This window comes from Eulemur rufifrons, chromosome 16 (genome assembly GCF_041146395.1).
Source record: "Eulemur rufifrons isolate Redbay chromosome 16, OSU_ERuf_1, whole genome shotgun sequence".
Lineage (NCBI taxonomy): Eukaryota > Metazoa > Chordata > Mammalia > Primates > Lemuridae > Eulemur > Eulemur rufifrons.
This window is the reverse complement of record NC_090998.1, coordinates 36,420,065-36,492,153: the sequence shown is the minus strand read 5'-3', so window position 1 is coordinate 36,492,153 and position 72,089 is coordinate 36,420,065.

Sequence of the window (72,089 nt, the reverse complement as noted above, 5' to 3'; positions counted from 1 at the left end):
TTGCTCTCATGAGAGTTTCCTTGGCTGTGCAGAAGCTTTTTAATTTTATCAGGTCCTGTTTATTTATTTTTGTTGTTGCTGAGATTGTCTTTGGGGTCTTCCTCATAAACTCTTTGCCTAGGTCAATGTCTATAAGAATTTTTCCAACATTTTCTTCTAGAATTTTTATAGTTTCACACCTTAGGTTTAAGTCTGTTATCCACCATTGAGTTGATTTTTGTGAGGTGAGAGGTGCAGATCCTATTTTAGTCTTCTACATGTGGCTATCCAATTTTCCCAGCACCATTTATTGAATAAGTATTCTTTTCCCCAGTGTATGTTTTTGTCTGCTTTGTCAAAGATTAGATGGCTATATGAGGATGGTTTTATATCTGGGTTCTCAGTTCTGTTCCCTTGGTCTGTGTCTCTGTTGTTGTGCCAGTACCATGCTGTTTTAGTTACTATAGCATTGTAGTATAGCTTGAAGTCTGATAAATTGATGCCTTCCTATTTGTTCTTTTTGCTTAAGATTGCTTTTGCTATATGAGGTCTTCTCTGGTTTCATACGAAGTGTAGAATTATTTTTTCTAGATCTGTGAAAAATGATATAGGTATTTTCATAGGAATAGCATTGAATCTGTAGATCACTTTGGGTAGAGTTCTCTTTTTGAAACAGACTTGCCTACTAAGCTCTAAACCTACATGCACACTAATGCATTTAGAGGAAAACAAATGCCAATTCCCAAACATCCAGGGGAATCCCACAATCCCAGGGAATACCAGCTGGCTGGCAGAAATAATTGTCTGGCATTCCTTTGCTTCCTACCACAGAAGGGGCAGAGCCCAGTGCCCAGGCCCCTGTACTGACTCAAGGAAGGTCAGCTCCCAAAGGAAATTCAAGGTCAACCTCTCTTTGTGCTGGCAAGGAAACAGACCCCAGGGCAGATGTGAGAGGTCCTAGTTCAGGTTTTTCTTCTGAATGGATCATTCTATTTGAGACAAAATCATGCATAAGACAAAACCAAATTGGGATCTTCATGGTAATGCTACAGTCCTGTGAATACTTTCCTGACTTTATGAGTGTACATTGCACTGACTGAATAATTGCACTTGAAAACATAGCCCTTGACTATACCACAAGGTTTGTAATACTTGCTCTTCCCAGATGCTGGGTTTTAAGTGCCCCTACTTAGTGCTCTTAACCCCCTCTGCTTTTCCCACGACAGTGCTTACCGAAGTGTGTTTTCCTTGCATGTATCTCAAATCCCATTAGACCATCCCTCCATGAGGGCAGGAACCATGTCTGTTTTATTCACCCTTATATCCCCTGGACCCAGCGCTGCACCAGTTTGATAAGTTCATGAATTCATTCAACAAATACTTATTGAAGACATACTATGTCCCAGGAAACTAATGTGTCAGAGAAATTCTTTCTCAAACCTAGACCTCCCTGGAACCACAATCCTTACCTGGCTGCTTTACCCACACCATCCTGCTTCATTCCTTCACTTTATTGGTTCTCCTGAAGAGCATTCTCTCAATATACACCTGAATTCTTCTCTCGGGTTCTGCTTCCAGAACCCCAATCTAAGACAGAAGGAAAGACAACAATAAGCCAGCAAGTGTGTAATTGTAGGTACTGTGTCTGATGGTGGTTATGGTTTGGAAGAATAAAGCAGGAGAAAGAGAAGGTGTGTGCTGAGGAGAAGCAGTTCCCATTTGAGATAAAGTGCTCAGAGAAAGCTTTCCCAGTAAGGTGGCATTGGCAGGACCTAAGGGAAGGGAAAGTGGAGCAGTGTGGAGCTTGGGGCGGGGTGGAGAGGGGTGGACGTCCCAGGCTGAGGGAACCTTACATGCCGAGGAGCCCGAAGGAGGACGGTGCGGCTGGATAGGGCAGCCGGGGGAGGTGGCAGGAGTGTGGGCATAAGTGGACAGTTGGATGTTGGTATCAGTAAGCAGTATAACAGGGCCTCCTTCCTGCTGCAAAGCCACTGAAGCACCAGAACATTGAAATAAGAGCAAGAACTCAATATGAGAAAAGACATCTCATAAAGACTGAGTCTCTCGTAGAGATGGTGTCAATGAAAAAGTGTATATGCGAACTTTGTGATTCTATGGCGAGGGTGCAGAACTACATACATCTCAGTAGAAACAGACAGATAAGGAGAACAGTAGTAAAGTTCCTTGTTCCCTCTCCACAGTTTTTCACAAGGGTTTTTCCCTGCATCTTTTAAGCATCCCCCTCTTTCCACGTGTATTCTGTCCATCCTAATCTGGATGTGACTTCCTTATATCAATTTTTAATTAGTATTCTATAAGTCCATATATAAATGTTATTATTTTGGTAATGTTAATGTAAAAGACTGCATAGCTACATTTATTGGAAGGAACTGAATTGTACTTCTTCCTTCCCTTCCCTCCCTTTCCCTTCTCTCCTCCCATCTTTCTTCTTATTTTCTTCTCTTTTATTCTTCTTTTGCACTTGGGAGGCAGCTGCTTTCATGAATCAATATAGATGAATACCGCACTCACCTGGTGACTGCCCATCCCTCTCTGGCTGGTGCCTGATGCCAGGCTGGAAAAAGGCCACCACCCAATTAATACAATGAAAAGCAAACTAGAACCTACAGAGTGATGCTCCAAAATGTATATTAGGTACCGTGCAGAGTTTATTTGCTTATCATCCCTCCATGACATGGACAGATTTCTTTTCTGCCTCTTTTTGACTAACAGTACTCACATGAAGAGTCAGGTGGCCCCCCTGTTATTCCACAGCATATATGTCATACTCCTAATAATAACAGTGGCCAAAAAAGATAATTTTTGTCTGTGCTTGGCACTATGCTGAACACTTTGTACATACCATCTCATTGAATCTTTACAACCACCCTGGGAAGTAGTTATTATTAATCCCATTCTACACATGAGAAAACTGAGGCATTGAGGCAAAGTTACTTCTTCAGGATCACTCATCTATTAAAAGGCACATTTGGGAATGCAGCCAAAGTTAGACACAAAATGTTTTTTTAGAGACAAGGTCTTTCTCTGTCTCCCAGGCTAGAGTGCAGTGGTGCAATCATAGCTCACCACAGCCTCCAACTCCTGGGCTCAAGTGATCCTTCTGCCTCAGCCTCCTGATCGCTGAGATTACAAAAGTGAGCCACCGCACAGGGCACACAGCCAAGGCTGAATGAGACCAGAACTGGAGCTCTTAAACTCCACTACACCCCATGCCCCAGTGACACTAATTTACAACTTTTTGCTTCTATTTCCAGCTACCCACCTCCCCAAATTGCTTCGTGAGCTTCCTGAGAGTAAGGACTATGTTTTTTTTTTTTTTTTTGTTGAGACAGAGTCTCACTTTGTTGCCCAGGCTAGAGTGAGTGCCGTGGCATCAGCTTAGCTCACAGCAACCTCAGACTCCTCGGCTTAAGCAATCCTACTGCCTCAGCCTCCCGAGTAGCTGGGACTACAGGCATGCGCCACTATGCCCGGCTAATTTTTTCTATATAGATTTTTAGTTGTCCATATAATTTCTTTCTATTTTTAGTAGAGACAGGGTCTCGCTCTTGCTCAGGCTGGTCTCGAACTCCTGACCTCGAGCGATCCACCCGCCTCGGCCTCCCAGAGAGCTAGGATTACAGGCGTGAGCCACCGCGCCCGGCCAGGACTATGTTTTAATCATCTTTGTTTATCTAGCTCACTGTTAGGAGTCCAATTAAGTATACCTCTGTTTTCCCCACCTGAGTTCTAAACCAAGTGAGGGACAAGATAAAAGAGTAAAGAAGATATTGATAAAATGAAGCTTTATTACTGAGGAAGATGGGGCAGAGGAGGCAGCTCGATGTGAAGGAACCATGGGCTTCCTGATGCTGAACCTCAGAATTAGCCGTGCCGACCTTCCCAGTCATGAACAGTGCCAGGAAAGCCACAGGCCTCCATTCTCCAGGGAGGGCTTGGAGGAGCAGGCCAGAAGGTGTGGAAAGAGGGCGGAAGGGACTGAGCCACACCTGGCTGACCCGCTGCTGACCAGCACCTTATCTCACTGTTATCAAGTGGGAGCACCTGGAGGGCAATGCTAATGGAGGTCTTTTCTCAGGGAAATAGGACGCCCAGGCCAAGGAGATTCTGGTTTCCTCCCCTAACCCCAGTACCTGGAACTCAGTGTTCTTGAATTAATTAGGCAGGAGGGTTGTAGTAAGAATAAAGCTTACCTTTATAATAAGTTGTGCAATGTAACATGTAACTAATCAGCACTCTGAAAGCTGAGAACCCAAATCCAGAACAGATTTGGTGAGAAAATTTAGGTTTCTTAATTCCTATATCACGTGTGTAATCTGCTGGGACACAGAAGGCCACCCTTCTTTTAAGTTCGGGCTTTTATTTCAGGATGAACTGGGCTGGTTGGGGGCAAGGACATCCTGGCCTGTTGTCTGGGTCCTGGGGGTGGTGTGCACATATAAGTCCTAGCTAGCTTTGAAGGGTGTCATTGAGAAGAGAAGCCTTTGTAAAAACCAGAAGGTCCTACTGGCTGGGACTTGGACACACATGTGACATTTCGTGGTCAGGTGGCCATGGCATTACCCTCAGCTCTCAGGAAAGGAGAGGAACAAGAGAGCAAGTTGGAGGTGAAGGGTCCCACTGGCTGCCTGAATGCTTCACTTTCCCATTAGAAGACATCAAATGATGCCCAAGTCCTCCCAAAGCAGCGAGATGTTTATAGAATCTCAGAATCTGCTCAATATCATCCCACCCATTCCTTTTCCCTCACCAGCTCATTGGATTCATTTGTGTCAATATTTTACTTTGAAGAGGTGGGAAAATACCAGAACCTATAAGCCAGCCAGCCAAAACACAACAGCATAGCCATGCACAGAATTTGAGTCTTCTCGGACAGACAGTCTATACTCAAAGAAAATAATTTTTGCTTAAATTGTCTGAATTGGCTCTTCTAACTCTGTTCAATTTTGACCTTCTAAATTTCTCTGGCTCTATTGACCCAGGGGGATTATTTTCTGCTGCCAAGTAAGTAGGAAATGAACACAACCTCAGGAACAAAAAGTTGGCTCCCTTTTATCAGGAGCCCCAGTGCTGTGGCCTCACCTAGCCCTATCACTTGATGTTCAGTGATCTGGTTGAAAGGGCCAACCAAGACTGTTTTATCCATCAGCTATTTACTTCCACAGACATTCCTTAAAGATTTTATCCTATCCAAATAATTCTGCAGCTAACCACGTAACCAGGATCAAACTAAATGCCAGCAAAAACCCCTGCCCTGTAAATTAACCATTCTAATACAGGCTAAGCCTGTGCTTTCCAGCATGGCAGTGGAGAGGTTGTCAATGGCTTCATCCCTGTCTGTTCTACTTTGCTGTAAACAGATAAAAATCAGTAGCCAAGAATCAGACATTTCACTAGTGACCCCAGCTCTCTTACAAATAACCCAGTGAGGATCAGGAAAGACCAGACCAAGGATGACTCAGTAAAATCCATTGTCTATGGGAGAGACATCAGAATAGAACCAAATGACAGTAACATTAGTTTAGAAGGAGCATGGGTCTATAAAATGTTATCTCTGGAGCAGAGCTGTTCAAACAAAAAGATAAAATCTTGAAATAATGGTTAAATTGATGTAATCTACTATGAAAGGTTCCAATCCCATCTGTCATATCATCCAAGGCCAAGTTAAATCAGGCACAATGGGAATGATGCTATCTCTGCCACTGGTTCTGACCAGACAAACACACCACCTACAAAAGAACCAGGGCCCAAGCCAGTTGTCAACCAGAGATAATCCCTACAATCACAGGGCAAACGTAAAGCTGTTTCTCTGCTCACCGTTCAGCAAAAACTAAATGTCAGAAAGTTGTGTATGTAGCCCATAGGATTAAATTTCACATCTATTAAATTTGGGTGAATAAAGGTAACTGATGCCATTCTGATTTGGCTAAAAAAAAAAAAAGATTAAATTACTTTCCAAGTAACCATCTATGAAATAGATACTACGATTTTGAGGGTATAAGAAAGAATTGATATTAAGGGCAAGTGTTAGTTAATGAAAGGGCAACAACAACTCTAGTGGTAGGAAATAGTTTAACGTTTCCACTTCACCAAACTCTCCATATTGGCTTTCTTCTGGTCACTGACCAAAGTCCTTTTTGGAGTTACACAATTATCAGAATCATTCAACTATCAAAATAGTTTTGCATCCATTATCCAGATTAACTAGTGATGCTGATAAATTTTTGTTTGTGATCCTTTGAACCAGTTAATCATGGGGTGGAATCAAAAATCACAACTGAGGAGAAGATTAAATGGCTGACCAGGAAAACCAGCTGCCAGATCATCTCAGAAAGAAGGTGAAAAAAAAAAACAAAAACAAAAACATAGATCAGGTGTAATTCTGAGGAAAAAGTGCCAGAACCTACAAGAGATTCCATAGGAAGAAGTTGCAGAGCAGAACAAGAAGGAGTAAGATATCAGTAGAGGTCAACCCCTGAGAGGCTTGGAGTCCAGCGAAAAGGGTAGGTGGAGCAGTTTTATTTCTCCCTCCCTCACACCTCTGGCGGTCATCAGACTCCTGAGCTACTAGAGAGCCTTTCTACCCTCACAAGCCCAAAAGCTGCTGCCACCAGTGAACTGAGAGCTTCTGAAAGACAAAGTACCAAGCTGCCAGCCCCCTTGGGGCACTTCCTGTCACTGCAGACCCGAACTGAGACAGCAGGTGCCATGTTGCTTCTCTACCCACCATGCACCTTTGTCCTCCCCAGGGGGCTTCAGCCCCTCAGTTTTCATCTCCCTCGTTCCCACACAAACATTTCCCAACTCTGGCCAGACAATGGCAGCCACAGGGGGCCAGTGGGTGTTGGGGGATCTGTGTGATCCCAGATCCTGGACATTCCGGGTGGGCTGCCTTCTAGAGAGAGGGGCAGAGATGACCAGATGCCAGCTTTCCTCCATTCAGACTCTTTTCCTCTCCTTTTCCTCCCCAACCCGTGGCTGCCAAGAGAGATGATTGAGCCGGGGTTCTCATGAGCAGCTACTTTGCCTCTGTTGGTGCATCCACCACACCAGGGGTTCCACAGAGAGAGGGGCTCAAACCTTTCCTCTTAAAGACCTGCAGTGAACTAAAGGGTGCTCAGACCATGTGCACAGTGGAATCCTCAGATACAGTGGAATAAAACTAGAAATCAACCCTGAAAGAAACACTGAATTCCACTCAAAGTCATGGAAATTAAGCAATCTGCTGCTGAACAATTATTGTGTCAATAATAAAATTAAGATGGAATTCAAAAGATTACTCAAACTTAATGAAAAGGAAGACAAAAGGTATCAAAATCTGTGGGATTCAGCAAAAGCAATCATAAGGGGAAAATTCACAGCCTTAAATGCCTACATCAAAAAAATAGAAAGATCACAAATTAGCGGCCTAATAACATATCTCAAAGAATTAGAAAAGGAAAATGAAACTAAACCCAATGCCAGCAGAAGAAAAGAAATAACTAAGGCCAGAGCAGCACTAAATGCAATCAAAAACAAGAAAATAATACAGAAGATCAATGAAACAAAAATTGGTTCTTTGAAAAGGTAAATAAAATCAATAGACCACTTGCTACAATAACCAAGAATAGAAGAGAAAGGACCCTAATAAGCTCAATCAGAAATGAAAAAGGAGATATTACAACTGATAACTCAAAAACACAAAATATCATCTCTGAATACTATGAAAATCTTTACACACATAAACTAGAACATGTAGAGAAAATTGACAAATTCCTGGAAGCACACAACTTCCAAAGACTCAGTCAGGAAGAAATAGAACTCCTGAACAGACCAGTCACAAGCAGCACAATTGAAGCAGTAATAAAAAACTTCCAATGAAAAAAAAGCCCTGGACAAGATGGATTCACAGCCGAATTCTACCAGACCTACAAAGCAAAGCTAGTATCCACGCTGCAGAAATTATTCTATAGCATTGAGAAAGAGGGAACTCTTCCCAACTCATTCTTTGAAGCTGGTATCACCTTAATACCAAATCCAGGAAGGGACACAACAAAAAAAAGAAAACTATGGATAAATATCCCGTATGAACATAGATGCAAAAATTGTCAATAAAATATTAGCAAACCAAATTCAATAGCACATCAAAAAAATAATCCGCCATGACCAAGTGGGCTTCATCTATGGATGCAAGGATGGTTCAACATAAGTAAATCAATAAATGTGATTCACTACATAAACAGAAGCAAAAACAAAGACCACATGATCATTTCAATAGATGCAGAAAAAGCATTCAATAAAATTAAGCACCCTTTCATGATAAAAATCCTCAACAAACTAGGCATAGAAAGAACATATCTCCAGATTATAAAATTATATATGACAAACCCACAGCCAACATCATACTGAATGGGGGAAAATTGAAAGCATTCCCACTAAGAACTAGAACAAGACAAGTGTGGTCACTGTCATCACTTCTATTCAACATAGTGCTGGAAGTCCTAGCCAGAGAAATCAAGCAAAAGAAAGAAATGAAGGGTATCCAGATTGGGAAAGAGGAGGTCAAACTACCACTTTTTGCTGATGATATGATCTTATACATAGAAAACCCCAAAGACTACACCAAGAGATTCCTGGAATTGATAAATAAATTCAGCAATGTCTCAGGTTACAAAATCAATGCACACAAATCAGTAGCATTCTTATACACCAATGAAAGTCAAACTAAGAGTCAAATCAAAGACTCAATACCATTCACAATAGCTACAAAGAAAATAAGATATCTAGGAATATACTTAACCAAAGAGGTGAAAGATCTCTACAAAGAGAACTAGAAAACACTGAGGAAAATCACAGATGACACAAAGAAATGGGAAAACGTATCATGCTCATGATCAGTAGAATCCACATTGTTAAAATGTCCATACTACCCCAGGTGATTTACAGATTCAATGCAATCCCCATCAAGTTACCAAAGTCATATTTCACATATCTAGAAAAAATAATTTTATGCTTTGTTTTGAACCAGAAAAGAGCCTGAATAGCTAAAGCAATCTTAAGCAAAAAGAACAAATCTGGAGGCATCACATTACCAGATTTCAAACTATACTTCAAAGCTATAGTAACTGAAACAGCATGGTATTGACACAAAAATAGAGGCACAGAACAAGGAACCCAGATATAAAACTATCCACTTACAGTGAACTTGATCTTTGACACAGCAGACAACAATATACACTGGGGGAAAAAAGCCCTATTCAATGAATGATGTTGGGAAAATTGGATAACCACATGTAAAATAATGAAACAGGATCCATATCTCTCACCACTAGCAAAAATTAATTCAAGATGGAAAAAAAGACAAAATAAGGAATGAAACCATAAGAACTCTAGAAGAAAATGTTGGAAAACCTTTTCTAGATATTGGCCTAGGCAAAGAGTTTATCAAGAAGACCCCAATGGCAATCACAGCAACAGCAACAATAAATATTAATAAGTGGAACTTTATTAAATTAAAAAGCTTCTGCACAGCTAAGGAGATAATCAACAGAGCACATGGACAACCTACAGAATGGGAGAAAATATTTGTAAGCTTTACATCCAATAAAAGGTTCTAGCCTTCCACATGGAGGACAGGAAATACCCAATTTCAGTTCCCTGTAGCCTTCTACTTGGGAGAAGGAAAATATGCAACTTGAGCTTCATCAAGCTATCTTGTCCTGCCTAAGTGGGGGAAGCAGAGACTAAGAAGCATTTGCGAAGTTCACAGTCCAGAGGAATAGGCTCACTAAAGACTGAAATCTAATCCTAGAACTATCAAACATGTCTCTCCTCCTACATTTTACCACCACACCAGTAAAGGCCTATTTACAGCAGTTCCTTTTACCTAGTACATTATGTCTGGCTATCCAAAAAAAAAAAAAAAAAAAATTACAAGGCATACTAAAAGGCAAAAAACAAAATGTGAATAGACAGAGCAAGCATCAGCAGCAGATTCAACCATAGCAAAAGTGTTAATCATCAGACTGGGAATTAAAAACAACTATGTTTAAAATGTTAAGGACTCTGATAAATAAAGTATAACACATGCAAGAACAGATGGGCAATGTAAACAAAGAAGTGGGAATTCTAGGAAAGAATCAAAAAGAAACGCTACAGATTAAAAACCCACTATAATAGAAATAGAGAATGTTTTTAATGGACTTATTAGTAGACTGGACATGGCTGAGGAAAGAATCTCTGAGCCTAAAAATATCTCAACAGAAATCTCCAAAACTGAAAATCAAAGAGAAAAAAAAAAGCTAAAAAAAATAGACCTGAATATCCAAGAACTGTGGGATTATTACAAAAGGTATAAGTTATGCATAATGGAAATACAGGAAGGAGGAAAAAAATGGGAAAATTAAAGAAGAAATGCTTAAAAAAATAATGACTAAGAATTTTCCACAAATTAATGTCAGACACCAAACCACAGATCCAGAAAGATCAAAGAACACTAAGCAGAATAAATGGGGAGAACCTCAATACCTAAGTATATCATATTCAACCTACAAAATTATAGAAGAGCATAGATAAGAATTACATCTGACTTCTCAGAAATCATGCAAATAAGAGAACTGAGTGAAATATTTAGTGTTAAGAGAAGAAAATAACACCAACCAAGAGTTTTTCACCGTGTGAAATTTTTACTTAAAAGTGAAGATGAAATAAAGACTTTCCAAGACAAAAAAAAAAAAAAAAAAAAAAGAGGGAATTTGTTGCCAGTAGACCTGTCCACAAGAAATGTTTTAAAAAGTTCCCCAGTGAGAAGGAAAATAATATCGATTGGGAACTCAAATCTACCTAAAGAAGGGAAAAGCATCAAAGAATGAATGAGTGAAGGTAAATTGAAAACTTTTACTTTTCTTATTCTTAAATGATCTACAGATAACCATTTGTTCAAAATCATAGAGCAATAATGAATTGATTATGCACACAGGTGTATACATATATGCTTATTTATAAGTGAAATGAATGAGAGCAATGACAAATGGAATAGGAGGAAATAATTAGGATTATTTTGTTATTATAGAACACTGAACTACCCATGAAGCTGTATGGTGTTATTTGAAAGTAAACTTCGACTAGTTGTAAATGTATATTTCAAATTCTAAAACAACTACTAAAAAGTAAAAAAAGAAGTATAGGCCGGGCGCGGTGGCTCACGCCTGTAATCCTAGCACTCTGGGAGGCCGAGGTGGGTGGATCGTTTGAGCTCAGGAGTTCGAGACCAGCCTGAGCAAGAGCAAGACCCCATCTCTACTAAAAATAGAAAGAAATTATATGGACAGCTAAAAATATATATAGAAAAAATTAGCCGGGTATGGTGGTGCATGCCTGTAGTCCCAGCTACTTGGGAGGCTGAGACAGGAGGATCGCTTGAGCCCAGGAGTTTGAGGTTGCTGTGAGCTAGGCTGATGCCACGGCACTCACTCTAGCCTGGGCAACAAAGCAAGACTCTGTCTCAAAAAAAAAAAAAAGAAGTATAAGTTTTATGCTAACAAGGGAGAGAAAATGGAATCATATAAAATGCTCAACTAAAACAACAATTGGTTTTTAAAGACAGTGGAAGACAAAAATAGGAACAAAGAACAGAGGAAACAAATAAAAACTATTAACAAATATGGTAGATAATTATTCAACTATATTAATAACTTTAAATACCAATGGTCTAAAAGTACCAATTAAAAGATAGAGATTGTCTAAGTAGATCAAAAAACAAAATTCTGTAGGTTGTCTATAAGAAACCCACAAAAAATAAAAACACATATAGATTAACAGTAAATGAATGAAGAAAGATATATCATGCTAATACTAATCAAAAGTAAGTCGGAGTAGTTATATTAATTTTAGACAGAGCAGGACTTCATAGCAAGGAAAGTTATCAGGGGTAGAAAGGGGTATTACAAAAATATAAAGGTGTCAATTCTCCAAGAAGACATACAGTTCTTAATATGTATCATGTAACAAAAGAACATAAAAATACATGAAACAAAAACTGATAGAACTGCAAAGAGAAATAAATCAGCCTACTTTAATACCCCTCTATCAGAAATGGGCAAATCGAGCAGGGAGAAAGTCAGTAGGACACGGTTGAAGTCAACAGCATTATCAATCATCTGGATAATAATTGACGTCTTTAGACTAATTCATTCAACATCAGCAAAATGCAGATTCTTCTCAAGCTCATATGGAACATTCACCAAAGTAGATCACACTGTGGGCCAGAAAACACACCTTAGCAAATTTAAAAGAATAAAAATTATACAATGTCTGCTCTCAGACCAAAATCAAATTAAGCTAGAAACAATAATAAAAAGATAGCTGAAATATGCAAAAATACTTGGAGATTAAACAGGACACTCCTAAATAATATGTGGGACAAAAAAGAAATTTTAAGAAAATTTTAAAAATGTTTTAAACTAAATGAAAATAAAAATGTAACTTATCAAAATGTGTGAGATACAGCAAAAGCAGTTCTTAGAAGAACGTTTATGGCAGTTAATGTATATATTAGAAAGAAGAAAGATCTAATGTTAATCATCTAAGCTTTTACCTTAAAAAACTAGAAAAAGAAGAGAAAGTTAAATCCAGAGTAAGCAGAAGAAAATAAATAATAAAAATTATTGCATAAATCAATGAAAATCAAACTAGGAAATTAATAAAGCCAAATTTGTTCTTTGAAAATATCAATAAAATTGATAAGCCTTATTCCAGGCTAACTAACAAGAGAGAGAGAAAACACAAATTACCAGTATTGGAAACAAAAGAGGGGCATCATTACAGATCCCATAGACATTAAAAGGATGTTAAAAAAACACTCTGAAGAACTCTAAGCCACAAATTTGATAACCTAGATTAAATAGATTAATTATTTGAAAGACCCAATCTGCCAAAACTCACACAAGAAGAAATAGACTATCTGAATAGGGCTGTATCTATTAAAGAAATTGAATCAAGAATTAATAGCTTTCTAAAATTGAAAGCACCAGGCCCAGATGGGTTTACTGGCAAATTCTACCAATATTTAAGGAAGAAATTGTCAACAATCTCTCAGAAGATAGAAGCAGATATGTCCTTCTTTTGTTTCTGATATTAGTACTCTGTATTTTCTCTCTTTTTTCTTTTTTTTTTTTTTTCAATTTAATTTTACAGAATCAAAGAGTCTAACAGTATATCTTGTTAGATACAGTATGTCCTCATAATGTATACATTATTTCTTGTACAATAATATGAAATAATATGGGAAATATTCATGATAAATTATTAAGTGAACAGTGCAAGTTAAAAACAATAGTTTCATATTTTTTTCCCCACCCCCCCTTTCCCGAGTCAGCACCTTCAAGTGTTACCACTCCCCAAACGGTGCGCAATGCACTCATTGTGTAGGCATACCCCCATCCCCTCCCCCACCCCCCACCTCAGTCTGATGTCCAATTGGTGTCATTTCTCTCTTTTTTCTTATGTCAAATAATCTAAGCCCACTTTATTATTAAATCCAACAAGGTATGCAATAAATTATACTCTATGACCAAGTGGGATTTATTCTAGGTATAAAAGGCTGGTTCAATATTCAAAAATCAATCACTATAATCCATCACATCAACAGGCTAAAGAAAAAAATCATATTAATAAATGCATAAAAAGTATTTTTCATAATCCCACATTCAAGGTAAAAACAAAAGCAAACAAAAAAAAATTCTCAGTAAACCAGGAATAATGGGAAACTTCCTCAACTTGATAAAGAACATCTACAAAAACCTACAGTTAACATCACATCTAATGCTGAGAAACCTGAAGCTTCCTTCTAAAATAAGAAACAAAGCAAGGCTATCCTTTCTCACCACTTCTTTTCAATGTCATACTACAAGGTCTAGCTAATGCAATAAGAAAAGAAAATGGAATAAAAGATATACAGATTGGGAAGAAATAAATAAAACTGTCTTTGTGCATAGGTGACATTATCAGATGACATGGTCACCTAGAAAATCTGAAAGAATTGACAAACAAAACTCCTGGAACTAATAAGTGATTATAACAATGTTACAGGACACAAGTTTAACATACAAAAGTCAATCACTTTCTTATATACCACCAATAAACAAGTGGGATATGAAATTAAAAAACAGTGAGCACTCAAAAAAATGAAGTACTTAGATATACATTTAACTAAATATATACAAAAACCTTATGAGGAAAACTACAAAGCTGATGAAAGAAATAAAAGAAGAACTAGATAAATGGACAGATACTCCATGATCATGGATAGAAAGATTCAATATTGTCAAGATGTCAGTTCTTCCCAACTTGATCTACACATTCAATGCAATCTTAATCACACATTCAGCAAGTGTTTTATGAATATCAACAAAACTAATTCTAAAGTTTATATGTAGAGGCAAAAATTCCAGAAGAGCCAATATATTATTGAAGAAGAAGAACAAATCAGAGGACTGACTCTGCCTGACTTCAACACTTATTATAAATGTTTAGTAATTATGACAATGTGGTATTGGCAAAAGAATAGGCAAACAGATCAACAGAACAGAATAGAGAGCCCATAAATAGACCCATATAAATAAAGTCAACAAATCTTTGACAACAAATGAGCAAACACAATACAGTGTAGCAAAGGTAGCTTTTCAACATGATGCTGAAACAACTGAACATGCAACATATAAAAAAATCAATCTAGACACAGACACTACCTCTTTCACAAAATGAACTCCAAATGGATCACAGACCAGAATGTAAAATGCAAAACTATAAAACATCTAGAAGATAACATAGGAGAAACTCTAGATTACCTTGGGTTTGACAATGACTTTTTAACTAAACACCACTTTGTATCTCAGTGCCAAGAGCACAATCCATGAAATAGAGAATTGTTAAATTGTATTTCATTAAAATTAAAAACTTCTTCTCTGTGAAAGATACTGTCAAGAGAATGAGAAGACAGCCACAGATGAAGAGAAAATATTTGAAAAGACATTTCGAATAAAGGACTGTTATTCAACATATACAAAGAACTCTTAAAACTCAACAGTAAGAAAACAGATACCCAGCTAAAAAATGGACCAAAGAACTTAACAGACACCTCACCAAAAAGATATACAGGTGGCAAATATGCATGTGAAAAGATGCTGCACATAATATGTCATCAGGGAAATGCATATTAAAATAACAATGGATACCACCATATACTTATTTAAATGGCCAAAATCCAGAACACTGATGACACCAAATGCTGGCAAGGATGTGAAGTAACGGGCACTCTCATCCATTGCTGGTGGGAATGCAAAATGGCATAGCCACTTTGAAAGACAGTGTGGCAGTTTCTTAGAAAACTAAACATACTCTTACCATACAATCTAGCAATCACTATTCCTGGTATTTGCCCAAAGGAGTTGAAAATTTATGTCCACAAAAACCTACACACAGATGTTTATAGAAGGTTTATTTGTAATTGTCAAAACTCAGCAGCAACCAAGATACCCTTCAGTAGGTGAATGGATAAATAAAATGTGGTACATCCAGACAATGGAACATTATCAAGCACTAAAACGAAATGAGCTCTCAAGCCATGAAAAGACATGGAGGAATCTTACATGCATGTAACTAAGTGAAAGAAGCCAATCTGAAAAGATTACATACTGTATGATTCCAACTATATGACATTGTATAAAAAGCAGAACTATGGAGACAGTAATAGGATCAGTGGTTGCCAGGTATCAGGGGGGAGGGAAGGATGAACAGGTGTTGCACAGAGAATTTTTAGGGCAGTGAAACTACTGTGATTCTATAATAGTGAATATGTCATTATACATTTGTCCAAACCCATAGAACGTACAACAAAAGTGAACCCTAATATAAACTACAGACTTTGAGTGATAACGGTGTGTGTTCATTGATTGTAACAAATGCACCGCTCTGTGGGGATGCAGAGGGGATGCTGAAAATGGGGGAAACGGTGCATGTGTGGGGACAGAGAGTATGTGATAAATCTCTGTGTCTTCCACTCAATTTCCCTAAAACTGCTCTTAAAAAGTCTATTTAAAAAAAATCCAGCATCTTAGAATGAAACAAAATAATTTCTAAAGTCACTATCCATATTAGTAAAAATAAACTAATAAAGATTTTTTAAAAAGCAGCACTGACACTCTATGTTTGCACGGGAAATTAAAGGAAGCTTCAAGGGTATATTTAAGTCTTAAGGGGAAGTGCAGGAAGAGTCCATGGGAAGGGACTGGTGGCTGGTAGCATCTTCTCTTTTTGTTTCTTAATCACTCTACCTCCATCGAGGACTCCTAATGACATATCCTAATAACCAAGACTACACAAATTATATTTTTACACTTTCTTGTTTTAAAGAAGTAACAAGGAGGTACATAGAAAAACCAGTTTATATATAAAGACTTTATCACATAAATATGAGAAATGTCCATGACCTTGAGGTGTTAAAACATGACCCATAATTTCTCTCCTTCCGAATGATCCCTGGAGTCTTCTCTGGAGAATGCACACTTATCCCTCCCCCCATCTCAACCTCAGAAGAGGGTTCACCACCTTTTTTGACACAGTGTCCAACATTCAGGTGCTTTCCAGCATGCACTAGGAATTGGCTTGCAGGCAGAAATGTGCTGTTCAGTGTCTTCCTGGTGATATGGATGAAAAGAGCAAGTTTTTCGAGGATTGACACTTATTCTGTGAACCATTTCTTGTGTAAACTGCCTCCCTCCTGTCTGGGAATGGCCAGAAACAATCTCAGTCCCCACTTTCATGGGACACAGAAATTCCTAAGTTACTGCTGAACCTCACACACATACTACAAAGGGAAATCTCCTAAATTTTAATTTGCATAGCAAAAATGTTTGTCATATAAAGCGTGCTTATCACAGACCAACCACACTTCCAAAGAGCAATCTCAACATTTCTGCTTCAGCCCTGAGGGACCCTGTACCCCACATCCTTTTACTGGTATTATCCTTGCACTGTGTGGCCAACGCCTTCCGCCCCCTAAATACAAAACTCCCAATCACATTCCCACTCACTACCTCACCTCCCCACTTCAACAGATGGCAGAAGCCCAACGCTTCCAGGTTTATCGTAACCCTAGCAGATGTGCAGTATTGCTGAGTTGGAAGAGCCAAAGCGCATTTCTCTCCCAAAATGCCAACTTTGAAACTTGGAATGCTTTAAGGAGGGCATAAGAGAAGGAAGGAAATGAAACCGTCTTGCAGCTTGGCCACCGCAGCGGCCTTTCATTCATTTCCCACAGAGTGAGCTCCGAGGCATAGCACTTCCTCTAAGACAGGACGTCTGTGGGCGTCAGTAGACAGCCTCTGGTGGGAAGGAGAAGAAGTGTTTCAAGAATCATAGTTGTCCTGCAGTGACTCTGCACTGAGCCTAAACATTGCCTTCCCTGACTCCGGAGCAGATGGCCCTTCCCCCAGCCACTCCTGTCAAAATCCCATCCTCCCCTCCTTCCCTCGGGATCCCTCCAAATCCCCATAGCCAGAGAAAAGCACTCCCTCTGCTCAGCCTTCGTAGCATTTTGTATGTCTCATGATATTTTAAATGTCTAGTGTGCATTATAAATGTGCAATATTTATCCCCTTATACATGGCAAAAAGGCAAGAACATATTTTTCATCTCCCACAGGGCCTAGCGCTATACCCTGACCTAGTAGGAACTCAGTAGGTAATTTCCACACTGAATTGAGATGATCCGCCACTATCACCGGTATGTAACTAAGATTAATGTTTATTTTTATTATTCTAATATATTTGAAAGCCTCAAAAAGAGATATTCTAATCAGTCTCAATGAAAACAAATATTTGTTAGGATTCAGTTTGAGCTTTCATGCTTTTTTTTTTGGAAAACAAGTTTATTTAGTTCAAAAACTTAGTACTTAAGGATTTCCTTAGGACAGTCATTGGATGTAACCAGAAATACGTACTATGACAAAGCAACACTTGAATTAACAATTAACCATTCCAGAACAGAGTGCTTTCCTTTTTCTGCCACTGAAATGTACATACTACCTTTTTGGAGGGTGGTTATGTAACATACCATTTAAATCCTACCTGTCCCATCACAAAAATGGTATGGAGCCTACTTGCCAACTCCCGGTCTTACCTTTCTCCTTCTATCGCACCCCAAAAATTGCCCAGTCATTTGCATCAGCCTTTCCTTCCGTGGACTCCTCCTATAGCCTAGCATTGCAGACAGGTGCAGCCAACAAGCGTGCCAAGTGGCAGGAGCCAGATCCTGGAAATTAGAGTTAGAGAATGACGCACAGACACATGACACCCGGGCTGACTGCGGTTATCAGCATCGTTGAGTTGTCAAAATGGTTCATTTTACAATCATCCAGATTAACTAGTGATGGTGACAACTTTGGTTTGTGATTCTTTAACCTAGTTTATTATGGGATGGAAAGTTGAAATCACAACTGAAAAAGAGAGAGTTGCCTGTTCTCTTCAAAAACACAGAACCATAGACACTTCACCAGCAAGTGATTCCAGTGGGGCAATAGGGAAATGAATGGCAAGATTACACAAGATCAGCTCCCGATGTTCTCATCTTTCCTGCCAGGATCTTAATTCTCAATTCTGATTCAGTAGGCCTGGGGACCTGGGATCTGGTTCAATCTCTTGGTTGTACAGATGAAGAAAAGAGATCCATGCATTACGTACACCCTGGGAGCCAGCACACCTGAAACAGTGAGGGAAGCCAGGGCTGCTCGGTAGAGGGTCTGGGGGACAGCAGCAAGCCAGGAATGCTGTGTCTCAGTCACTGTCTCTAATGCAAGGCAACAGCACATGCACCAGGGCAGGGGTTCTCCGAGTGTGGATCTGGACCAGACCAGCAACATGGGCATCACCTTGGAATGTGTTAGAAAAGCAAATTCCTCATCTCTGCTCCAGATTTATTGAATCACACATTCTGGAGGTGGAGCCCAGAAATCTGTGTTTTATTAACAAATCCTCCAGGTGTTTCTGATGCAAGCTCATGCCTGAGACCCCTGCAACAAGAGATAATCCTGTGATCATTTATATTGCATTTTGGAAAAACTCAATTTTGCTCCTGGATATGGGGGTACCTAGTATTCTGGAAACTTACTGAAAACCCTCACTGCCAATACACTGTGTCGAGGTCAGACTTAAGAGAATTTGAGAAATGACTCCGCTTTCCTATACAGAGTAAGTGATCGGTCCTAACAAATTCTGGAAATGGACAATCCAGCTGAGCTCTCTCCAGTGGGACCTGCTGTGGGGTACCGTTGCCTACATCATCATCACTGCCAAAGTTTCCATAATGCTTACTATATGCCAAGCACTCTTATTAGAACTTTATAAATATTTATCCACTTAATCTTCACACACACGCACATCATGAGATTAGCATTATACTTGTATTCTCCCCCATTTTACAGGTAAGGAAACAGAGGCAAAGAGAGATTAAGTGATCTTTCAATAGTCCCACCACTCCTAAGGGTCAAAGCAGGATTTTGAACCCAAGGAGAATGACCTCTAAACCCTCTAGTCATGACTCTGTGCAAGAGAGGCACCCTAGACAGTGGTTGAGACCTCCTGCTTTGCAGCCAGGCCATCTGGATTTGAATCCAACTGCACATCTATTACTAGTAGCAGTCAACCACTAACTAGTCTCCTGGCCTCTAGTTTCACCCTTTCCTGGAAATCCATCCTCCAAACGCTAAAAACAATTCTCTCTCATATACAAATGTTCTTATCATTATCCTCCTTAAAATTTTTCCATTATTCCCCTCCCTATAAGGTAAAATCTAAACATACTGTGCCATTCAAAAGAAGTATCTGCATACTCATCCTGCTTCCTTCCCAGTGTGCTGAGCCACAGCCATCCCAAACAGGTCACTCCTTGAGTAAGTCAGCCTGTACTTTCTTGCCTGAAATTCCCTACCATCCAAACTTCCTCTCATTTGAAAAATTCCCACTTACTTTCAGTTTTGGCTAAATTACTGCTTCTTCTGGAAAAAACCTTCCCTAGGTCTCCTGTATACAGGCTTAAGGCATCCTTTTCTTTCTGCTTCCATTGGTCACACATCCATCATAGTGGTTATTATATCGTGTTAGAATTGTCTGCCTGTCTTTCCTGTAGCCTATGTGTCTTTGAGAGCAGAAGCTGTCATTTCATCTTTGCTATGGCCCCAGTGATATCACAGATGCAAATAAAGATTGGTTAAATGAATGGATGAAGCGAACAGGGGACAGGCGAGTCTCTCATTTCAGGGAAAGTTCAAGGGTAACTAGCGAGGGAACTGACGTAGTAGTGAAGTGATAATGGTGGGTGTGAGATAATGCTCTAGGAATCCAATGTGTAAACAATGCAGGCATCCTAAGCACAGGGCTGAACTTGATGAGCATCATTTCCTGACATGACTTCACTGAAATATCTTCAACTGGGCATCCAATCCCAAGGATGACTTACTGGAAAATAAATGTCTTTACCTACCCCAAGACGTCTTCGTACTGTCTATGGCACAAATTTTTGAAAGTGTCAATAGGATTCTCCCCTTATGGCTGTGGAAAAGGGTTCTTCTGATGGAGGTTTAGCTCACAGCTGCAAGAAAGAGAGCTAAGATGACCATCCACAAAGACCACATGGAGGAGTCTGTCACAGCAATGGCTGCAGTAAAGAAAAGATCTGGAACTGCTCTGAAGACACAAAAAGCCCAGACTTAAGACTTTAACCTCAAACACCTGTGTCTTAAACTAAAAGACTTTTTTCTTAAACCTAAATTTTCCTTTTGTTAAGAATAAAATGAAACTATCAAAATATGTCTAATGTTTCATTTTACTAGCTTGCATGGTTTAATAATGCATCTACTAGTTTGCATGGTTTAATAGTGCTTGCCTGATGGTTACTTGAGTTCAATCTCTTTGCGGCTGATTTTCATATAATATTATTTATATTTAGTACTTATTTATTCCAAATAATTTTTAATGATATATATGAAGTCATAACATATATAACATATAACATATACATACATATAAACTGCAAAATATATACCTGTGTGTATATAGAGAGATATCAATATATTAAAGAAGAGTAAAATGGCATTTATGGTGTAAAAACAAATCCTCGTGGCACACTGCTTATGAAAACCGTCCATATTAAAGCCTTCACAATTTTCTTCAAAAGAGCACTCCAGAAAGTCACAGCCAGCTCAAAGTTGTTTCTGGAGTGAAATTCTCCAGATTTTAGTTTCTGATCATTGTTTAAGATTTGCCAGATGGTAAAGAGAAAAGCACTCCCAAGCGAGAATGATCTAGGGCCTTTGGACACATTCCTGGAGACTGTGAAAGAGACTAATCATTAAAATGTCACGCAACCACAATTCTCCATGTAAGGTGGAATGCCACATCCTTACAGATCAAAGGCAGCAACCATATCAAGAAACACGTTAAACCCCTGCTCTCTGTTGTCCCTTTCAGGACACACGGCCGCAGCCCTTCAGGGGCTACACTTGGGTTAGACAGACACGCACACGCACACAGAGACACGGCTGAACTGGGAAGGCAGCCTCCCCTGAGCGTTTCAGAGCTGGTACAAACCAAAGTAGTGCTTCACGCATCTGGAGTAGGACAGTATCAAATACTGAATGCGAAAGCTCTTACGGAAAAAATAGAGCAAGAGACAGAAGGAGAGAGACAGAGAAGAGGAGGAGGGGAGAGAGAGGGGGGAGTCTTAAAGGAAGTACAATGTGGAAGAGAGAGGTGGGACAGGAAAGGAGCATGTGGAACGCAAACGCACAGAGACAAAACTGCATGTTCTCACCTCAGGGACTTCGCTCATGCTGTTCCCTTTGCCTGAAATGCTTCCCCTGGATGTGTGTACCGCTCACCTTTCTTCACTTTCTTCAGGTCTTTACCCAAAACCACCCTCTTCCTGGGGCCTTCGCAGGCTACCTTATCTAAAATCTCAGCGCTTGCCAACCCTTAAAATCTCCTATTACCTTTTCCCACTATACAGTTTCTCTTCAATACTTATCACTATCTACTCTTTGTAGTTTAATTATTTATCTTCTTTACTTTTTTTTTTTCTTCCACTAGAATGTAAACTCCATAGAGCAGGAAATGTTGCCTGTTTTGTTTACTACTGGATTCCCCAAACCCAGAACAGTCCCTGGCACAGAGCAAGCGCTCAATAAATATTTGTTGAATAAATTAATAAGTTGTATGGAGGACAAAGGAGTTGAAGAACAGGCTATTATTAAAATGTCAAGTTGACAAAAATAGAAGTTTTACACGAGAGAGCCAGGGTCAGGAGTTTGGGCAGACAATGTGGGGACAATGTGGGGAGAGCCTGGAATGTCCTGCCAAGGACTCATAGATAAAAGGCAGCAGACTCTGAAGGGTCATCTAGTCTATTCTCTCATTTCTAGGCCTCTCTACGCCTACCCCATCCCAGACAAAACGAGTCATTCAGCTTTCTGTTTACACAAAGCTCACTGCATGTTTCTTAGAGGCTGAGGCAAACATCACAAAGCTCAAATTTCCAGACTGGCCGCTCCATTTTCAGCCTCAGAGGGGGAAAGTCACATCTTTGCAGAGCTGAGTCACTAAATTCTCTCTTGATGTTTCAGGAGATTAGACCAGGATATAACTTTCACTCACTCTGTTGGAAAAGCTGGAAATGGACAGATGAATAGCTCGGTTGAATATGCATTTTTTTATGTTCTAAACTCAGGGAGAAGCAGCTTGCTGAACCTACAGGAGGCCTCTAGCTCATGGGCATTCGCCACTACCATTGTGCTTACCAGCAGAAAAAATCCCAAGCAGTCAGGGTCTTGGGTGACAAGTATTCACTGCCTGTTTGTGTGCCCTAGGTAGGGTCCTAAACTCTACTCACACTCATTTCCAGCATCTCTTCCCTGTCTAGATGGGAAGGAGAGTAATAAGAAGGCCAGAGACATAATATACATCAAATATTCTATATGGAAAGGAGTTGGGCTTCCAGCCAGTTGTCACTCCACACTGAATGCCACTTGTGGATAGGCCATTCACAGGTGCAGGTGCCCCTTGGCAATACAAGTCCCAACCCCCACCAGCAGGGAGCATGTAATCTAAAAAAGAAAGGTGGAACAAAAGGAAACGACCTGAGAAAGGAGCAGTGGATGGGGCTGAAACAGGGAGACATCAGGTCAATCACAAACTGCACAAAGTAAGCATTCAATGTTTACTTCCAGAAAGTGAATTATTTGGTGAAAGCTTAATTTGTTTTTAAGGAACACTTACTTCTATTTAGTAGGTTTAAATGTATCTTCATATAACTGGCAGTCAGCTATTGCACCAACTAGCAAAAACAAATTCCTGGCTGCATGCTCTGATTGATGAGATGGAAACACATTCCCCTTTAGCATTTGAAATTCTTGGGTAAAATAGTGAACAAACTGTCATAAAAACAAAAAAATCCAAACACAAGCAAATTACCTCCTTTTCTTACTGCCTTTTTTAAATAAGACAGGAAGATAAGTTTCTATTTCTTTTTCTTGCATTTTCACTCTGTGTATGATACTTGCTTTTCCAATGCAAACATTACACAGCTCATATTTATTTTAAAGCAGGAAAGGAATAGATAATATTCACCAATTTGATTTAAAAAAATAAAACTGAAAGCATCAATGGAGGTAAAATGGATGGTGCAACAGTCACTGAGCTTCTATTTTGTTTTGAGTCCAGCAATGTGCATGTGCTTTAGGTTTCCTGTATAGTTTTGTGGATTAAGGCCCTAATAATTGACTATCTTACAGCTTCCATTTTTTAAATTATGCTTGTTAATAACATGATTATAGATATATTACAGTGCATTTTAAGAAGTCATTTGTCTCTCTTTGGAATTTGAAATACCGATTTAAAACAAAAGAAGGATTAACGCTTATTTTTACTTTCCTCCTTAGATGTATATTTTACTAATCAGTTTGCCACTTACACTTTGTCTATATAGTCAAAAGATACAGATTTTGCTGATATTTCAATGCTCCTGAAAATCGCTAATTTTCTTAGGACCGATAATTTCAAAGTTTATTGTGTTAAAACTTTCCTGAAGAAGAAAAGGGAAAAAATGAATATTTATTAAACACCTTCTCTGTACCTTCTTTGTGTGTTGAGTGTTTTATAGGCCTACTCGTTTCAATGCAGGTATATTATCCTTATTTTACCTTTGAGGAAACTGAGACTTAGTAACTTGCCCAGGGCAACACTGCTAGAAATAACAGAGCCAGAATTGAATTCCAAGGCTTGCCCTCCTGTCCACACAGGGACAGAAGACAGGATTATGTGACAACTGGAAGGAGCCTCAGAGATTGCCTAATCCTACACGACAAACTCTCCCTGCCTCTCCCATTTGATTACAGCTCTGCCAAATACACACATTTCGCAGACAAAACCACTAAAAATTAGGTAATTTAAATGCTTCACCAAGCCACAAATTACACAAATGGTGAACATACTCATTCAAAGTGACATTCCACAGTTTTAAAGATGGAAAATTATTGACTTTTAGTTTCTCCACTATGTTCCTTTTAAAAGTAAATTTTTTTGGATATATTATAATTTGTATTCCAAAAACTTGATCCATTTAAGGTAAACAAATCAATGAGTTTTGACAAATGTATACACTGTTTTTTTCTTTTACATTTTTTATGACATTAGCTTACAGATTTTGTTCTATGTATCTATCATTTCTTTTTTTCTTTTCTGAATATTATGGGGGTACAAACATATTGGTTACATATAATGCCTTTGCCTCGCCCAAGCCAGGGCTACAAGCTTGCCCTTCCCCATACGGTGCATTCCGCATCCATTAGTTGTGAGTAATAAATGGGCAAAGGACATGAACAGAAACTTTTCAAAAGAAGACAGAATAATGGCCAACAAACATATAAAAAAGTGCTCAATATCTATAATCATTAGGGAAATTCAAGTCAAAACCACCATGAGATATCACCTAACTCCAGTGAGAACGGCCTTTATCAAAAAGTCCCCAAACAACAAATGCTGGCGAGGATGTGGAGAGATTAGAACACTTATACACTGCTGGTGGAACTGTAAATTAGTACAACCCCTGTGGAAAGTAATTTGGAGATATCTCAAAGAGCTAAAACCAGAAATACTATTTGATCCAGCAATCCCATTACTAAGCATCTACCCAAAGGAACAAAAGACATTCTATAATAAAGACATCAACAGTCGAATGTTTATGGCAGCACAATTCAAAATTGCAAAGATGTGGAAACAACCCAAGTGCCCACCAATACATAAGTGGATTAATAAAATGTGGTATATGTATACCATGGAATACTACTCAACTACAAAAAACAAATGTGTACACTCTTGAAACCACCCCAACAATCAAGATGTGGAACATGTCCACCAGCCCCCAAAAATACCTCATGTCCCGTTGTACTCTATTCTTTCTTCTACCCACAGCCCGAGGCAAAATCTTATCTGTATTGGTCACTATTGATTAGCTTACATTTCTAGAATTTTATATAACTGGATTTATATAGTATGTACTCTTTTGTGTCTGATCTTTCCCTTAGCATGATGATTTTGAGATTCATCCATGCTGTTTTGTGTATTAGTAGCTTGTTCCTTTGAATTGCCGAGTAGTACTCCATTGTATGGATGCACCACATTTTATTTCTCAATTATCTGTTGAAAGATGTTTGCATTATTTCCAGTTCTCATACTAATACCTACTGTGAATAAAATTGCTATGAACATAAGTGTACAAACATTTATGCTATCATATGTTTTTTTATTTTTCTTGGGTAAATACCTCCGAGTGGGATGGCTAGGCTGTATGTTGAGTATATGTTTAACTTTTAAGAAACTGACGGACTTCCAAAGTGGTTATACTTTTTCACATTCCCACCAACAATGGTGTGTTACAATTCCTCCACATCCTTGTCAACATTTAGTCAAAATTTTCAGTCTTTTTAATTTTAGCCATTCTGATAGACATATAGTGGTTTTCATTCACATTTCCCTGATGGTGAGTGATACTGAACATCTCTTCATGTGCTTATTGGACATTAAAATATCTTCTTTTATAAAATGTCTATTCAATTCTTTTACTCGGTTTGAATTGTTAGAATTGTTTGCTTATTATAGAGTTTATGTGTTCTATGTCTATTCTGTATACAATTTCTTTATAAGATATATATTGTGGTGATTTTACAGGTATGTCCACAAATTCTTGGATACTCCAGTTATGGGTTGTCACTCCAAGAGAGTGGGTCATAAAAAAGACCACGCAGCTGCTGTCTTCAGTGCACGCCCTCACTCTCTCTCTTGAGCTACTCATTCAAGGAGAAGCCAGCTGCCGTGTCATGAGGACAGACAGACAGCCTATGGAAAGGATCTTCTGCCAACAGCCACATAAGTGTCTTTAGATGACTTCACCCCAACCAGCAGCTTAACTGCAACCTCCCAGATTTTGGCCCACAGAAATTGTGAGACAATAAATGTTGTTGTCTTAAGTTGCTAAGTTTGGAGGGGTAATTTGTTACACAGCACTAGATAACTAACACATAGCACTGCAGTAATTTTCTCCCACTCTACGGCTTGCTTTTTCATCTTCTAAAGGGTGTCTTTTGAAGGGCAAAAGCTTTTAATTTTAATAAAGTCCAATTTATCATGTTTTTCTTTAATGGTTCATGATTGTTGTACCTAGCTAAAAACTCTTTGCCTACCTCAAGACCAGTAAGATTTTCTTCTATGCTTTCTTCTAGAATTCTTATCATTTTGGCTTTTAAATTTACATTATGCTCCATTTTTTATATGATCTCAGGTAAGAATCCAGATTCTTTTTTTTTTCTTATAAACATCCAGTTGTTCCACCACCATTTGTTGAAAAGACTTTCCTTTCCCCATGGAATTGCTGTCTTTGTAAAAAATCAACTGATCATAAATACAAGGGACTATTTCTGGGGTTTTCTGTTCCATTCATCTATATGTCTACTCTTCCACCAGTATCACACTGTCTCGATTACTTAGCTTTATATTAAGTCTTGAAGTTGGGTAATAGAAAACCTCCAGCTTTTTTCTTCTTTTTAAAAATTGCTTTAGTCATTTGTATTTACGTATCCATTTTAGAATCAGCTTCTCAATTTCTAACAAAATAGCCTGCTGAAATTTTTATTGGGAATGCATTTAATCTATAGGTTAATTTAGGAAGAACTGAACTCTTAAAAATATTGCATTTTAACTGTGTATTTTTATAGTGTCATTGAGTTGGGGGTATGTTACTAGTACAGAAAATCAGACTTAGGGGAAATTTCCTGTTAAGCAATTATTTGCCTTTTTCTGAAGTCTCTTGAATTTTACAAATGTCTTAGTTTCCCAATCTATAAAGTAGTAAAATGTAAGACTGACTGCTGGAGGTCACAACTAGAATATTCAGTTAGACTGGGATAGAGTTGGGTAGTGGAATTAAAGAAACATAGTCCTATTTGATGCTAAGAACTTTGAGGGATAAATGTTTTTTTAGAATAATTCTGAAAAATAATTCTGTAAGAATGCATATGAACTGGTAAATTTATTTTGTTTTGATTTCATTTTCTGGCGACCTACAAAAACAAACACCTAATATTTTGCTCAAACCTGGTAAGGAGTTGGCTCTATTTCATTCATTCATTGAACAAATATTTACTATGTACCAGCCCTGAATTGGGTGGGCCCCAGGTACAAAATGGGTGTATGTGAGTGTTTATATTCTTACTGTGCATATATACACCTATAATTGTATATGTCTTTATCTGTATTTGTAAGTTAAATGAAAATTACTGTAATTGTTTCTCTTCTCCCTCCATCTTTTGAGCTAAGATTGAAATCGTGTATCACTAATTATTACAGCCTGTTCTCAGTTAAAGTTATTTCTTTCAGCTTATTTTGTCCCTGATATTGTTACAAAGACATGATTTCTCTGGCTCTCACTCTGAAGTTGAAGAAGGGGAAGATAGAGACTGGGGTTAATGGAGCCAAGGCCACACAGATAACTCACCTTCCAGGAGAAATACAACATCCTACAAGAATCCACTAGGTACCTTTTAGGTGCCCGGACTTGAATATATTGGAGGCTCTTTATGTCCATATCTTCACAACTTGAACTGCACTGTTTACCCATGACAATGGAAGAATTCTGAAAAGATGCAGACAGAGATGTGAGGAGGATTCTGCAATGGTCACCGTGAAAGGTGACATAAGTCAGGACCAGTTGTGGCAGCAGAAATAGAAAGAAGTGGCTGGATATGGGGAATGTCACAGCTGCTGATGGATTAGAGAATGGGTTTGAGAAAGAGAATGATGTCTGGGTTGCTGCAACTGCAGGATGCTGCTACGTTCACCAAGATACGGGAATAGTAAGTGATAGTGAGGATTGGTGGAGGGAATGTGCTGAATTCGTCTTATTCATGCTGAACTTAAGATGTTTTTGAGATGACCCAGTGAATATATGAGGACATACTTGACCTGGCATTCGAAGGAGAGAACTGGACTAGGAAATTTAATTTCCAAGTCTCATCCATATGGATGGGAATACAAGCCTAATCTTAGAGCTTGCCTAAGGATGAAGTATAGAGCAAGAAGAGGACAGGTCCCAGTAATGAGCAGTTGGGAATTAGAACATATAATGCCCATACAGAGAAGCATAGGTTGAAAGGTAATTAAGGAAGAACAGAAACAAATTTAGTTGGAAAACCAGAAGAGAGTTAAAGCCTGAAGAAAACAGTGTTTCAAGAAGGTGTGTGGGGAAGGGGGATACAGTGTTAAACCCTGCTGAAAATATAAATCAAATGAGACCTGGATTAATAAACTATTTCATAGCAGGATATAGTTTCTGGCTAAGGAGACTCTTATAAGTGAAAGAGTGAAAAAAGAATAAGAGGAAGAAAAAGAGAAGAAGGAAGGAAGGGAGGGAGGGAGGGAGGGAGGAAGGAAGGAAGGAAGAAAGGGAGGGAAGGAGGGAGGGATTTGAAATAAAAAAAAAAAAGCAGAGATATGATTCTTGGCACTCTTTACTATGGATTGGAGATTTCAAGTTTCAGATTCCTCTTCTCATCATCCCTTTTGGCTACCAAGAAAAAGTAACTTTCTTCATCTTTCAACAGATTAGAATATGTGGGATTACCTATCTTTATAAAACCAAACCAAAACAAAAAACTTTCACTACTACATCAACACTCTCCAAAAGGAATGTCAAGCTCATTGACTGTCTTGACTCCTGTGAGATGCAGTTCATGATTATCTCTGCAACCTGGAGTCCCCGAGACAGTCAGCAGTCAGAAACCCAATAGTTGCATTTTACAACAATCATTTAGACAATCTGGAATTGGCAGTGTGTGTAGAAATTCCTCTGTGTTCACAGGTAAAGCAGCTTTGAGATGGGAGCGAAGCAAACTAAAATAGAGGCTATTATGACAATATACAATGTTTCCAAAGTTGCTGTTTGACACATGGATTTTTTTTTTTTAATTTTCTTAGCAGATAGAATTTCAGACTAGAAGTCAAGAAACCTGGACTTAATTTTGTTAAATAAACCAACTTGTTTTATGATGCAAGCAAACCATTTAAGCCTCCTGAGCTTCAGTTTCCTCATCTTTACATTTTAAAAATGTCTCCCCCACCTATGTCTCATTGTTGTCACCATGGTCAAAGGCCATGCCCATAAATGTGCTTTAAAAACCACCAAATGATACAAAAATGCTATGGAGATATTTTCAATAACACTTTCAACTTATTGAGGATGTGGCTTAAATTTCCAAAGATGGTTAAGACAAACAATCAACAGAACAGCCCTCTCAGAGTTTACAGCACAGATTATAAAACTTTTTTTATTTAGCCATTATAATTCATATCCTATAATTTTCATGGTATTTTTAAAAGTTCTACCCTGATTTCCTCTCAAAAACAAATATGTAAACCCACAAGTAAATGTCTAAATTTGGCTTTACCTGAAACTTTAAAAAAAAAACACAAAAACTTTCACCTTATTTAGATGGTAAAAGTCACCTCACACATCAGCTTCCATTCTCACCTTCCCCTGAGACCATCCTTGGCTTTAGCCCACAGTGACTGCCCCAGCCTGTGGTTTTGCAGCCACAGGGCCAGCGTGTACAGTGCCCTTTTACTCTGCTCTCTGATTGTTCTGGGTTTGTGAATGTTCTGCCTCACCAGGTTCAACTATGAGCATGGGAACAACTACTGTAGTTGTTTTCCAATTCCTCACAGAACCTAACCCACACCATTCACATGTGTCTGTTACATTCGTAAATTGAAATAGCATGAGGCACTGCATGGGGTGAAGAACAAAAGGCTCAGAAGTGAGAAAACATGGCTCTAGCTCAATTTTATCATTCACTAACTGGTGGTGTTGAATAATTCATCCCAAATCCCTGAGCCTTCCCTATGTGTAAATGAGGGAGCTGGGCTAAGTCCAGTTAATTCTATGATAAGCAAGATTGCATTTATAGATTCCACCAAGCAATTACCTTCAAAATGTCTCCCTAGATAGCTCACACACCTTAGGGCTATTTTCAAAGTTTAATCTCTGGTTACTCTTACTACAACTACCATATCTATTATTAACATTGCATTCCTTAAGCACCTACTCTGTGTCTGTCATGCTCTGTGTCAAGCACTTTCCTTGTATTATCTTATTTAATATTCACTTCTCGGAGGTAGTATGCCAACCTCAACTTGTAGTGTGAGCTATAGAAACCAATTTAGGCTGATTTAAGAAGGATATCTGACAGCTCATAGGATTACAAGAAGGGCTGGAGAACCACTTTTGAGGCTATATCAGCAGGAGCACCACCTAAAATCACACAACTGAACCATTTGGCGAGGTGACCGTTGCTGCTCTGGGAATTGGCTAAGGCAGCCCATTGTGCTAACACTTCTAATACTGGACACCGAATGCCACCACTGGGACGGCTGTCCCTGACACTACTGCTGCCCCTGAAACTCAGTCCTTTGGCCACCATCTCCTGTAAGAAGTCCCTAGTGACCTGCATTTTGGGGCCAAGTGCCTGAACCCTAATTGTAAGGGAGGTTGGGCAAATAGTAGCTGGTGCTATAGACTGAGAGCACTCCTGAAACACCGGAGGGAAAGTCCATGTATTGGACAACCAAAAAGAATAACAAATGTTGACTATAGATGGTCTCACTCTTACATTCCCTATTTATCAGTCCAGAAAATTGAGGTTCAGCATAGTTAAATAACTTACCCAAGACCATAGAGATGGCTAGAGGCCAAGTCAGGCTGTCTGCCCCTACACCACAGCCTCTCCAATAATGCTGGCTTATGGTGAGTGGGTGACTCCAAGGACAGGTGAATTTGGGCTGTAGATTTAATTTATCTTCATCATGATGGTTGCTTTCATCACCATTATTATTATGTTTAAAGATAATCTGCAAAGTTGTGAGTCAATGACCAATCTGCTCACAAATCTCCATGTCACTTGGATATATCTATTGATACCCATAGAGATGAAGATGTATTTCTATTATTTTTTATAAAAGTAGTTCTCATAGGCAGAAATGAGAATAGAAAAACAACTCTGCTCAGGGACAAAATAGTAACTCATAACTCAGGAGCCAAAGTTCAGTACCAGACCATGTTGGAAACAGCATTCTCATCTCCTAAAACAGCTACCATTTTACAACTAAACAACAGCTCTCCAAACTGCAATGTGTTTTCCCTGTAGTTGTTTCCACTGCAATTTTGAAAGAGGAAAATGGCAGGTCCTCTGATAACAGCTCAGTAGAGAGAGCACTGCACACTTATGAGTCCTCATGAACAAAGACAGAGGGAACTGGTCCTCATCCCCCTCCCTGCCTATCTTCAAACACCTTCTTCCCAGAGCATAAGAGAGTTCCAGTTCCTGATTGTATATGTCAAGGGGGAAGAGAGACGAGGGGCAGCATAGATCACTCCCAAACCACATTTTATGGTTACGAGAATCATCTCCCTTACCACAAACCTTCTTCCAGAACTAAAAATGGGGAAACAAAATCTCTAACTGGAGGTTACTCTCCTGCCCTCCCCTAGCCCCGGCTGCCAGTTCTCTTTGGTAGAGGAGGTTAAGCAGGTAAAGAGCCCAAACTCCAGTACAAGGGAGATGGCGGGGGGAATTCAAAAACAGGAATAATACACAGAAACCAGAATGGCAGCTATTCATTTCTGGAAAGAATCAGAATTAGCTGCCTTCTTGCTCTCTAAGCAGCAACCTTCATATGATCTTGTTCAAATACCAAACTGTGATCAATTTCTAAAAAATTATTTTTATAATATTTCCCTAAACCTATGTGTATAATCTGCTCCATCTCCCTGGAGAAAGTGGGTGAAAAGTCTGTACTCACTTGCCCTTAGTCATCTGATTCTAATTTAAAACACACTCTTCCTGGCTTCCTACTCCAACCAAAACTATTCATTGCACTGATCATAACAATTTTCCTAAAACAAGCAATAAAAGGAGCAGAACTTCCTCCTGTGGCCAGCAGCTTTCCCAAAACTTAGGCCTTCTAGCAATTACATGCCTTTTCACTGCAGTGCCTCTAACCTTATTGCTAATAGATCCTCTTGGTCAGTTGAAGTTGCAGTTAGTAGAGACAGAAGGCAAAAGAAAGAAAGTGGGTGAGGGAAGACAGAGAAAGGGGAAGAAGGAAGGGAGGAAGGGAGAGAGAAAAGAGAAAGAGAGAAAAGAGAAAGAAAGAAAAGAAAAGAAAAGAAAAGGAGGGAAAGAGAAAGAGGAGAGGAGGGAAGAGGCAGTTGGTTTTTAAAAATATAAACAAAATCAATAAACCACTAGCTACACTAACCAAGGAAAAAAGAGAAAACCCAAATAAACAAAATCGGAAATGAAAAAGAGACATTACAACTGGCACCACAAAAATACAAACGGTTATCAAAGACCATTATGAACAACAATACACTAACAAACTGGAAAACCTAGAGGAAATGGATAAATTCCTGCCCACATGCAATCTACCAAGACTAAATTAGGAAGAAATAGAAAACCTGAACACAACAATAATGAGCAATGAGATTCAATCAGTAAAAAAGAATCTCCCAACAAAGAAAAGCCCAGGACTGAGTGTCTTTACTGATGAATTCTACCAAACTTTTAAAGAAGAGCTAACACCAATTATCCCCAAACTATTCCCGTTGAAGAGGAGGGAATTCTTCCGAACTCATTCTAGGAGGCCAGCATCACCCTGATATCAAAACCAGAAAGGACGCCACAATCAAAGAAAACTACAGGATAACCCTGATGAACACACACAAAAATCCTCAACAAAATACAGGTTCCTAACTTTCATGGAAGACAATTTTTCCACAGACCAGGTGGTGGGGCAGAGCTCTGCAGCCCAGTCTCTAACAGGCTGAAGACTGCTACTGGTCAGTGGCCCCAGGGGTTGGGAGCAACAACTATAAAGGTTTTGTTTTAAAGCTGAACATTATGCATGTTTATCTAGCAAACATTTAAAGAAAAATTAATACCAATCCTACTCAACACTTCCAAAAAACGTAAAAAACAATAGTTCCTAACACATTCTATGAGATCAGCATTACTCTGATACCAAAGCTACACAAAGACACCACAAGAAAAGAAAACTACAGATCAATATCCTTTGTGAATGTCAATGAAAAAATCCTCAATAAAATTTCTAGCAAACTGAATCCAATGGCAAATTAAGAGTGATCAAGTGAGATTTCACTGAGAAATGCAAGGGGTAGTTCAACATAAGAAAACAATCAGTTTAATATGCCACATTAATTAAACAAAAGTAAAAAAAAAACATGATCATCTCATTGTCTTTTAAAGAAAAAGCATTTGACACATTTCAACACCTTTTCATAACAAAATACACTCAGCAAATGAGATATAGAATGGAACTTCCTCAACATGATGAAAACCTCAACATTTATGTAAAACCAACAACTAACATCATACTTAATGGTGAAAGACTGAAAGCTTTTCCCCAAAGACCAGGAACAAGACAGGATCTTTGCTTTCACCACTACTATTCAACATTGTACTAGAAGCCCTTGCCAGAACAAGTAAGCAAGAAAAAGAAATAAAAGGCATCCAAACTGGAAAGGAAGAATAAAACTATTTCTATTTGCAGACGGTGTTTTCTATATAGAATATCCCAGAGATCCATTTAAAAAAAACTAGTAGAGCTTATCAATTCAGCAAAGTTGCAGTGTACAAGATCAGCATATAAAACCAGTCTGCTTCTAAAAACCAGCAATGAGTAATCCAAAAAAGAAACTAAGAAAACAATGTCATTTACAATAGTATTCAAAAGAATAAACTATCTAAAAAAAATTTAATCAAGAAAGTGAAAGACAGGTATACTGAAAACTATAAAACATTGCTGAAAAAAATTAAAGAAGCCCTAAATAAATGCAAAGATATCCTGTATTGATGGGTTGAAAGACCTGATATTGTTAGAATGGCAATACTTTTCAAAGCAATCTACAGATTCAATGCAATTTATATAAAAAAAAATTCCAATGGCCTTTTTTGTAGAAATGAAATTTCAATACTCAAAGTCATATTGAATTGCTAAGGGCCCTAAATAACCAAAACAATATTAAAAAGAAAAACAAAGTTAGAGGATGCACACTACCCAATTTCAAAACTTGCTATAAAATAATCAAGACAGTGTGATACTTGCATAAGGTTGGATATAAAATAATGGAAAATAATTGAGAATCAAGAAATAAACCCAAGCATCTGTGGCCAGTTGATCTTTGACAAGGATGTCAAGATCATTCAATGGGGAAAGAATAGTCTCTTCAACAGATGGTGCTTGGACAACTGAATAAACACATGCAACAGAATGAAGTTGGACCCCTACCTCACTCCATATACAAAAGCTAACTCAAAATGGATCAGTGACCTAAATATAAGCACTAAAACTGTAAAGCCACTAAAAATAAAACATTAAATCCTCATGACCTTGGATTTGGTAATGGATTCTCAGATTTGACATCAAAAGTAGGAGCAATGAAGAAAAAATAGATAAATTAGACTTCATAAAAATTAAATATTTGTACATCAAAGGATATTATCAAGAAAATGAAAAGATCTATAGAATGGGAGAAATATTTGCAAATAATATATTTGATAAGGGTATCCAGAATATATAAATAACTCTTACAACTCAACAACAAAAAAACCCCAAACAACTCAATTTAAAAAATAGGCAAAAGATTTTAACAAGCATTTCTCCAAAGAAGATATACAAATGACCAAATACATGAAAAGTTGTTCAACATATTAGTCATTAAGGAAACATAAATTATAACCACAATGAGACACCACGTCACACTTCCAAGGATGGCTACTAAAAAAAAAAAAAAACAAAAAAAAAACAGAAAACAAGTGTTGGTGAGGATATTTTTCGGCTATAAAAAGGAAGGAAGTACTAATAGATGCTATTATACAGTTTGGATGAACCTCAAAAATTATGTTAGATGAAAGAAACCAGATACAAAAGGTCACACATCATACGATTTCCTTTATGTGAAATACCCAAAATGGGCAAATCCATGGAGACCAAAAGCAGATTAGTGGTTGCTAGTGGATGGGGCACGGGGGAATGGGGAGTGAGTGTTTAATGCGTATGAGATGTTATTCGGGAATGATAAAAAATGTTTTGAACCTAAAGAGAGGTGGTGGTTGCACAACATTGTGAATGTATTAAAATGTCAGTGAATTGGGCACTTTAAAATGGTTAACTATATGTTATGTGCATTTTACCTAATAAGAAAAAAATCATGTAAATTTTACAAATTAGAGCTTCATCACTATTTTAAAAACAATACATTTGTCAGTAAAAGGAAAGAAAGAGCTGTTAGTCTTTAAACTAATTTGTAATTCATTATAATTTCAATCTGTAAACTTTTCAATCATGTTAAAATTTGTTTTACATTTTGTATTGCATACATGTTTGAACAAGGTTTCTCACTAATGGTGGTTCTCAAGACTTTGAAGAGATCATCATTGAAATGTTGATCAGGAATTGTGTGTAGTCATTTCAAGCATAAATATAGAAAACATTATGTTCATAAAAGCAATTTTAAGTTTCTTCATAAAATATTTGAGAAGATTTTTTGGAAATTTTTTCACAAACTCACTATTTAATATATGTTATAATACTTCGTGTTACATTTTTCTTGTCATTGTGGAATATAAAATGATTAATTTTTTTCTTTTCTTTCTTTCTTTTTTTTTTTTTTTTTTTTTTAGAGACAAAGTCTCACTGTGTTGCCCAGGCTGGAGTGCAGTGGTGTGATCATAGCTCACTGCAACAGTGAACTCCTGGGCTCAAGTGATCCTCCCACCTCAGCCTCCCAAGTAGCCATCACATACAGCTAATTTTTCTGCTTATTCTTGTAGACATGGGGTCTCACTATGTTTTCTAGGCTGGTCTCAAACTCCTGGCCCCAAGTCATTCTCCCACATCGGCCTCCCAAAGTGCTAGGATTATACGTGTGATCCATTGTAAGTGTGCCCTACTAAAATGTTTAATTTTTTTAACCAAATTCCATATAGGGATAAATCCTAATTACTTCCAAATTTATCTATATACTAACTAAATATTATTTTTATGTGTACCATGATGTGAAGAATGTTAGGAAGTTAAAAGGTATCTGCACCTCAAAATTAATTAAATATTATATTTTCCATGACTAAATCTTGTCTTCTTAAGCAAAACCAAAATTTGCTCAAGGGCCGTGATCATGCCTTTAATTGCTGTACTTCTTTCATATTCTCCATAGCAAACAGCATTGCGTAGCTCAATAAATCTTTGTTGAACTGAACTGCATCACCAGGAAAATGTTCCACTCCGGGAGGTTAGCACAAGCTTGGCCTTGAGCTGTTTGCTTTGCAACAGGCCCAACACCATATCCAGAAAGACACATGGTAAATATCTGGCAGTCTAGAGACTCTCAAGAGCTTTCTCACTTTTATGCATTTTCAACTGTCGGAGGTTCTCCCAAACCTCCAAAAGACTTAGGTGCTTGAGGGTGGAGCCAGATGTGTTTATGATTATTGACTGATGTCACCACGTGGAACATTAACCTTGACCTGGAGACACCATGTGACCATGGACTGCCCACATGACAAACCAGAAAACATGATTGCTTCCTCCTCGGAATTAAAAAGCTAATGGAGATGGAACAGTCTATTTTGTGGGTATTTGAAAAATACCTCTCATTTCAACACCTCGTGAAGAAAAATAAAAATCTAGATGTTTTGATTTGCTAGCTTGTTTCTAACCGAGAAATAAAGCAGAAGTTCCAACTTTACCAAAATGGGAAATGTAAACTGTATTTGCATGCTACCCTGCCAGAAAACATGCCAGGAGCTTTCTCCTCCTGCTGACATAACAGAAGGTGGGGAGGGGGATCTTTGCGGAGGCAGGGGGAGCAGCATAGGCTGGGCCAGATTTAAATGTGGATACAAATTCCTATAAAGTTTGTCTGGGTGGTAGTTTTAAAATAAAACTTCATCAGGCACTCTGTTTACAAGATATTTTTTTGAAAAAATTATGCAGTATAAACAATAGCTCATAGAATGAGAGAAAGGACAAATGAGGACTGGCTGAGACTATTGCCAGGTCTCAAGGCTATTTTTACACACAGAATGAGAGAGGAAGGAGTCAGGGTATATGGGTTCAGACTCTTTAAGTGTCCAGTATTTCCACCAAGGGGCTCCCTGCAAGCCTCAGAAGCACACACCTAGTTAAAGCCAGCCACGTGCACTTATTTCTGGAGAGAGTCCTAGGTCTCAAATTGATCATAGGCTTAGCATTTTTCTTCCACATTGCCTTTGGGCCTTGCACCAGGAATGCCTGCCGTACATCATGACTGCTTGGCCCAGGGAACGGGCCTCTCGACCAGCCACTGTCACCCATGCAGAGTGTGCCATCTAACACTGAGCCATTTCTGGGATTTTGACAATAAACTAGCGTATCACTGAAACCTTAATTAACGGGGAGGCTGAGAATGGAAGAGGGAAGTGTGATAAACTGATGGCACTGACTTTTAGCTGACCAGGGGAGGAAAATGAGAAATGATGTCCACAAAACTGAGGACTTTACTCTTGAATCATAGTTTCCTTACTGTGCCATGCACATTTTACCCGAAGGGAAAAAGGAGAAGGAAGGATAAGAGAATGTTAGGAGTGGTAAAGAATTTGTTCCGGAAATCCAATCTTTTTTGCAGCAAGCATATGTCAGCCTAAGATGTGCTCCCCTTCAAACAGGGACACGTGGGACAGAGAGCACTGAGCGGGGAGAGCAGTGTGAAAAACATAGCTGATTCCTCCTCTCTGCAGACGGGGACACTGGAGGTCAAGAATGCTGTCCATTGTTTCTAATGCACAAAACAAGTTGATGAAAGAACCCGGTTTCTTGGACCCCAGACTTGTTCTCTTTCCACCTCACCACATTCCGTAATTAATGCAACCCTCAGAGCATGTTGTACAGGGAACTTTCGTATTTCTGTTAAACAGAACTTCAGGAAAGGAGGGGAAATACTCTTGGACCAAACCACAAATGAGTTCTGTTGATATAAATCCATCCCCCCAAAACTCATTTTATTTACAGTCTGTGCTTGCCTAACTGCCCCCATGTGACTACATAACTCACACCATTGCTTATCAACATGTGTTATTATAGAAACTATCTGTATGTCATTAACCCTGAAGTGTCCATAATAATATTATAAATTTTTATCATATTTGGTAGAGATTAAGATAAGTTTGACGCAGTTTAGGTGGTATGATAACCAGGAATCAAAAACATATCCAAATCCTATTCTACCAGCCTCCCTCTTCCCTGCATGCACCTGAGGAATCGTCCACTCAATGAACCCCACGCCACTAAACGTCAATCAAGGGCCTTAGGTGCCAAGAAAGAACCTTCAGTCTTAAACTTTGGGATCTACCTTACCAGGCCTGAATAGGGTGTCCTACTTCCCATCACAAATGAAAATCTGAGAACCAGCATGTTCAGACAGCCCTCTGGGGAGAGAAGCTGAATCTATACAGAAGACTTGGCTTAACTCACTCACTCAGAGACATAAGGGCAGAGGAAGACTAGAAGAGTGTGTGCATGAATGTACGTCGCCTTTAAAGGCAGCAACCTTGCCCATTGGTGAACATGGGCAAGATGTGTATATAGTGCAATGACAATGCCAGACGTGGAAATCTGAAATCAATATACGAATGTAACTTGAAACTGCCTCAGAGCCTCCCTGGCAGGGGCCCAGATTGGAGAAGGCCACTGAGCACAGGCCTACTCGGCCAATTCCTACCTGTCTGACTCCATTGTCAAAGAGAAGATGTGTCTGAATCGAGCTCACTGAGAGCTTTGGCAGGATATTTACACGACTCTGGAACAATAGCCAAAATGAACTTTCCCTTTGAGCATCCCCAGGTCAAAGCTCATCTTCCAGGAGAGCACTCAAGTTAATCATGGGTGGCAGATTCTATTCTCCAAGCCAAAAGCAAACAGTCCCCCAGTCTTCACTGAATGTTTCTGGAAAACCACTACTCCAAGCTGGTTTCACAGCCCTTGCTGTGAGGAAAAGAAGATCAAAGCAAGTGGGAGATTGACTAAAATGATAGATCGAAACTGTATCATAGAATTTTTGAGCGGCAGTTTATCCTAGCATTACAAGACCACCACACTGTGGAGTCATACCTCCTGGGTTTAAATCCCACTTGCTCTTGAGTCTATTTCCTCATCTGTAAAATAGAGGTGATAAAAAATAGCACCAACTTTACAAATTGTTTTAAAGTTCATTTGTTTTAAAGTTCATTTTTTCCATTTGCCACATCAAGATGGCTGGTACATAGTAAGAATTTAATAAATTTAGCTATAATTATGTAATGGGTGGAATGAACAAAGACATATATGTATATATATATGCTTAAAAGGCATCCCTGCAATCAGTGAACAAGTCCAATCCTTGGCCCTGTCTTGATGAGAGAGAAAGAGAGAGAAAAATATCCAAAACAGCTTTCTTTCCCCCAATAGAACTTAAGGTGAGAATTATCTCCCATTCTCATATTAAGAAAAATAGGATTCTTTTTAATTAAAGCTAGTGCCCAGATCCTTTTTCCCAACTCTCTGCCTGGGACAGTGCTCATTGTTTGCCTCCTGTGGTGGAATGTTTTCTTTTTCTTTCCCTGTTCTTTGGTGTGAGGATTCTAAGGCCATGTCTACACTAATGCAAAAATAAACATGGGGGTCTCTTAAGTAATTTATATAATATTGATCTAAAAAAACCTGAATCTGCATGCTAAAAAGGAATGAATAATTCCCACAACTATACAATAGTGCCAGAATAAACTATTCTCTGCATTTTTAAGAAAGGTCTAGCTAGTATAAATTAACACTGTGGGTTCATTCATTCCTTCATTAAAAAAAATATTTACTGAACACTTATAATATGCCAGGTACTGTTATAGGTATCAAAGATATTAACAGAACAAAACCAACAAAAGCCCCTCTCTTTATGAAATTAATATTGGGAATTCAGTATCATTAGGTTGGCTATGTGTTTAGAATGATCTTTGCAGCAACACAGGGAATATGAACTCTCTAAATGCTACTGGGCGTTAATCTCCTGGTGATTTATAATCTGTTAGCCCTGGAGTGTAGTGAAAATAAGACTTAAACATATGAAGTGGTTCATTGCAACATAAAGCAAAGCAACGCAAAAGAATTTAAAGCAAAACAACTGGCTCAGGCAATCAGAGTTCCAAAATCCTGAGTGTGCTTTGTACTTGGTAGGCTCATTTGATAAATAAATTCTTCTTGGAGAAAGCAATGTTTTTGATAAATAAACAATTTTGTGAAACGTGAGAAGGACCGTGAAAATTGGTAGAATTTATATAATCAAAATAGTGTGGGTTACAGTATTTCTATTATTGCTTATCTATTTGCTTGCCCAAAGAAAAATACTCTATAATTTACTAAAAATGAGAGTGAAATAACACATTGTGGCCCCTGAAACTTTGGTGTAACCCTATTATTTAAACTCATATTGGCAGTTACAGATTAATATTGGCCAAAGCATTCAAATTACACAAAATTGTACTTTAGGTAGCCAAGTAAAGTGACTTCCAAATGCATTGGATTTATGGCCAAGTTGAGACCATAGCCAATTTGCAGACTGCCTGACACTAACCTTACTTGATTAAATTTTCCAGTCTCACTGTTTTCCAATAATCGTTTCTAAACTACTTTTTTCATGTAGCTAAAAAAAGCAATGAGGATAGTAATTTTTTTGTTGGTAGGACTTGGTATGAGTGAAGTTGTTTTGGGTTTTTTTTTTTTTTTGCTAAAGTTAGAACTTCATTTCCAAGATTTATTTAAAAAAAAAAAAAAGACATACGAAGTCAGGAGGTAAATTCAAGCATCTCTAATGATGGAGGCAAGTGGACAGGACTTGCTATTGTGCTTTCTATACTTGTTGAAATCCAGGACTTAATGATGGCAATATGCTTTATAATCAAGTCTAGGAAGTGGAATTTTTGAATCTGTAACAAGTCTGGTTTCCCTCCATCAATTTTCTGCTTTTGCAATACCATAAAAATCTTACTGCCTTCTGATATATTAAAATTTTTATTTTAAACATTTTTCAACATGTTAAATTCCTTAAATACATCTTTCCTTTCCTTACTAAACTTACAGTCTCTTGACAGAAATAGGTACACTCATTATTTAATTTCATAATCAAAAGAACAACTGGGTAGACGTGACCCAAGTTTGAAACTCTCCAACCTTTAAGTTTCAAATCAAATGATTGTACTCTAGGTAGGGTTTCTCTGGACACTTCTATCCACAAGGTAACAAAGCGTACATTAGAGAACAATGGTGAAATAGCTATGCTTAAAGCCCTGGAAATGAATATTAGTCTAAGAAACTTCCCTTGCAAGTTAACAAAAAGAGAACTAGCATGTATTTTAGAAGAAAGGTCTGGAAAGCCAAAGAATCTAGCCTTTGGGGGAGTAGAAAATTGTTCTTTTTGAAGTCAGGTTAAAGTGAACTGAGTTCAACCGCAGTTACCCATAGACTCGATTATGATAAACAAATAGGCAATGATCACAGCCCCATCAGAGTAGCTTCCAGACATACCTGGAGGTGAGCTGGAATGCAAGCTAGAAATTGACCCACTGTCCTTTGTGGGACAATTTGCAGTGCTTGGGCCCCTGCAAAAATGTATGCGAAGTCTACCGAGTTTGTGGCAGCAGACGGAGAGGCTTTCTTAAGTCATGTTTTATCGAAACAGTGGTATTCAAAAGACAATGCCACCACTGTAGCTAACTATATAAATTGCTAGCAAGTTACTCAAATGCTTGAAATCTGAGGAGGAAAAGAGAAGGTTGGAGATACATTTATGGGGCCAGCAAATCTTGCTGTGGCCCCTCAGCATATTCCCATATACAGGTGGCTGGTGACACTGAATATTCTCCAGAAAAGCAATCTCTCCACTTCAATCTAGGAAAGTGTTCTAATAAATGAGGCATTTTCCTCTAAGGGCCAACCTCCCAGTGAGCTTTTAGAATCCTATCCTTACCCTTATAAACCAGTTTTAAACAGTTATTCACTATACATAAAACATGTATAGTGTTTGACTGACAGCCTACTAATTCTCTGAATGATGTCATCAAATCCTCAGACAGAACCAAACCTCTAACAGAACCTCCTCATTTCAACAAACAGAATGAGAGCCCCTTGGAATGCCAACAGCTGTGACCAAAATGAAAATCATTTCTTCTAAAATTAGTGAGCATCTATTATAGCATCTTTGGGCTCTTGCAGGGCAGGGGTCCCGGCTGTTCCTCAACATTTCCCCAGACATTTAACATACTGACAGTTATACAGACTTAGTCCCTGCAATAAGTCTGGTGTGATTAATTGGCTCACAGCACTGTACAGAAAAACAATACTGTTGACAGGGATTGCTAAATGCCAAGATTTGAAAAGACTAATATGTGACCAACAGCCCCTTCTACCATGTGAATTAACTGCCTAGGAAAGTTGAGGGTGATGAAAATTGGGACTGGAAAAGGTTGAAAAGGTAAAGATCAATTATTTACTTTTCACTGTGCATAGAACACTATCTATTACACGTCCGAGTAAAAATAAAAATAGGTTGCATAAATTACATGTGATCTATTGGGTAAAATTAGCTGTAATCCCATGAAAAATACTTTGGGACATGTCAAAGTATCTCAAAGCACTATTTTACACTCTCAAAAATGTTTCTCAACCAGGGGGAGTTTTGGAGATGTCTGGAGATATTTTTGGTTCTCACAGCTAAGGGGATAGGATTTAGTTCCATTTGGTGAGTAGAGGCCAGAGAAGCTGGTAAACATCCTACACTGTACAGAACAACCCCACAACAAAGAATTATCTGGCTCAAAATGTCGATACTACTGAGATTGAGAAATCCTGCTCTAGAACAGTACTGTCCAATAGAAATTTAATGTGAGCCACCACGTATGTATAATAATTTTAAAATTTTTAACAGCCACATTAAAACAAAGAAAAAGCAAAAGGGAAATTAATTTAATAACATATATTTAACCTAATATATCCCAAATATTATAATTTCAACATGGAATCCCTATTTTAAAATTATTCAGATATATTACATTTTCTCTCTCTTTTTGTTTTGTTTTATTTTATTTCAAAGTATTATGGGGGTACAAATGTTTTTGGTTACAAGGATCTCTTTTGTAATGCTTGAGTCAGGGTTATAAGTGTGTCTGTCACCCAAATAGTGTTCATTGTACCCATCAGGTAGGTTTTTACCCATCTCCTCCTTCTACCTCCCCACTGATGGATTTCTATTGAGTTATACTTCCCTATGCACATGTGTGCTCATCAGTTAGTTCCAATTTAATAGTGAGTACATGTGGTGTTTGTTTTTCCATTGTTTAGATACTTTACTTAAGATAATGGTCTCCAGTTCCATCCATATTGTTGCAAAAGGCAGTAAGTCATCCTTCTTCATGGCTGAGTAGTATTCCATGGTATACATATACCACATTTTATTAATCCACTCATGAACTGGTGGGCATTTGGGTTGATTCAACATCTTTGCAACTGCAAATTGTGCTGCAATAAACATTTGAATGCAAGTGTCTTTTTGACAAAATGACTTCTTTTCCTTCGGGTAAATACCCAGTAGTAGGATTGCTGAATCAAATGGGAGGTCTACTTGTAGTTCTTTAAGAAATCTCCATACTGTTTTCCGTAGAGGTTGTACTAATTTGCAGTCCCACCAATAGTGTAGAAACATTCCTTTCTCTCTGCATCTATGCCAGCATCTATTGTTTTTGGAATTTTTAATAAAAGGCATTCTAACTGGGGTAAGGTGGTATCTCATTGTGGTTTTAATTTGCATTTCCCTGATAATTAGTGACATTGAGCATTTTTTCAAATTTTCATTGGCCATTTGTCTATTTTCTTTTGAAACACTTCTTTTCATGACTTTTGCCCACTTTTTAATGGGTTTGTTTGATTTTTTCTTGCTGATTTGCTTGAGTTCTTCGCAAATTCTGGTTATTAGTCTTTTATTGGATGTACAGCTTGTGAATACTTTCTCTCATCCTATAGGTTGTCTATTTGCTCTATTGATTATTTCCTTGGATGTGCAGAAGCTTTTAAATTTAATCAAGTCCTATTTATTTATTTTTGTTGTTGCTGTGATTGCCATTGGGATCTTCTTCATAAATTCTTTGCCTACATTAATATCTAGAAGAGTTTTTCTAGCACTTTCTTTTATAGTTCTTATGGTTTCATGCCTTATAGTTAAGTCTTTTATTCATCTTGAATTAATTTTTGTGAGTGGTGAGAGATATGGATCCTGCTTCATTCTTTGACATGTGACTATCCAATTTTCCCAGCACCAATTTATTGAATAGGGCTTCTTTTCCCCCAGGTATATTGTTGTCTGCTTTGCCAAAGATCAGTTGGCTGTGTGTGGATGGTTTTATGTCTGGGTTTTCTGTTCTGTTCCATTGGTCTATGTTTCTATTTTTGTGCCAATACCATGCTGTTTTGGTTACTATAGCCTTGTAGTATAGTTTGAAGTCTGGTAACGTGATGCCTCCAGATTTATTCCTTTTTCTTAAGAATCCTTTGGCTGTTTGATCTCTTTTCTGGTTCCAAATGAAGAGTAGAATTATTTTTTCTAGACCTGTGAAATATCATGTTGGAATTTTGACAGGGATTGCATTGAATCTGTAAATCACTTCGGGAGTATGAACATTTTAACAACATTGATTCTACCAACCCATGAGCATGATATGTTTTTCTGTTTGTTTGTATGATCACCAATTTCTTTCCTAAGTGTTTCATAGTTCTCTTTGTAGAGATATTTTACCTACTTGGTTAAGTATGTTCCTAGGTATTTTATTTTATTTGTAGCTATTGTGAATGGTATTGAGTCTTCAATTTGACTCTTGCCTTGACTTTTATTGGTGTATAGGAATGCTACTGTTTTGTGTGCATTTATTTGTGTAACCTGAGACTTTGCTGAATTTATTTATTAATTCCAGGAGTCTGTTGGTGGAGTCTTTGTGGTTTTCTAGATGTAAGATCGTATCATCAGCAAGAAGTGATGGTTTGACCTCCTCTTTCCCAATTTAGATACCCTTAATTTCTTTCCCTTGCCTGATTGCTCTGGCTAAGACTTCCTGGACTCTGTTGAATAGAAGTGGTGACAGTGGGCATCCTTGGTTTGTTTCAGTTCTTAGTGGGAATCCTTTCAACTTTTTCCCATTCAGTATGATGCTGGCTGTGGGTTTGTCACATATGGCTTAAAGCAGTCAGCAAAACTCAACACCCTTTCATGATAAAAACCCTCAACAAACTTGGCATAGAAAGAACATATCTCAAAAAGAAATCTTTTTATACTAACTCTTCAAAATCCACTTATGTCTTTTATATGTATAGCACACCTCATTTCAGGTTAGCCACATTTCAAATACTGAACAGTTACATGTGGCTAATGGCCATATTGTCAAGTATAGTTCTAGACGATTAATGATTTATATTTCACTTTTTGGGTATAGAAAGAACTGGTCCTCTTCAATTTTCAAGACATGAGAGAAATGATCTCTGAAGCTTATACTGAAGATTTTTCTAATTCTAAACAAGGGCCATGACAAGGACAAAATTGAAGATACCACTTGGAAAGCCTCAAAGCACATGAGGAGCAAATGTATTTAAAAAGTAGAGTCGTCTACCACAGGCTGGTGAATGCTGATTTCATTGATTAAATGCTAAATAAAATTGAATAGGACATGGCCAAAGAGCAATTTTGAATGCTTAGAACATGTAGCACATGAGTCCACTCACCCATTGCATTTGAATTCTTCAAAATATATTAAAACTGGATATCTAACAGAAATACTATAAATTCCAAAGCTTCTTTTTCTTCCACTCAAAATTTAAAACAACTTTTGAATAGCAAATAAAAAACTTTCATCAGTGCAAGATCAATAAGTCAGCAACATTTATTTAGTTAGCATGGACCATTATATTATGCAATAAAAGGGGATTAAAAACAGCTCCTTTGGGTTACTTACAGTCTGCTTGGGAATAAACAAATGATAACATATGAAAACAATTTTAAGACATTTACAATGCCACATTTTACTTCTATAAACACTACCTTATACGCTGGGGTATTTTAAAATGATATAATTCCCTTTGTTGATGTAGAAATGGCTGAATATCATAGAAATCTATTAAAATTTACTGCCCTCAAATCAGCCTGCTAAGCCAATTACAAACAATCGAGTGTAGGTTTATTTTGGAGCACACAAGTGTAGTTAGTTAAATAGTTTATTCTTTTAAAATAATTTCTCATGTGTTATCTTTTGAGAAAAGGGAAATTTGAGACAAGGGCTAGATTTCACAAAAATATCTATGCCACCACAAAAATATCACAAAATAGAAAATCAACATTTTTTCTCACTTCTGTTCTCAAATTATAAACAAATATATATGCACATACAGCAATGGCATCTTTATGAGTCAGTGGGTGGAGAAAACACCTTCAAGAAGGTTAGAGGACTCAAACCACAGGCTAAAGTTTGTGTCTCCTTTTGTCCTGAGTTTAATGCCAAATATATCCTGAAAATGGAAAACACACCGTCATTTGTATATATTTATCTGGTATTTTTGTAAGCAAGACAAGAGTCTGAGAGTAGCTCTTAGAACTTTAACCCAAGTGCAAAAATAGTTGTGAATGTGGACAAAATAGATACACACTGATTCATGATGTGGAAAAATTATCTCAAGCATCTAGCTAGGCAAAGATAGCTAGAGGTATTATATCTGAGCCAAGAGTACCTGAGATGAGTTCTACTAGATCAAATTTTAATTCACTGCTTTATATACTATTTTCTAAAGGAATAAAATTAGTAGTTACAAATAGGGAAATTAGAATTCTATAAATGATTGGAATTTGACTCTTTTCTTTAGGGTTTGAAATTTTTCTTTACAATGCAACAATGAAAAACAACCTGATTTTTAAAAGATGGAAAAAGGACTTGAATAGACATTTCTCCAAACAAAATATACAAATGGGAAATAAGCACATGAAAAGATGTTCAACATCACTAGTAAGTAAGGGAGATAAAACTTCTGGAGTGACACCATCAAGATGGCTGACTAGAGATACCTGGTGCCCCTCCCCCCACCAAAAGAAAGGACCAAGGCAATGAATAAACAGCTAATATTTGAATGGAGTGTTGAAGGGAGAGTGCTGGAGTGCAGCAGGGGAGTGTAGAGGCACCAGTGGTGATTAGAACCCCAGGAGGGCAGCATGGAGGCACCCAATCTCTGTGGCCCCATTTCCCCACCTGGATTGTATCTGCCAATAGTCAGAAGGGACTTCACCTTGCAGGGAAAAGGTAAGCAGAAAAACCCTACTGGTCCCCATTGCCATCGCAAACACCTACAGTCCTTACTATGGAAGAATCCTACAGTCCTCGCAAGCCCTGAGCCCTGCTTGGAGAACTACCAGGAATTCATAAAGCTATATTTCTCCAGGTTAGGAGAGCAAGGTACGCACTCCCATCCCCCATTGACCTTGGGAGAGCCAAGCTGCTACAGCAGTGCCTTCTTGAGACCAGAGCCATTTCTGGTACATCCTACTGTCCAGTAGCCATAGCACCTCTCAAGTATTAGGCTCCATCTTCATTCCACCAAGCCCACACAGATTGCTGAAAGCCACAATCTTGGCTGCACAGAGCCTGGGCCTTTGATCAGCTGTGATGGTTTCCCTACATATCAGGGAAATCAACCCCCACTGCCCATACTTCCAGCCAGAGGAATAGTTCAATAGTCCCAGCTTGAGCTAGCCAAACTGCTGCCCACCCTTCCCCAATCAGGAGAGGCACCCAAACCACTGAACAGCTGACATGCCCCCAGGCTGGCAGAACAGCTCTGTGCCCACACTTAGGGCCAGAAAAATAGCCCCATGGACCACAAACAGTGAACAAGCTCTCAGGCCTATCATGCAAGTGTCAGGCTAGCCAAAGAGCATATCTACTGTGTGCCCATGTCATGGCCCTCAGAAACAGCCCCAGGGGCTGCCCTTGTTACATATGTCCCAAGGCCAGCCAAACAACCACATTCCTGCACCCTGGTCCAGGTAACACCCCTGTGGCCTCAACTCTGGTGGGCCAGATCCCTAGTTGGTTGACCTACCATGTGTAGACATACACCTCAGACCCAAGAAACAGTCCAGCAAGCCCACTCTTGGCAAGGCCACACCATCACTGCCACAAACTCTCTCAGCCTAAGCCACTGAGATACTCGCAAACTTCACTAGAATGGATTACAGCTGAAAAATCTACATGGAGACTACACTATTGCACCCACCTAGAAGGAAAGCCAATGCATCCCACAAAACTGACACCCAAGTCTCAGCCATACAAATAAATCTTTCCCTATGAAGTCTATTCCATAAAATTGGAAGAGACAACTATTCTACCAGATGCATAGAAATTAATGGAGGGACCCATCAAACATGAAAAAGGAAGGAAACATGATGCCTCCAAAGAAATATAATAATTCTCTAGTATGCCTCAATCATAAGGAAATATACAAAATGCCAGGAAAAAAAAAACTCAAAATAATAGTATTAAAGGAATTCAGTGAGGTACAAGAGAACATAGATAGACATTTCAATGAAATCAGGAAAACAATTCATGCTTTGAATGAACAATTCAACAAAGAGATAGATATCATTAAAAATAACTAAACAGAAATCTCAGAGCTAAAGAATTCAATGAATGAAATAAAAATACAATCAAGAGCTTCAACAACAGACTATACCAAGCAGAGGAAGATTTCTGAAATTGAAAACAGGTCTTCTAAACAACAAAAAGTGTTTAAAGAATAAAAATACATGAAGAAAGCCTACAGGATTTATGGGACACCATTACTGAACAAATATTATGGGTGTTACAGAAGGAGAAAACCATGGAAAAAGTGTAGAAAACATATTTAATAAAATAATACCTGAAAACTTCCCAAGACTTGAGAGAAAAATGGATACCCTCTAGATCCAGGAAGTTCAAAGAATCCCAAATAGCTTCAACACAAACAGGTGCTAAGGCAAATTATAGTTAAATTGTCAAAACTCAAAGACAAAGAAAATTCTAAAAACAGCAAGAGAAAAGCATCAAGTCACGTATAAGGGAATTTGCACTAAACTAACAACATATTTCTCAGCAGAAATCTTACAGGCCAGGAGAGAATGAGATGTTATATTCAAAGTACCAAAAGAAAAACTGTCAGTCAAAAAATATTATACCCGCCAAAGCTATCCCTCATAAATGAAGGCGAAATAAAGTCTTTCCCAGACAACCAAAAACTGAGGAAATTCATCACCACTAGACTGTCCATACAAGAAATCCTAAGGGAGTCCAACACCTGGAAGCAAAAGAATGATATCTACCTTCATGAAAACACATCAAAGGATAAAACTCACTGGTAGAGCTGATACACAAAAGAGAAAGAGAAAGGAATCAAATCTTACAATGACAGAAAATCACCAAATTACAGTGATAAACAATAAGAGAGGAAGTAGGGAACAAAAGATATACAAAACAACCAGAAAAGAATCAATAAAATGACAGAAGTAAGTCTTCACATATCAATAATAACCTTACATGTAAATGGATTAAATTCCGCATTTAAAATATAGACTAGTTGAATGGATAAAAAAAGACACAACTATATTCTGCCTATAAGAAATTCACCTCACATGTAAAGACACATATAGACTGAAAGTGAAGGGATGGAAGAAAGATATTCCACACAATTGGAAACCAAAAGCAAGCAGGAGCAGCTATACTTATATCAGACAAACCAGACTTCAAGTCAAATGCTGTAAAAAGAGGTAAAAAAAAAAAAAGAGGACATTATGTAATGGTAAAGGGTTCAATTCAGCAAGAGAATATAACAATTCTAAACATATATGCACTCAAAACTGGAGTACCCAGATATATTAATAAATAATATAATAATATTTATTATTATATCTAAAGGAATAGATAGACTCCAACACAATAATAATTGGGGACTTCAACATCCCACTCCCAGCATTGGACACATCCAAAGAGAAAATCAATAAAGAAACATGGGATTTAAACTGCATCATATACCAAATAGACCTCACAGACATTCACAGAATATGTCACCCAAGAACTGTAGAATACATATTCTCAAAAGCACATGAAACATTCTCTAGGATAGATCCGGTATTAGGCCACCCAAGAAGTCTTAACAAATTTTTAAAAACCTGAAATCACACCAAGTATCTTCTCAGGCCACAATGAAATGAAGGGAATGAAATTTTTAAAATTCTTTGAAACAAACAAAAATAAAAGCATAACAGGTCAAAACCTACGGGACATAGAAAAGAATCTCAACAACAAAAAAACAAATAAATAAAAAAAATTTAAAAATTAATTAATTAAAAAATGGACAAATGATCTAAACAAACATTTCTCAAAAGAAAACATACAAATGGCCAATAAATACATCAAAAAATTCTCAACATCACTAATTATCAGGAAAATGCAAATAAATACCGCAATGAGGTATCATCTCTCCCAAGTTAGGATGACTATTACCAAAAAGACAAAAAAAAAATAATAATAATAACAAATGTTGGCAAGGATGCAGAGAAAAGGGAACTCTGATATCCTGTTGTGGGAATGTAAACTAATATAGCCACTATGGAGAAAAACATGGAGGTTTCTCAAAAAACTACAAATAGAACTACCATAAGTTTAGTAATTCTATTACCTGGCATTTATCCAAAGGACAGGATATCAGTATACCAAAAAGACCTCTGCACCCCCTTGTTTATTGCAGCACTATTCACAATAGCCAAGATATGGAATTAACCTAGATGTCCAACAACAGATGAATGGATAAAGAAAATGTGGTATATATACACAATGGAATACTATTCAGCCATAAAAATGAGTGAAATCCTGTCATTCACGGTAACATGGATGGAAATGGATGACATTATATTAAGTGAAACAAGCCAAAACAGAAAGCTAAACACTGCATTTTTTCAGTCATATGAGAAAGCTAAAACAAAGTTGATCTACAGAAGTATAAAGTAGAATAGAGGCTACTAGAGGCTAGGAAGAACAGGGAGAAGGGCAGGGAGAAGAATAGGCAGAGATTTTTTAAAGGATAAAAGATTACACTTAGATAGGAGGAATAAGTTCTAGCATTCCATGGCACTATAGGATGACTATAGTTAACTATAATATATTATATAGATTCAAATAGTTAAAAGGAGGATATTGAATGTTCCCAACACAAAGAAATGATAAATGTTTGAGATGATGGATATGCTGATTACCCTGATCTGATCACTATACATTATATGAATTGAAACATCACTATTACCCCATAAATATGTACAATTTTTATGTGTCAATTAAAAATTATAATTAAATTTAGAAAGAAAAAAATTTCTAGAGATGGATTGTTGTACAACAATGTGAATGTAATTCATGTCACTGAACTGTACACATAAAAATGATTAAAATGGTAAATTTTATGTTCTGTATATTTCACCACAATAATAAAAGAAAAAAGAAAACTTATGTAGAAGTGTTTCAAACAAGCACATACACAAGTCATTTATTGTATACTGTTTGTATTCTTACTGTATTCCTGACCTTTATCATTTCATTGTTCCCCAGAGAAAGAAATAGAGACTGGATAGAAAGCCTGTTGAATTTGCCTTTTTTCCCGTTTGCCACATCCATGTTATCAACTACCATCTCCACTTGATGTCACACAGACATCTCAAACCCAAAATATGCACAACCGGACTCATTGCCTTTCTCCCATGCCCGATTTTCCTCTTCCGTTCCCTACTCAGATATTGGCATCACGATCCTCTCAGTCACCCAGTTCAAAAACATGGGAGCTGTGCTTGATGCTTCTTCTACTCAGCCCTGCATCTAATTTGTCATGAAAACCTGATCCTACTCCTCAAAGCCCACAGGTCCGCCTCACTTCTTCATTCTTTCCAATATTTGTCTCTCTGTTGTCAGCTCTGTCTTCCTCTAATCCATCTTTCACCATGTCATCAGAGTGACCTTTCTAAAATGCAAATATGTGTATGTCCCTTCCGTGTTTGAAAACTAAACTAAGTATGCCTGCCGGTGCCATTACAACTACCATTCCATGAAATAGGGACATAGATGGGAAGAGTGTAAAACAGGAACTGAACCATGCACAATATCTGTTGGCCAAGATTACTTAACTCTGGTAACATTCATATGCATCTCTGATAAAGCATTCATAAATTGAATCACCTCTGTCATAAAATGGTCTCATGGAAGAGTCCCTTCATTTTTTCACACTCCATTTTTCTCACACTCTTATTTCTATACTTAACTTCAATAATTTTTTAATTTTCCTATTATGTTTCTCACATATTCAAAAAAGTAACCTGGAACCTGCAAATAAGATGGTAACAACATCTGTGATGTAACTAAGCAGCACGCATACTTTGACAAAAGAGAGAAAGTTTCACTCCCAAGGGGTGTGAGCAGGTGTGACTCTTCCTGTGCTACTGAAACCCACGTCCGCAATGTTCTGGGGAGCAGACCTGTGCATGTTTGAAATGCAAGTGTATGTGACCAAACTAAAGGTTTGACTTTACAATCTTCTAAATGGTCTAAAGTGTGATGAAATATACAACCAAACATGTTTAAAAAGAAAGGATTCGTTCTAATTTAATAGTGAGTAGATGTGGTATTTGTTTTTCCATTCTTGTGATACTTCACTTAGGAGGATGGTCTCCGGTTCCATTCAGATTGTTGCAAAAGGTATTAATGCATTTTTTATGGCTGATACATATACCACATTTTATTAATCCACTCTTGTTTGAATGGGCAAATGGGTTGATTTCACATCTTTGCGATTATGAATTGTGCTACAATAAACATTCTAGTACAAGTGTCATTTTGATAAAATGACTTTTTTTCCTTTTGGTAAATACCCAATAGTGGGATTGCTGGATCAAATGGGAGGCCTAATTTTAGTTCTTTGAGGAATCTCATACTATTTTCCATAGAGATTGCACTAGCATTCCCACCAATAGTGTATAAGTGCTCCTTCTCTCCGCATCCATACCAGCATCTATTGCTTTGGGAATTTTTGATAAAAGCCATTCTTACTGGGGTTAGGTGATATCTCATTGTGGTTTTGATTTGCATTTCTCTAATGACTGGAGATGGTGAACATTTTTTCATATGTTTATTGGCCATTAATCTATCTTCTTTTGAAAATCTTCTGTTCCCTTCTTTTGCCCACTTTTTAATGGGGTTGTTCGATTTTGTTTTCCTGCTGATTTAGTTGAATTCATGATCACCATTCATGGGCACAGATGAAAGTAAAATTCAATGGGAATCATGCAGGTGGGAGAGGAGAGGAGGAGATGGGTGAAATCATACCTAACAGGTACAATGTACACTATCTGGGTGATGGGCACACTTACAACTTTGACTCAAGCATTACAAAAGCAATCCATGTAACCAAAACAATTGTACCCCCATAATATTCTGAAATTAAAAAAAAAAAACTATAGTGACAGAAAACAGATCAGTGATTGCAGGAGCTGGTTTGGAGGCAGAGGATTGGTTGTGGAGGTGCAACTGGTAAGTTCTGGGTTGATGGAAACATTCTTTTTATCTCAACTGGACTGGTGATTACATATGTGTATTATTTGTCAAAATTCATCATATTATACATGTAGAGTTTTAAAATTTTATTCCATGTAAATTATACTTCAATAAAGCTCACTATTGAGAATAAAAATAAAAAGAAGGGATCAAATGATCATTATGCACACCAGTGATTTTTGATTTAGAAAACTCAATTGAGTCACCTGAAAAAGCATTAGAAACAATGAGTCAAAAAACACAGCTCAACACAACATAAACATGCAAAAGACCTATTGCTTTCTTGGAAACCCACAGAAAACATTTAGAAAGTATGAAAAAAAAAGTCCTATTTTCATGAGCAACAAAAAACAAAATATCCTAAAACTCACCTTTTTAAAATACATGGGAATGAAATGACAGCTATATTATGGTTCTGGGTAAAAATATCGAATTGATAAAGTTAAAGGTTTAACACAATTATGATCAAAATTCTAACAGGACTTTCCTAGTAACTTAGTGTACTGTTTCTAAAATTTATCTGAAAGAGTAAATTAGATACATTTTGAACAAATTCAAAAACCGTCTTACTCTCCTTAGTTTATTTTTTCAGAAAATCCCAGGCTGGCTTTTAAGTCCTTTGCCTAGTGTATAACTCCGGCATTCTCACACTTCATAGCAGCTCTTCATTCTCATGACTTTCTCTCCTTGAGCTTTTGAGGTCAGGGACAGTATCACACATCTTTCCCACCACCCAGCATGAAGTCTGGCTCGGGGGGTACTCAATAAATGTTTGTTGAATAAGTAATTTTTAAACTGGTTAAACAACTGAACCCCCAGAGTGATGATTAACAGACTGATGTCATCCCAAAGGACAGGCACCAGGGCCGCGCTATAGGGTTCTCTTTACCCTGCTTTCGTCTGCATTTTCATCAATGATTCAGTGACTTTGTACATGGTGTACTTGCTATTTTGTGAATGGCAAGAGTCTGGAAGGAATAAAGAATAAGGTAGCAGAAATGAGAATGCTCTCAAATCCTGATAGGCTGAAAAAATGGGCCTAACTTAGAAAGATAAATTCCAGTACTGGCAAGTGTAAAACAGTGTGTGCACACGTGTGCACACGCAGACAGACAGACACACACACACACACACACACACACACACAGAGCCCTAAGTGAATAAAGGTTGGAGAACACAGGACAGAAGCAGATTATTTTAGAACAAACTTGTGGCCTTGGAAGCTACACAGGGAGGCAGCTTCCAAATGCTGTAAGAAGGTTACTTTTTGTGGTCTAAATGGTCCTAGACTTACCTTGAAAAGCAATGGAAGGTATAGTGTTTCCAAATTTAATAACAGTCGTCAGGTTTTTATGGTTTATATTTGTTTGGATTAAAATCATCTAATATTTGGCTACTGTTTTAGATTTCCATGGAATCAACTCTACTGTGTCATCTATTTTAAGCAGAAATATGATTTTGTGCTACTAAACAATCAACTCTGCGTCTTGGGAAAATTAAACCTTGCCCTGAAGCTTCACATGAGCATGTAAAGACTCGACCAGACCCAAAACCAGACAAGAACTTGGCCTTCAGCCTTTCCCATAATAATGAGAATAGCATAGTTGTGGCTAAATGTAGATAAGTAGTCAAGCCGCTTGTTCTGTTGGCACACTTTGGTCTTTTCTGGAAGGTTCTCAAATATCAAGGTATGTCATATGGGAGTAGCTCGATCAAGTAAGTTTCCTTTGTGGGCCCTGTCAGAACATCAAGCTGTGGCAATGAAAGGCATATCTGGTAAAAAGAGAGTATTGGAGACTTCCCAATAAGAAATTAAGCATGCCATCTGTGCCATATCTTAAAACACCTCTGCTTCCCTTTGTCTTTGGTCTCTCTCTCTCTCTCTCTCTCCCTCTCTCTTCCATTTATGTGCATATTTTGCCATTACTCATGAATGCAACAGAATACAGATACATATGAACATAAAAATTCCAACTTTACATAAATTAAACCACAGATTTATTTTCATTTTGGAATATGTGAAATTTGCCCTTTTAAAACAGAAGTTCAAGCAGTAGGCTATTGATACTTTTTTCACTATATCCCATAGTCATTACTCATAAGTGATAATAAGCCAAAACATGTGGGCATCTTCAAACATGTAGGTACCAGTCTGCAAGCCTCTCACAACAGCACTACTTCCTGTAAAGATTTCCACATACAAATTCCCCTGCGTGCCATGGGGAAGGCTACACAGAGAGGCAAACTACAATTACACTTCCAATAAATGCAAATGCACAAAATTGTTTCTGAACCATTGCCACGGATTTCAGCAATATCTTTTGGTTTACCAGACACATAATTGACTAGCTCAGACTTGACTAAAAAATCAAAATAAATGCTAAATGCCTGGTATGTTTGTAGAAGAAAATGCCAACAGCATCACGTGCTATGGATAATTAGCACTATGATAGAAAGTGCAGTGCTAGAGATCAAAATTTTCCATCACTACTGCTCCCTTAATAAATCATTATATTTTAGGACTGCATAAATATAACCCAAATACCAGCTGGGATATACTCTCTTCTTGACTCAAACATCCATCCCATGGATTGTGGAAGACCAAAAAACCCTCTCCAAAATTTCTAGACATTTGGGAGGAGGGAGAGCTGGAGGAAGGAGGAGCTGGTGTGCTCACAGGGCTTCCTTGGCTCGAAACCCCTGCTTCTGCTGAATTTACTCATTTTATGTCTCTTCTTGTTTGTGCTGACCCTGTTCAACCCCACATAGAAGGAAACCTTTCCCATAATCTTCAACCCAAAAACAAAAGAAAACCCTCAAGGAATGAATGCTTGTAACAGACTTTTCTAAAGGTTGAGGAGTTGGAATCATTTACAATCGGAGAAACAGAACCAACCTCATTAAACATTAAACTTTCTAGCTCTTAAGAGTCCTTCAAACACCCCAACATCCAGGATTTTCACTCACCTCCTTTATCCTCTGTGGTTTCCCAACATCACATCATCTCCCTGGCTATTCTCCTCCTCTCTACTTTCAAGAATGTTTCTCCTCCTCTATCCTTTCTTTCCTATATCATCCCAACTTTAGCACAGCTCTCCACATGCGCAACCTCCAAAATTAGTACTAAGCCCACCTTAGAATGTTCAGATCCAATATGGTGCTCAGCAGAACAAAATATATCTTCTATTTACAGGATCCACCTTCCTTTGAAGCCAGTTGTGATTGGTCTTGACTACTTCCCCTATGTAAATTATGACATATTTGTGTGTTAAAATAATTTGGTGCAGGATTTTGAAGTCTGGAGAAACTAGTTGTTCGTGTCTTTTCATAACATAACTTTTTTAGAATATAAAATTCAAATTAACCCAAATACTCAAGGTATTCATAATAAGCCTGGTCTCTCTTTTTGTGTCCATGTTGGCTCAATCTTGGAAGGGCTATCATATCAGCATCCAGGGGACTAAGTTTGATTGAAATTTCAACCTGACTTCTTCACACAGTCAGCCATACTGCTCAGTGCCATGAAGCACACCCTCCAGCATGACCATTCTTAAGTGCTGCAGAGCACATAAGCAAGACGGCAGTGTCTTAACATGAGTGAATTGTGACAGTTAAGAAAACATTTTATTCCAACTTTGAACTGACTTGTTAGTGTATAAATGTTACCCTAATTACTTTCTCTTCCAAACTGTTTTTTGGCTTTTTACAGATGCATGTAGCATTAAATTGTTTACAACTTTTGTACTTATATACTGCTTTTATATTTTGTTGTGGTGTAGTAAATTACACTTACACAGGTGGGGGCAGAATCTTTTGTTTTCAAACATTGATTATTTCATGTCTTACAGATATTAGCATCTGATTCTCAAATGCGGAGTCTAAATAGACTCACACATCACCTTTTGTGGTGGGGTTATTCTAATAATATCAGTTTGGGGAAAGGAGAGAGAGAGAGAAAGAAAGAAATAAAGAAAGAGAGAGAGAAAGAAAGAAAGAGAAAGAAAGAGGAAGGAAGGAAGGAAAAGAGGGAGGGAGGTAGAGAGAGAGAGAAAGGAAAGAAAGAAAGAAAGAAAGAAAGAAAGAAAGAAAGAAAAAAGGAAGGAAGGAAGGAAGAAAGGAAGGAAAAGAGAGAGGGAGGGAGGGAAGGAGGGAGAGAGAGAGAGAGAGAGAGAGAGGGAGAAAGAAAGAAAGAGAGAGAGAGAGAGAGAGAGAGAAAGGAAAGTTGCTAAAGAAGAAAAGAGTTCCCGAGTTTACCTTTTTTTCCACCTGGCCAAAACTGTATTTTGGGCTAAAGGTATCTCTTACTCACCTTGTTGTTCAACTCAAGATTTAGGAATGCCCTGGAGGCAAAGATGATTGCTAAAGGTTTATTCCATCCAGCCCTATGATTCACCAATCCTATGAGTCCACAGTTTGTAATTATAACATAATGGAAGATATTATTTTATGAAAGGAGAAGCTATGACTTGTCCAAAAAAGGAATACATATTATAGTAAATATAATACAAATTAAAATACAAGTTAACAAATACTTTTTTTAATATGAACAGGATTTGAGTGAGTCATTTTAGATTAAAAGAGAGACTAAAAGTTTAATAGTTTACTTAAAATATTTTGTTTATTCTTAATGCATAAATTATCTTAAATTCTGTGGCCTTTGTTCTTAGGAAATTGAGATTTTTTAATAGGAGGGTTTAAATATTTTAGCCTCATTAAAATATATTTTTACTTATTTAGGTACTTCAGAAACGTGTTATGTTTTAACTTTCCTTTTATAGTTGATACATTTCCACTTAATAACCCCCCCAAATTTTATTAGTGTCATATAAGTGCAAGTATTTAAAAAAAAAAAAGCAAGCAATTTGCCAATGTGATGAGTAGCTGAATTTGAAACTCAAACACTTTGTGAACCAACTGACTTACAGTAATTCTGTTGTATTTTTCCATCACAGACGAACATTTTCGACTATCTTATTATAAATTCAGAGTCCAGGGAATTCCAGTGAGATAATGTCATTGACCTTGAGTACAAATAATCAGTGGTGAATATTGTAATATGATAATGTGAAAGTTGCAAGAAGCTCATTCTCAGACTCTATGAAAAAACCTGCTAAATCAACAATAGGGTGAGGCACAGTGTGAACTAAGAGAGCAGAACTTTAAGGCATGTTACCTAAAATAGAAAGGCTTCTAAATAACTGAGAGATTAAGTGTGAGCCCTCACGCTTAACTGCTGTTAAATTAGTTCAGGATGTGAGCATCTATCATGTATCCATCTCCCCTGCATCATTTAAGTGACCAAAGAGAAAGATAAATGTCAACTTTCAGCTCTGTGATTCTCATTTAGTTTTTCCTTTTGCCTATTGTATTATTTAACTCAATTAAATTTCCCACCATTCCAAAAGCATGCAGCTTCATCAAAAATGCTGTTTCCACAAGCTACACACTCCACTTTGAATAAGAGACAAATGCTGACTCTTTAAAGGTGCAATGCCATTGGAGAAAAAGATCATTTAAGCCACACTATATATGTTTACGCCCACAGGCTGCCAAAAAACTCCTTGATATTTGTCAGAAATGCAGTTGTAATTAGGGAGAGCAGAAGAAAATCAACTTCAGTTTGCTAACTGACCCGAGGCATCTAATTTATGTACATGTTCATTTTGTTAAAACATGCAAGCAAAGAGCTATTGGAGGCCATATGCCATTCGTTATGAAAAGCACATTCCTTTAGTCTTTGTAACAAAAGCCATATGGCTTTCTGAAAGTTAATTATATCATAAATATGCCGTAATAGTGGGGAGTGTGGTCTAGCAGTTGCTGGAAGAAACTTTGAGTCCTGGCTTTGAGTCAATTTCTCAATGGATTTGATTCAGAACTTTGGGGAAGTCACACACCCATGGTGCCTCAGTTTCCCAATATTTAAAATGAAGATAATAGCATAGCACCTAAATGAGAGAAGAGAACTGAAACGTTTTCCTACTTAAATGTAAAAGAAAATATTACAAATTATAATTTAGGTCAATAAATAAACATAAAAGATGTTTTCAAAATACTAACTGGATAGTTTATTGAAATTGTCTCTTCCTTCTTCCAGTGCTTCTTTCCCACTACTTCCAGAGAACCTTTTTGAAACACACATCAGATTGTTTATTTCACTGTTAGACATTACTTACAAAATAGCACTTGGACTCCTTTATAGTCTGCCTTAGCGCCCTGGTCCAGCCTCCTCTGCCACCTGTCTCTCCCTGCGCTGAGACACAGACATACCCCCCATGTCCCTAGAGCCTAGGCAGGCAGCACTTATTCCATCTCTGAGTACTTTTAAACTCTGCTCCCTTGGCCAAGGATGGCCTTCACCCTCTTCTCCACTTAATTCGTGTGTGTGTGTCAAGACCCACACCATCTCTGTCCCCAAGGTAAAGGCTTTGACTTCCTCAGGCCATTGGCAGTTTCGCGTTCTGAGCTACAATAGCATTTGCTTTATACCTTCTTCAGCACTGATTACATTATACAGTAATTACTTTTAAACACATCCCTCTCTCCTCCACAAGAATGTAGGCTCCAAAGGGAAGGGTCTATGGTCTATAAGGTAGTAGGTGCTCAGTAAATAGTAGTTTACCATCCAATTATAAAAGCCAGAGGTAACTAGCTATTTGACCTTGAGGTCTAGTTTCTAACTACTTTTCTTATCCAGTTCAACCTCTCAGCCTTCCCTCTGTAACATTTTTAAATAGTCAGAAAATGATCCCAAGGGACTTGTAACGTTCTTAACTACCAAAGACAGCCTTTTCCACTGTGCTATCCTTTTGATGCCAAAAAAAATGAAATTACTTTAGAACGTTTTTTAATGAGGACTAAAGCCAAGAGCTTTCTGGTTAAACTTCAGCTAACCAAAAAATTAAATGAAACACAAGTTCTCTTTCCCCACGCATTCCAGTTAATCATGGTTTTATGGAATCTTTATCCAGCGTGGAGGGCGAAATGAAACAAGAAGCCACATGCCCAACAGACAATTGCTTCTCCACCTTGACATAACGAACTGAGGATAGTTGTGCTTGGCATAATAATGATGACTATAAGTTGTCTAACATTAAATTCTTATCCAAGTAATACAGAACATTATTTTAATAATCTAACCTGATTTTTTAAAATTTGGTTTGATTATGTTTCTGGTTTATACTTTAAGGAGACAGAAAAACCTCTCTCAGATTCCAAGGGACTGGGATTTTATAAAAAGGAGGTGTTCAAAGAATCCTCTTTCAAGAACTAAATCATATCCATATGTGCTGTGGATATGTATATGGGCTGTGAAATGTATATGTAACTTAGAACAAAATCAGAGGACTCTCTGAAGGTCGAAGAGTACACTGGGCAAAGAATCTGACTTACAAATTTGTTGGGAGCTGTTTTATAGGAAAGAAACTTTAGGATCTTATTTGAAGGCAAGGCAACAGGGAAATAATAATAACAATATTATAAAAGCAGAAGGGAATCACTGATAGAATTAAGCTCCAAAATTTTAATTTCCTCAAAATAATTTCCAGACGGCTAAGACTATCTTTCTACGTATGATGATATTTTCAGGCACTAAATAAAAAGTCATCCATTTGCCTGCATGGTAAGTTTTCAGCAAGATACCACATCCATTTTACATTGTCATTGTTGATGCTAACCCTTTGATATCCAAGACTCCTACCTGCCTGAGGCCAGGTGCAGGCTGTAAATGACTTGTGCCGGGGGGGTCACAGCTTCAGCTTGGAATCTTGCAGAATACCAAGGACCTTGAATGACTGCCACTTACTGAGGATTTACAAAGAGCTAGGCACAGAGTTAAACTGAGCACTTGCGCTAGGCAGAATAATGGCCCCCTACAGATGTCCATGCCCTAATCCTCTGAAACCTGTGAATATGTTATTTTCGGTGGCAAAAGGAACTTTGCAGATGTGATTAAGGTTAATGGGGAGATTATCCTAGATTATCCAGGTGGGCCCAATCTAATTACATGCATCCTTAAAATTGGAGAACCTTTCCTGGCTGCCAAGAGCTGGAGAGATGGTGCATGCTCTAATTTTATCAGAACTTCAGAGCTGTCACCACAACCTGGCCCCTTGGACACAGGACTCTGAGTCATGAGTGATATCCACTTTCTTTCCAGAAGGAGAGCACCAACCAACTGTCTGAAGATTCTCTCCTTTCTTCTCCCTGCATCTATAGGATGCAAGTTGTGAAACTATTGCAGTGGAGAAGAAAGGAAAATTACTAAAGAAGATAATTAGGTGGCATTTCTTGATTCTCCAAATCCTTTCTCATTTTACTGGAAACAGACTAAAACTGGGACTCAGAATACTGGGGGCTTGTCCTCAAGCCTGCCTCTCTGCTAAGTCAATGGACCTCTCTGTACCTCAGTTTCTCTGCCAGCCTTCTACCTTCTAAATAGTAACATCAAGAGTATGAATTACCCTATTAACTATATGTGAACTTCTTAAAAGGCTATTGTACAAACATAATGCCTTTCAAAGAATCATTTTTATTTCAGGCCATGCATTTCTTCATTCATTCATTTGATAACCACTTGAATGCCTACTATGTATCAGAGACTGGGTGCTGGACTTCATAATGTCAAAAACACAGTCCCCATCCTCATGGAGTTTAAAGTCTAATAATAGAGGCAAGGGATGATCAAATAATCACAAAAGAGAGAATTATAAACTGATAAATATAGAATTACAACACATAATTATCATGATCCAGAAAATACTGTATTTTCACTATTGAGTGTTCCTGTTTGTTCCCTAATTTGTATATCAGTTCATTTTAATTGCTGAGTGATTCTTGAAAACTACTTTCCCAGCATAGCATGTTATTTGTCAGTTAAGGCTCTTAGATAATGATTAGAATTGAGACTTCCAGATGGAACTGAGTCTCCATTTAGTGCAACAGAGGAAATGTTTGTATAAATTTAAAATCAGAAGATGGAAAGACGTAAAGGACTTTTCCTAGAAGGATATGGGACATTTTTACAGAAAAACCATCTTTCAGTCGTTGTAATATAAAGATCCTACATCTAAGCTGAAGGGCATGATGTTAAGTGAAATAAGCCAGGCAAAGAAAAACAAAAACCTCATGATCTCACTTACGTATGGAATCTAAAAGAGCCAAACTCACAGAAGCAAAGAGTGGAATGCTGGTTGCCAGGGGGAAGCCGGAGGGATGAGGGGAGGATTAGGGAGCTATTGGTCAAAAGATACAAAATTTCAGTTAGAGAGGAGAAATAAGTTTGAAAGATCTACTGTACAACATGGTGACTATAGTTAGTAAAAACGTATTGTATACTTAAAGAGTAGACTTGGTGTTCCCACCACAAAAAACAAAAAAAGGTAAATATGTGAGGTAACACATACACATGTTCACTAACTCAATTTAGCCATTACACAATGTATACCTATCCCAAAATATTGTATTGTACACCATAAATATATACAATTTTTGTCAATTAAATAAATAAGAGATCCTACATCTGTAGCGATAGTAGCAGCTGATGAATCACATTTACTATATGCCAAAGTACTGTTCTAAGAACTTTGTAAAAATTAACTTATTTAATCATCATAATAACCCTTTGAGGTAGGTAGTAGCAGTGTTATCATCAACCTCATTCTACAGATGAGGAAACTGAGGCACAGAAGGACTACACACAGCCAGTAAGTAGAGCCAGGATTCAAACCCAGTGTGTACACGTATGCTCCACGTCGTGCTGCCTGTCATTCCTACAGCTGCTCTGCTGAAACATGTCAAAAATTATGGGTTTTGTTGTTCAACAATTTCGACAACATATTCAAAACATATCTCTACCCCCTTACATGTTCTTCTAATGATATTATTCTTTTTGTATCCAAAGAATACATTCCATTTGATAATTCCTGGTGGGAATCATATTCAAAACAAAGCAAAACAAAACATTCAATTCTTTTCAATCAGAAATGTAGCCTACTAGGATTTTTAAAAAAGATGGTTTCATAATAACTTTTCAAAAATGAGAGGCTCAGTTCCCCATGCATTTGCAAAATGTCTGTTCCCATTATTATTGCAGTGTAAGTCGTACATAGGTTTGATAGAAGTCCCACCCTGAAGGAAATGAATCTATTGAAATACAGCATGGTGTGAAATGGTGCCATTAGACTAAAGTTTAGACTGTAATATAGCAAGGTGGAAAAACCAGACCTGAACTGGCCGCGTTCTATCTCTACATCATTTTGAGCCTAGAAATACATCTACAGAAAGTGTGTTGGTGACTACACCCTTGTCATCTCCAATCGTGCTGCTTCCCAGGCTTCGATCATGCCAGATTTCAAGAGAGGGAGGAAAAAGGAACAAAGCACAGGGGATGTGTTCAGGCAAGTTAGCGTGGAAAACACCTTTTGGGTTTTTTTAATGGTGGAAAGTTTCTTTTTAAGATGAAGATTAAGCAATCATCAGAAATCAGCTTCCTCATTTGATTCAAGATTTAGCACAGGGACTATTTTTTGAACTGAAAATATCAGAAGTCCCTATTGAAATAAAGAATTACTACAAACATTACTAAACACTGATAAGCTTGATGCTGCTTATAACACACCACAGGAATCTTTGGGACAACTGCCATCAAGATGTGATGGAGAACAAGAGTTTTACTACTAGACAGAAAATTGAGAACATGACAAAAGTAACAGCTAGAAGTTTTAAAAGCACTTTTCTTCACGGCAGATATTATCTGATGGGTCCATGAAACACATGGAGTGCAATGATTATTCCTCGTTTTATAGATGAGAAAAAATTGCTTAGTTTTAAAATGACATGTTAATGCTTTAGGAAAACGAATGTACTAGAATATGTGAGTACACAGTCATTCCTTAACATAGAACTCCAACTTAAACCTCCTAAATGCTTGTCATGAAAATGCTAGCTTTAAGCAGGTGTGCCTTTCTCAGGAAGGGGGGGAGGCCAAGCCAAACAATGGTGATTGGCTGTCAGAAAGCCACACGTAAATGAAGAGGATTAAAGGAGGGGCCAGCACTCTGTTTCTCTACCCCACTACCACGTTAAAAATAAGTGCCTCCAGACAGGTCATAGGAGCAACCGGACTATGGGTGACATTGAGACCATGTTCCATGCCCTTCATCCCATCCCACCATAAATAACTTAAAATGCTCTGAGCAAGATACACCAGGCAGTGGACACATTCTTTTCCCACAAAGGCTGTTTGTCCAAGATGGAGTTTATAGATATATGTAATTTTTTTTTTTTAGAGTTAAGATACTGAGGTGGCAGCAACATGAAGGACTGATTGAACTTGGCTTGCTCAGCTGACAAGGGATAGGAATGATGTAGGAATTAAACAGATCTTGCCAAAGCTGTTTCTTCTATTTTGGCAATGTATAACTAAGCTTAAGGATCTTAGAGCATAGAAACCTAGTGACCAGGTTTCAATCTGGGGAGCAAAATTATTTAGAATAAAATGCAGTCAGCAACTGCACTGCATGATTGAAAGTCTATTGAGGCACACCACTGACTGTTAACAGAAGGCCTAGGAAGTGATACAAAATAAACAAGTTCCCATCTTTACTCTCCCAGAGCTTAACAACTGTCTGGGAACTGCTAGTCAAACAGTCACAAAAAATTTTCAAGGCAAAACATCATAAAAGCAAATGGGTATGGCTCAAAATGAGTAATAAACCACAGCCAGTGTTTGTCAAATGTCAGGTACTGTAACGTGTGCTTTATATACATTTTGTACCGATTTCACAGACAAACAAACTGAGGCTCCAACGGTTTATGTGCTTTGCCCCAGGTTATACATAGGCTGACTACTCTCTTTCTCTACCATCACTCACTGCCCATGGAGTACTGTACTACCATTACAAAAAATGAAGGCAGTACAGTGACATGGAAAAATAGTTACAAAATAATGTTAGATGAAAAAATCATACAGGTTATATATATCAAAACTATGTAGAAGTTTACGTGCAGGTAGGTAAAACTTGAAAGTAAACTTAGAGAAGTTTAAGAAGTGGTGTTGGAGTGGTAGGATTATGGAAGAATCTGAAAAAGTTCTTTTTATATTGTTACAAAATTGCATTGATACTTATCAAATCTTTGAATGATTATGAGAAAGGTATGTAGAGCCAGGTGAAATCCATCAGGAAAGACTGCCCGGATGAGGGGAGTTTACTTGACTGCTTCAGAAGATAAGAGGGTCTCCTGTTGGCCAAGAGGAGAAAGAAGTCACCGGAGAAGTGACACGACTGTTAATTCAACAGGTTCAAAGGTATGTTCAATAGTCACCCCCTTATCTTCAGAGGTTTCAGTTACCTCTGGTCAACAGCAGTTTGAAAATATTAAATGGAAAATTCCAGAAATAAATGATTCATAAGTTTTAAATTCAGAGCAGTGTGATAAAATCTTGCCTCATCCCATTCCATCCCACAGATGTGAATCATCCCTTTGTCCAGCGTACCCATGCCGTACAGTATGTGTGTATGGGGAAAAAAACATAGTACATATAGGGTTCAGCACCATCTGCCATCTCAGGCATCCACTGGGGGTCTTGGAACGTGTCCCCCGATACCATAGGGATTCATGTAAAACAAGGCTATTGTAACACAGGGACAGTTATCAGGAAGGGTAAGCTGAGATGTCTGACTTTTACAAGCTAGAAAATAAGGAGTAACGTGAAGACAGGGGATAAGGAACTTTAACCACTGTGTGGAGGATGGTTGAGAGGGCAGGGAGACCACGAGAAGACAGTGAAGTGAGAAAGACATTTGGATGTGGTGTGAGCTCTTAGTCCTCCCTAAGCTTCGGAGTATAGTTACCTAAACCGCCTCATGAATAGTCTCAGATGATTGCACCCACTGCGTGTGACTCCTCTTCTTTAAAATGAGGGTTGGGCCCCTACAATCTCTGGGATCTCTGGCTTTTACCCCATTACTCCAAGGTGACCATATGCACAAAGCTGTACAGGTGTATAAATGATACGAAGAGAAAAGACAAAGCATTTCAGCATTACTTTTCCTCTGCTCTTGAGGAACCCAGGAAGGTGTTGAATTAGTCTCATGTGAGTAGGTACCCATGCCACACCCATTAAACAGAGAAATAATACACTAAAGTGCAATGCTGAGACTTGCATCTCATTAGTCATCAACAGATAAACCAAACATAGAGCAGAGCTGTAAATACGTCAAGCTGGGACGGTGGACAAACTGCTAGAGGTAAATCTACAAATACATGCATACATACCTACATGTTTTAAAAACAGCTGCTATTTTAGGACCACACAATGTAAGGGCTTTGTGCATTCCCTTTTGTGTGACTTCAGACCTTGGAATAAGCGCATACATCCAGAAGCCGTGCTCTCGTTCTAATTATGGAAATGACTGAACTGATCAAATTACTGGCAGCATATCTCGTGTCACACCAAAGAAAGGGTTCCAACAAAGGGCTTTGATTTGATGATTGAAAATCGCCAGCCATTTCTGCAGGCCTTTAAAGAAGTGGAAACTCATCAGATGAGAAAAACATAAACAAGGGCAGAGGAAGGTCGCCTAACCTCTGGTACCCCTGTCATGGTGGTTCTTACAGCCTTAATTACCACTGCCTAATTTAAAGAAAAATAACTATCAAGAAAAGGAGTTTTACTAATTTTTCTGTAATCTTTGAACAGCAGTATTGATTTTTTTTTTTGGTGATTCTGTTTTTTAAATGAAAAACACTTTTCCCAATTAAAATAAGGACTGAGGAAGAGGGACAAGGGACAGATCTGGCCTGATGTTGATAATGTAACTCATTACCTTTGTCCCAGTTCCTGGAAATAACAACAAAAGATTCAGACTCTTTGCCCAGCTCCCGGGATTGGAAAGAGAGGGGTGACTTGCCTGTGGGTGAGGGAGGAGGTTAGTGAAGCAACAAGGTGAGAGAACCCTGATAATTCTTGAAGCACAAACCTTAAGCATTTTTCAAGGGAAGAGAATGAGACTTCTGGGAGTGCCTGAGGGCAAGAGAGGGAATTCAGTGGCCCAATGGACACAGCACACATTCCTGAAACTTCATGGCCCAGACAGGGTAATTACAATATGCATAATGGGATTTTCTGCTCCCCAGTTATTTTTACTTCCAAGTAGATTAAACAGCAACTGATTCATCTTGTTGGGCAAGGCCTATTCATTCTTGCCACTCTCCCATTCCCCCTCCTCACAGGAGCACGTGCCAATAGGTGAGTTAGCAAAAGTGTGATAATAGTAGGTTCATTTGACACTAGTGTTCCTTCAGAGATGTTGAAGTCTCAATAGTAGATCTATAAATTGCCCAAATTTGCCCAAAGGGGTGACTGTGCTGGATGTCAAATGCAGAAGGACACAGAGAGGTCACCGTTCTAGGTATGGTTTTTTTCCTTTCTGGCTGGTCTATTTTGGCAAAGGATGATAAACAAATTCATAAATTAAACTTCTATTTGCCCATAATTTACTGAGCATCCTGTACTGACTTGCATAAAAATGGCATAATGGTTAACCCTAATTAGTTAGTTTGTATTTTCCTGCCTTTTGGGCTTCCCTGTCTCCCTGCTGGCAGGCATTCCATTCCTTCCCTGCCCTTTCCTCAAACTGTGTTCGCAAGACAGGACCCAAGAGACGGATTCTTCTTCAGGGAGAAATGAATGATGAGGCTTTAAGTGGGCCCTTCTTTATAATAAAGAGCTGCATTTTGAAAAGGGAGGGATGAATTTGTAATTGTAGAATTACAGGTTTCCAAAAAAGAAGTAAGAAAGCTCAATTCTAAGGAAAGGTCCACTTGGAGTCTCTGAAATCATGCCTGCCTTACCTGAGGGTTCACGCCCATTATGGGGTTGGCTCAAGTACCAATTGCCAGAACTGACCAGCTGCTCATCACTCGTGTTTCATTTGCATCTGTTCTACTGATATTTATTTATTGGTTGTGTGGGAGTGTGTTTACTTGCTGTGAGTTCAGCATTTACAGGAAACTTATGCTTCACCATAAGATGTAAGCTGCCTGTCTGCCTCCCTGGACCCTTGCACTTCCTTGCCTGTGGCCTCAGACACTGGGTCCCTTCTCTGTTGGCATTCCTATTAAAGCTGGAAACACGGACCTGAAGAATTCTGCTCCTTGATCTTTCCTTTATCAACAGCTACTCTAGAGGAGGAAGGAGAAAAGCACCATGACATCAGCAGGATGCTTGCAGGGGACATCTTCTTGGCTCTCTCTCCCACCCCCACCCCACCAACACCCCCAGATAAGGGCACTGTTGCTCCCATGCATTTCCAAGGAAGCAAAACCCAGAATAGCTGGATTCACACAAGAACACACTAACACCCTGTGATCACAATCTCCTCCTTTCTCTCTCCCAACCTTCTCTTCCTCTGGTCCCTCAGCACAGGAAGTACCTGTGCATCCCGCAGTGATTGATGGCATGGGCTTGGGAGTCAGACACCCAGGTTCAAATCCCAACTCCACCACTTATTCCATATGCGATACTGGGAAAGTCTCCTAATTGCTCTGAGCTTCACCTTCCTTATCAATAAAATGAAGCTAATAAACATTTTGCAGATTGATATGAGGGTGAAATAAAATAATGCATGCAAATCAATTAGCAGTATGCCAGGTACATAATAAATGGTAGCTAATATTATTAATGCAACCACCACATATCTAGTTGCTCAAAATAGGCAGGTGCCTTAGACATCATCCCTCCTATGTTTCCCTGTAACCAACTTGATCTTAAGTCCAGTGAATGCTAACTCCTAAATACAGCTGAAATCCATTTCCTCCTCCTTCTTCCTGCTGTAATAGCTCAGGCCCATATATTTCCCTCTCTGAACTATCATTATAACCTTTTAAGTCTACTTATATATCCAGCCTCTTCCTATTCCAACCATTCTGCACAGTTCCCAACAGTGTGAACCTTCCAACCTAGAGATGAGCTCCTGACACTCCCCTAAGTAAGGTCTTTCAGGGACTCCTTGCCGTACTTTCTAGATGCAATCCCAATTCCTCAGCACTGCATTCAAGGCCTTGAGACCACATCTCAATGTTCCCACATCTTGCACTCATTGCTCCCAGCACACTCCGTGCTGCTTAGAACAGCCCTCATGTCCCCACACCATTGAACCTGCTCTTTGCTTTCTTTACAGCACTAACTCTCACTTATCCTCTAAGACTCAGCTCCCAGAGTTCTTTCCCAAGAAGTCTTTCCAACTCCTCATTCATGTACTATATTATTTTCTGCTTGTCTCCTGCTGTTTAGTACTGAGTTTCTTGAGGTGAGAGACTGTGTACCTTGCTGCATTACAAGTGATTAACATAAATGGTGAATCAATTCATTCAGCAAATGTTTACTGAGCACCTGCTCTGCCTGCGCTCTGAGCTAGGTGTCCGATGCATATTTACTCTCTCAGTACACAGTCCCTGCTGTGTTGTGATATTGGTGTCATAGGAAAGTGCCAGCAGAGTCTGACTGCCCAAGATCCCTCCCTTCAAAACTCCCACTCGAACCTCAGTAGCTGCCTATCAGTAGATAGAAACACTCATGTGTAAGTGTCATCTAGACTTACTTTCACAATAAGCCTTTAAGATAGATATCATTGCAGTTTTACAAATGAGAAGCCCAAAGCTCTGGGAGATTTAATGGCTTGCCAAGTATTATTCAGCTGGCAATTGGTATTAGGTATTAGGGGAGGGGTTGTTGCATAGTGGTTATGAGCTAGCTTTCGGAGTGACACCAACCTGGGTTCAAATCCCAGCCTTTCCACATATGAACTATGGAGGCTTACAAAAATTACTTCATGTCACTGAAACCTCAGTTTCCCCTTTTGGAAAGATTCAGGAAAATAATACCTAACTACCTCGCAAGGTTGTATGAAATCCAAATTAAAAACTGAACGTGAGCTTTCAGTCCAGGGCCTGTTAAAGCCCCAAATCATCTTAGAGCCCACATTCTTAATCACTCTGTGGTTCTTACTTTCTGAGGAAAGCTTGGAGCTGATAGAAGAAAAGTAGATTCTACCTTCAGTTGCCCAGGGAAACTAAGGCTCAAAATGAGAATGCCCTTGTGTCTAGCTGCCAAGGACACCAAGAAAATTGCCTGTGTGTCAACTACATTATAGATATTCCCTAGAGAATTCAGATCTTGTCAGCCATCAAATAATGAGGTTTTTGTGAAATGTTAAAATGCTTTGAAAAATACAAATAGGCAGTATTGTTTTCATTACTATTAATAGCAGTCTAAGTTGGGACCCTACATGGTTCCAGTGAACTTGTCAAGTTATCTAAAAAAATCATTTCCTTCTTTCAGCATTTCTTTGGCTAGTATATCATGACTTTTTATTCTCTTGAACACATGCCATATCTATCTAGTGTGTCGTTAATTCTGTATTTTGGTCCCATTTTGTAAAAATAAGGCAACCCACTTACAGGTATGATAAAATGGAATACAATTTTTGTAGTTTTTTGTAGTGTTAAGGCTATGGACAATTTTAATAGTAGTGGGCAATTATTAAATAGTGGACAGTAGTCATCATACTATGTGCTAGGTTCTGGGGTTTAAAAAATACATAATTTTATTTAATGGAAGAAACCCAGTGAGAAATCTGAGACTTAGAGGAGTTAAACTCCTTGCCTCCAGTCCCATGCTGTAAGTGCAGAGCAGGACAAAAAACCTATCACAAGCCAACTCCTCTGC